General features: G+C 31.2%; 3 protein-coding genes and 6 pseudogenes across 13 annotated transcripts; 3 read left to right on the plus strand and 6 right to left on the minus strand.

The window, feature by feature from the left end:
• The first annotated feature begins 2,230 nt into the window (after positions 1–2,230).
• LOC107628744 (uncharacterized) lies at positions 2,231–7,658 on the plus strand. 10 transcript variants are annotated; one of them, XM_088508837.1, is made up of 10 exons: positions 2,318–2,579; positions 2,776–2,835; positions 3,285–3,557; positions 3,976–4,075; positions 4,706–4,762; positions 5,169–5,274; positions 5,903–5,985; positions 6,625–6,686; positions 6,852–6,948; positions 7,243–7,658. In XM_088508837.1, exons 3-9 carry the CDS (start codon positions 3,313–3,315, stop codon positions 6,946–6,948), a joined length of 750 nt encoding a protein of 249 aa, XP_088364963.1. In that variant the 5' UTR covers positions 2,318–2,579; positions 2,776–2,835; positions 3,285–3,312; the 3' UTR covers positions 7,243–7,658. The 10 variants fall into 10 exon arrangements, with proteins under 10 accessions (XP_016186816.1, XP_016186818.1, XP_016186819.1 ...); XM_088508836.1 differs by having other exon boundaries at positions 7,287–7,658; XM_088508838.1 differs by having other exon boundaries at positions 7,292–7,658.
• Positions 7,659–11,482: 3,824 nt separating this feature from the next.
• Positions 11,483–14,126, plus strand: LOC107632248 (gibberellin 2-beta-dioxygenase 6-like). Its single transcript, XM_016335950.3, has 3 exons — positions 11,483–11,976; positions 12,702–13,026; positions 13,633–14,126. Exons 1-3 carry the CDS (start codon positions 11,495–11,497, stop codon positions 13,861–13,863), a joined length of 1,038 nt encoding a protein of 345 aa, XP_016191436.1. The 5' UTR covers positions 11,483–11,494; the 3' UTR covers positions 13,864–14,126.
• A 596-nt stretch (positions 14,127–14,722) lies between these two features.
• On the minus strand, positions 14,723–16,696 carry LOC107628743 (uncharacterized). The gene is made up of 3 exons (XM_016331327.3): positions 16,452–16,696; positions 15,628–16,103; positions 14,723–15,491 (listed from the first exon to the last, which is right to left on the minus strand). Exons 2-3 carry the CDS (start codon positions 16,099–16,101, stop codon positions 15,084–15,086), a joined length of 882 nt encoding a protein of 293 aa, XP_016186813.1. The 5' UTR covers positions 16,102–16,103; positions 16,452–16,696; the 3' UTR covers positions 14,723–15,083.
• Positions 16,697–17,408: 712 nt separating this feature from the next.
• Positions 17,409–18,664, plus strand: LOC148569779 (uncharacterized; annotated as a pseudogene).
• A 3,787-nt stretch (positions 18,665–22,451) lies between these two features.
• On the minus strand, positions 22,452–24,125 carry LOC107632246 (alkane hydroxylase MAH1 pseudogene; annotated as a pseudogene).
• A 10,208-nt stretch (positions 24,126–34,333) lies between these two features.
• Positions 34,334–35,664, minus strand: LOC107632245 (alkane hydroxylase MAH1 pseudogene; annotated as a pseudogene).
• A 1,359-nt stretch (positions 35,665–37,023) lies between these two features.
• On the minus strand, positions 37,024–43,323 carry LOC110269565 (uncharacterized; annotated as a pseudogene). The gene is made up of 4 exons (XR_002358347.2): positions 43,200–43,323; positions 42,416–42,851; positions 37,852–37,973; positions 37,024–37,521 (listed from the first exon to the last, which is right to left on the minus strand). The product of XR_002358347.2 is annotated as an uncharacterized LOC110269565 (transcript).
• A 1,832-nt stretch (positions 43,324–45,155) lies between these two features.
• Positions 45,156–45,797, minus strand: LOC148569780 (alkane hydroxylase MAH1-like; annotated as a pseudogene).
• Positions 45,798–48,436: 2,639 nt separating this feature from the next.
• LOC148569781 (alkane hydroxylase MAH1-like) lies at positions 48,437–49,828 on the minus strand (annotated as a pseudogene).
• Positions 49,829–72,089: the final 22,261 nt, after the last annotated feature.

A 72,089-nucleotide genomic window follows, 5' to 3' on the forward strand; every position in this document is an offset into this window, starting at 1 on the left:
TTTTTTCCCGTGTGATATTTTCAACAAATTAAATGCTTTTAAAATACTAGTATATAATTATAAATAAATAACTTTATACTAAAACATTTTTTTCCAAAATTTAATATTTTTTACATAATATGATATTAAAACTTTCATGATAAAAAATCTAAAATTTAATCTGTTGTTGGTCTAAAAAAATAGCATAAAATAAATAAAAAATAACATATATAAAATTTATACAAAAAATTATTACATAAAAAGTCATGTTAAAAATATAAATATTAATATAAATTTGTCCTACTATCAACTTAAGTGTTTGAAGAAATGATTTCATGAAAATTATTAAATTAAAAATTATATATTAATGAATTACTATTATAAAATTTGGTATGAATTATTTAAAATAATTGAACATAATTTGTTTAATAAAAATTTGAAGTGCAGGAAAACGAAGGGCCTGATTGAATTGAAAGAGAGAGTGGCAGAACGATGGATGTAGGTAAATGCCAAGATGAACATTGACAGCACTGTCATGGATTGTAGTGGGAGGATGGAGTGGGTGGATTGGTGCGATGCTGTCACCTTTATTATTTTATAAATACCCTTCCAAGACCTTAGGGGTCCCATTTCATTTTGGACCCAATTCATATTTTCAGATTCATATTGCCTCTTTTATTTTCAAGCTAGCCTTATTAATTTAACCAATCAACTATTTAATCATGCCATATCATACCCTAGCCTGCCATTATTATTTGCTAAATATTTTTAGACCATTTCTCTAAACTTTATAGCCAAACAGTGCTACTTACTCTTTTTAGTTATTGAAAGATATAAATAATGTTACTACTACTACTAATAATAATACTGAAAATTATTGGTTAGTTAATGAATGAATTATTTAATTAGAACTGATATCAGGATACTATAGCGGTGACTACTTGTCAAGATTTTAGAGATCTGATTCTTTTCCTAAAATGTGATACTTATGTAACTCAACTAACACTAATGTTCGGAATTTTCCTAAATAAGCATGCTCATGGGGATAGTAGTACTACTTAAAGGTAAGAGAAAGGATGGCCTAAAATTTTCAATTTTCAATTTTTTTATGTGTATTTTTTAAAATAAAATACCTTATTTAGATATATTTCTATTTAAAGAAAAGTATTTTTAGGGTCATTTTTTTTTGTATTAAAAAGATTCATTCTTTCTCCTAGCTTGGGTCAATTAGGAATGTCACATGTAACTTTGTTATAAGCGGACCTACCAATCATTCTTTCTCATTTTTTCTAAGATATTATTCGATAATTAATAATATTATCAAACTTATTTTTTTATCTAAACTAATAATATCTAAATAAATTAAAAGAACCAAAACATTATGTATGCCTAAATTTATTGGCTAAAATTAAATTCTTAAATAAAGTTCAGATTCACAATAAAATAATTATTGATCACACGAGTTAAAAGACACTATAAAAAAATAAATACCAACACATATAGTCTTATATTATTATATTTTATGCTCACCTATTATCTTAATTTTTGGTACCAACTTAGTGAATTTACACAATTAATGTAAAATTTCAAATCAAATACTATTAATTTAATGGTTTAATTTAATACTCTGTACCTATTACAAAGAGAAATAAAAGTGTTTGTATTTAATGACTATCTTTTTGTCTCTCTCACATTTTTTTTTTGATATAATAAAATTGATGTTTAAATAAATACAAATATTTTTAAAAAAGTATAATGATTCCCCCACCTAAAACTAATAAAAGTATTGGTTGTGACCCTCCTCCTCCCTCTTTGGGTTGCAGTTGCACTTGCACACATTCCATGCTTGAATTTCTTCCAAGTTGAATGAAGTGAAAGTGCACATGTTTTAACATGGGAAGTGCAAGTAAGACCTTATACAATGATCATTGCCACTTTGACCAACCTCCATATATAGCTTCACTTCCTCTTATGTCTACTTCTTCTTGCTACTGTCTTTTCCTTTCTTTTTCTTTTCCCTTAAAAAGATAATCAAAATTTCAATTTCAAATATTTGTTAAATTATTGATGAATTAACAAATTATTTATTAAAAAATAAATAGTTTTTACCATATGTGTTGTATAATTCTACTATTAATCCCACACTCAATAGGGAAAAAAAAAAGGGAAAAATTAACAAAAAAAAGCAGAGGTGGACTCCACAATGATTAGCATCAAATGCTTATTGGGATTCGCACTGTTGCTGAATTCCAAGATCCACAACCATCCATTATTATCTTTTTTATTTTTCCTGCAAAAATATAAAAACTTTTTTGCTTACTTTATTTTCTCTTCATCTGTTTCCTTATTGGTGGAGCTGTTAAGCCATTCTTTGTCTCTCTCTCTCTGAGAGAGAGATACAGAGAGAGAGAGAGTGTTGAGTGTGTCACAAAGCAGAGAAGAAAGAAAGAAAGAAAGAAAGAAGGGTACCCCGCAACCCCAGAAAGTATCAAATGGCAAATGGTGAGTGATTCAGTAAATAGCATTTTTGAAGTGAGAGAAAACCCCCAAAACCCACAAAAGCCACCCATCACCACCAACTAGCCCTCTCAGTCGGAAAGGTAACAGCTTTCTCTCTCTATCACTTTCTCTCTCTCTATCCACTTCCCCATGTTCTGTTTCGACACGTTCAATTTTTATTTTTTTCTTCCATCTGTTGCTTAGGGCTTTTATCATTCCACCTTTGCAGCACCTTTGTTGCTCCATAATTGACTCCTTTGAAGCTCAAGTTTTCATCTTTTTCGTTTTTTGTTGCAGGCCACTGATTTGGGTTTCTCTCTGTTGGAGGGACTTCAACTTCAGCCATCGCCTTTCTCTGTGGGTTGCTCTACCTTTCTCTTTTTTTTTACTCTTCTGAGTTTCTGGAGCTAAAAGTTTCGATTTTTGAGTGTTTTTAATCGTGGGATTTTAAAAATTTTCCTGGTGGATGAATCTGGTATGTGTTTGAAGTAAGGTAGTTTGATGAACAACCTTTTTGTTCTGCTGGGTGTTTGAGCTGTAATTTTCGCTGGATTTTCCTTTTTTCCCTTCCTTTTTTGTGAGGAATATAAATGATTCTGGTTTTGGATAGATACCCTGAACTTGTCAATTGGTTTAGACTTTGTTATTTGTATGAAAATGCTTTTAGCTACTATTTGTAGCTTATGGTGATTTAGGGGTAAATCGTTAGAGACGACTCTTAAAGGAAATAAAAGGGTTTATAAAGGGATGGCAGCAGAGTCAAACGCTGGGTTTCACAGTGAAAGTTTAGATTCTGCTTTGAACAGGCACGCAATATCATTTCAGCCTACTGCTATGAATAGCTTGTCTGAGATGGTTCCAATGGGAAATTATTTTGGGTTGAGTAGTAGTTCTGGTATGATATATTCTCCAAATTCATCCATCATTAGTAGCACCAGCAACCCTGTCATAAGTCAAGCTGGTAATTCATCTGGCTCCTCACTGCTTCTTGATTCGGTCCCCGGGCTGAAGCACGACGCAGGATTGGCTGTTGAGTGGTCTGTTGATGAGCAGTACAAATTGGAGGAGGGTCTTGCAAGGTAAGTTGTTTGATGTGAATAATTATTTTTAGCTTCCCGCCTCCCCTCAATATATGTCACATTGATGCGTAGTAACTTGCTGCTAGATCACTTCGGTTTGAAAATAGTTTTTGGTGGTGAGACTTCTAAGTTGTTATTAGGGATGAAATGATTGTATCAGCGACTTGTTTATCCATACTGTCATCCTACCATGATGCCTCTCAATTCTATTTGCTGACGTTCTTGTGTTGTTTTTCTTATTATAACCCTGCCTTCAATTTCCAAATATGGGTTGCGATTGGCATTTGAGTCATTATTTGTTGTCCTACATTCATTATTGTAAAGTATGCTTATGTCATTGTGCTAGTATTGTCTTGCTTGTTCTATAGTCTTATGTTTCCTAACCCTTGTTTTCTTGATTCTTCTGTTTTATCACTAGATATGCCGATGAGCCAAGTATAATGAGGTACATAAAAATTGCTGCCACATTGCCTGATAAAACTGTTCGCGATGTTGCTTTGAGGTGTAGATGGATGACAGTAAGCACCTTTTCTTTCAACAGATTCTCCAATATTTGTATTTTGAGCATTATTAGTGATGCCTATGCTGAACATGGGTATAGAAGAAAATTTGAAATTTGCAATGCATTATGCTTTCTTGAAAATGTTGTGATTATTTCATGCTATTCAAAATTTAGTTGTCTCATTTCCTGCCACCCAATTCCTCATTTACCGTAGTTTTTTTATAGCTGCAATGACTATGAAAATCTAGATATGCAAGAAATTTTTATGACAACGTAAGTTATCAGTGGTTTAAAGGCAGGGATTTAGATTTTGGTCGTAGTCATGGTGGCAGTTCCAGCAATTGGATAACAATTCTGGACAATATAGCTGATGGAACTTGCAGTTGGGTCAAATATGGTTGCTGTAGCGCGTTGTGGCCATAATTGCCATTGCCAACTGCGGTAGTAGAAAGTTACTTTTCATCTCATGTTGGTTAGATTATACGTTAGGCTTGTAGATGAAGTTTTATCCACAACAAATGAAAATTTTGCACCATGTGAACGTAATCCATTAATCATTATGCATGGGAGATGGGTGGTTATGCTGTGATTGCACTGTATTGTCCTATTATGGAAGCTTAAAATACTGACAAAAACCTTTTCACAGAGAAAGCGGAGGAAATCGGAAGACCACAATCTGGGAAAGAAGGTCCATAACAGAAAGGTAAGTGAATAGGAGGCGTATCCGATAGCCAATACTGCCATATTTTACTGAATGGTTCTATATTTTCACATCTAGTCTATTAGAATTGACTCAAACTTCTCCAAATTCACAAACATACACATATGATATTATTGTGGGGATATTAGTAAATTCCTCATTGATGTTATTGTTGTTTGTGACCAGACAGGTACATTATACGAAAATTAGTTCCTTTGAGTACTGTCAACTTGCTTAACTTGACTGTCTTGTCAATGATGATGATGGTGATAGCACTAGAAGTAATGATAATCAGAAAATTAGCTGTGTTGCATCCCATAAATAGGATTCCTGTTTTGATAATTGAATCAATGTCTTTAGGATCTAATGTTGATTGAAGAACCAATAGTCTAAAGTCATGCTTCTTCAGGATAAACCAATGGACTCAGCTTCGAAGACAAACATGGCTCTAAACCCTAGCATGGCCACATACATGTCACGCCAGACTGACCGAAGTCAACGAATAATATATGATGGTTAGTATATCTTCTATTTTTATCATTACTATCTTAGCAAAAGTTCTCATCATCTCTTAATTGTCTGCAACTCAATTATTTTAAAGTTTTATACTTACTACAAGTTGAAACTGAAAGTAGAAATACATTAATGTATGATACAAGTAGCCCATGCGGCGCTGGATCCCCTGAAATTTTGGGACTACAGTTTGATCCCCAAATTCCATTTCTGTCCCCATTATTTTAGTTGGTCCCCAAACAACAAAAAACGACAGAAAAAGGAAGGGGGAGAAAAGAAGGGGGGGGGGGGTTCACATTGTTAATATTACTCATTCTTTATCGATTCAATATCTTCATGGTGTTCTAGGGTGTAATTCACTGTAGTTACTGTTCAGTAATCTTTTATATTCAAACGACTTTCTGGTAAGCCTTTAGTTTGTATCAGGTAAATGAAAGGCTAAGATATCCTTACTTCGTCCTTGTTTTTCGTCCAATGAGAAAGTATTCTTTTGGTTTGGTTATTCTTTATTTACTTATTTATTGTACTTGGTTATGTAATATCAGATTCTTGCCCTGACCCCAGCTTTTAATGTCACGGGGGATCATTGTCCTTATTAAATCAAGTGCTTTCTTCCTTGTGTACTATCAGGAATTTGTGGTCCTTTGAGGAAACTCATGGAGCAGAATGCTCAAGCATTTAATCAAATCACAAACAATTTGTCTAGTTACAAGGTGAATTGCTCAACCGAACCAGTCTATTGTTTTATTGCTGATTATAAATAGTTGCAGCTCTTTGCAAATATTTATAATCTTAAACTATGTTACTAACTAGTTCAGTGTCTAAAATATTATAAATTTGTGGCATTTCACCAACCTAGGTTTTTTTCATGGATAATTGATTGATATCATGTTTAGGAAAGATGAAAGTGTTAAGTAAAAGAAATCATCGCATTCACATATGGCTTCAAAAGTTGTTTTTCATGGAACACCTGAGCCATGAACTCTCTCTCTCTCTCTCTCTCTCTCTCTCTCTCTCTCTCTCTCTCTCTCTCTCTCTCTCTCTCTCTCTCTCTCATTGATTCTAATGTATAGCTGTTATTAGAGCTTAAGCTTATTAGAAATTACTATGGGAAAAGACTAAATACTTGTTATTTGTGTAATATGAATTAAGCATGAATTTATATGCAAGTGGTTTTATGCTTTTGGATTTATTTTCCTTTCATGTGACTTTTGTTTACATTATCTGCCAAGTGATTTTATGCTTTTGGATTTATTTTCCTTTCATGTGACTTTTGCTTACATTCTCATGTGATGTATATAATGTTGTTTTGAGTCCATGCTGCAATAATGATAGTGTTCTTTGATAAACAGTTGCAGGATAACATTGATCTCTTTTGCCACACAAGGCACAACATTTGTTCCATTCTTAATGAGTATGTGAATCCTCTGAATAGGACTTGATTAATACACTAATTCATTTTAGTTTTCATCTTCATCTTCATCTTCATCTTCATCTTCATCTTCATCTTCATTTTCATGTTGTACTTGTAATCGATGTATATAATCTTAGTGAGATCTCACTAATAAAGTTTGTGCAGCATGAGAGAGATGCCTGGGATTATGAGTCAAATGCCACCGCTGGACGTCACCATTAACGATGATCTTGTTAGTATTATTTTACCTGATAGAACTTAGGTAGGCTCTTCAATTTCTAGTATTTTATATATGTATAACCATGCTTCCTTTTGTTTACGTCTGTTTTGTTTTATATTTTCAAGCACATGATTAATTAAAATCAATTGTCCACAGAGAAAATAAATAGCAATAATTATGAAAGGAAGGAAATGAATAAAAAGAAGAAAAAGTATAGCAACCACTTTATGATATGATTTAGCTAAATTACCTAGTTTGTTATGTGAAGTTTTGAAGCATAGAATATAATAATGTATAAACAAATAAATTATAGAACTTGATTGGTTTATGTATTAGCAATTCAAGAGGACAAATTGCTGACTCCATCAAGATTGCCTCAGTGTAGAAGAGATTGGCATTTTTTACGCGGAAGCCTACGCTTCGAGCGTGGTGGTGCTGAATGCAATTGAGGAGCCAGGGCATCACTGAATCTGCACAATCTCAAGAGTCTCTAATCCATCATCATCTTTGATCTCACTGCTTTCTGGTTTATATTTTTTGTTTGAAGGGAAACCTGGAACTGCTGTTGTATAAATAAGAAACATTTCTCCTTGCAAAAAATTGAAAATAGGAAAGCATTTAATATAACAATGGCTTGAACTCAATGCAACCCTTATTGTTTTTCATAGTATTATTGGTATGTGTAGGAGGAATTATTGTAGATCTATGATTATATGCTAGTTTGCATTGCAATGGAAATATCATTATTTGCATTACTTGTTCATTATTTATTGTACATTAAAGAATCAAGTTGGTAACAGATTCCTTCTTGAGGGGGATGGATCTTCAAATAGTTTAATTGATGCTTGCAATATAATATTTCAGAACTTTACTCAAAAGGGTGCAGGCCTCTTCTATTTGTTTATATTTATATATTAAAATAATTAGGTTTATGCTTTAGACTGGTACTAGTAGTTAGGAAAAGATTAAAGTATCCTTTAATTCAGTTCCTTAAGTGGAGCATGCATTTTAATTAAGCATAGCATGCCACAAATATAATGGACTTTATATTCCTCTGATCAGTGCGTGCTCTGATACCAATTAAAGTACTAAAAGTAGTTTTGGAAAAAAATACTTTATTTAATTAGGTGCAGCCATATATTATATTTATATATACTGGTTTGCCATATCATTTATATGTACATAGCGAATCTAATAACTTAACTAGAATTTTATGCATCTTTAGACTAGTGTATTTTAAAATACTTTTGCACCTAAGTATACAAAATTATCAACATACACATTTGCGGAGTAAATCAGTTTTTCTATTTGGGTCTGAATTTGTTAAATAATTTGGAGGTTGACAAACTATTGGAACGTGTGAGGCATCACATCATGCGATTCTTTGTTCAATTCAACTTATTCTTGTAACCAACAACCGGCCCTGTTGAATAAATAATGATAATAATAATAATATTTTTTCAAAAAAAGCATCAATTAAGTGCCATTGGTGTTATAACTAAAGTGCCACTAATAAATAGTAGAAAAATTTATTACCATGAAAGAGTGATGCTTCTACTCTCTCAAGACCTAAGAGAGATTGATTCCAAATTCAAAATACTTATTGGCATGAATTATGAACAAGAGAAGTGGCAAAGGGAATTCAGGCCTTGAGAAATTCCAACTGTTGAAGATTTATAGGTACAAAAGGAGGTTTTGCTTTTTAAGCTTTTAAAGTAAAACATATAATATAAGATATATATCTTTAGGACTTCACTCATTTATAGGTGTTGACTCTTATCAAGTCTAATCTCACACAGGTTTCACAAATCATTATCCAATCTAGTATAAATAAAAAGTCTAGACCTCCTAATTAGCTAAGTTTATGCCTATAGCCCTATACTTCTAAGATGGATCAACTTTCAATCTTGGTAGAATTGTTATATTTATAACATATTAAAAAAAGACCAAAGTCATATTAGACTATATACTATGGATAGGAAATACTTTCTAAAAGAAAGAATTAAGTATTAATCTTTTTTTTTTTTATCATTGTTAGAATTTAATTTTTATGAACCATTACGTAGACAACTAATCTTATATTGTTACATCAATAAATGTAATCAATTTTTAAAACTCACTTTTTAATATTTTTTACAATGGTTGTGTATCAAAATTAAATGTTGAAAATATTAAGATACTATATACAAATATATTATAAATAAAATCAAATAGCTTCCTTTTTTCAACAAAGAATATATATTTATCTTGAAATTTTTTTGTCTATTATATAATAAATTGAAGAGTAAAGTATTATTTTGGTCTTTAATATTTGGGCCGAATTTTGATTTAGTCCCTAACGTTTCAAACGTCTTATTTTAGTCCAAAAAACTTTCAAACATCCTATTTCAATACTAAAAAAAGTTTTAAACGGGTCAATGTTTTCCATCATTAAATTTGACACAAACAATTTGCATATTGAAGAGCCAATAGCATTCAATTTCAGTATATAAGTAAAATTGATCCACCAATGATTACTAATATAAAAGTTTTTTCTTTGATTTTCAAACATTGATGATTAATTGTTAGAATTTGAAATTTTGTACAAAAAGAAGATTGGGGAGAAGAAGTGTTACATGAAAGTTTTGGTTATATTTTTCTGACATATAGAAGGAGATATGATTTAATGATAGGCTCACATTGAACTTGTTTAAAATTTTTTATGATAGAAATAGCACACTTAAAACGTTAAAAACCAAATTAAAATTTGACACAAATACTAAAGATGAAAATAATACTTTATCCTAAATTGAACATAATATCGAGACTCATATTTCTAAAAGCAATGACCTACTTGCATTATTATCAGATTCTCTTATTTACCTTCCTGATATCATTTGACTTGAATGGCAATATAATCAAAACAATATAAATAGAATTTTTATCAAGTCAACTTGAGTTAATTAAGTGATTAGTTTACTTATTCATTAAAACATGTATCAGAAAATTCAAATTTTATCTCATTTTGTACATATAATAATTAATTTGCTAGCGGTTATTACAGTGGTAAAAAATATTTACCAAAAGTTATTATGAAAGTGGTTGTTAAAACAGTAATGTCACCTTATTCTCACAATAGAATATCTCACCTGTATTTTCCTTAACTATATTTTCTATTTGTGCAAGTGTTTACCCTAATGAGAGTTTTCAAATTGAGAAAACTAATTGTATAGCTATAGAGATGATCATCATCAGAGACTAGACATATTGCATTGAGCAGTGATTTCGGCAAATAGATGCAAAGACAATAAAGAATGAAGACAGAGGTAAGACATAATGCCATTAAGATAGCAACAAATTTCGTTGGACATTGAAGAATACTACATACAATGTAAGACATTTAGGACAGATCAACCACCCAATGAGCATTTGCTATTTATCTTTATGCACTTTTGGTGGAATATCCTGTTTGGCAAGCAATCATGTTTTGTGTCTATTACTCTTAAAATTAAAATACAAGTCAAAAGTGTATACAAACCTAATATCCTATAAAACATTCAATATTCATTATAACTTAAGGGTCTATACTCTATAGTATACTCTATGTATAATGCTGACCATAAAGGTTTCTTTCCAACCGTGGGATCTATTTCTTTAATTTTATGTCTCTTAAGTCAAAATATTAAGTTAGGTTCGTTTGAATCCTCGTTCGTTCATATTTGCCAACTATATATATATTCTTTTCTTTTTGCTTATGACCTTTAGAATTTACACTTTTTTTTAGTATCATTCAACACTTGGCTGTCTCTCTGACAAATGTCAAGGCCTCCACAGTCCGGTTTGTCCTCAATGTTTGTCCATTTCATACCCTAGACAAATATTTAGATAGAGATTTAATCGTAATTGTATTTGCCTGAAGTTAATCGATGAGAATTATCATATAATAATTTAGATAAATATATTAAATTATTTATATTTTTAATTATTAATTTTACATAAAATAAATAAATGTGAGTTTCTATCAAATATTTAAGATGTTAAAAGTTTTTTTTAGTCTAAATTATATGTATTCTTTTATAAAAGATAATTTTGTTCAAAATGAACAAAATTACTAAAATATTATCTTTTTAAAATTATAACGTAATGACCAACGAATTATAATTTAAATGGCATAGTTTTTCCATCCTCACTTAGAGAGATTCGAGTTCAAGTTTTAAAAAATTATAACGTAACGACTCACTAAAGATTTGACGCAAGGTTTTTAGTTAAAATAAACTGTTTTTTTATTCTAAATTACGTACTGACTAATCATCTTAAAAATATTTTTAATCTCACGTTTTAATCTATGGTGGTTAAAGTCATATAGAAAACAAAAATATAAGTAATTATAAATATTTTAAAATATGAATTAAATATACTCAAATAACATGAATTCTTTTTTCTCCTTTTCTAGAGCACGTACTCTTGTCCCTACTCTCCAATCCACCTTATAAATGCATTTATCAACTTAGTCTCCAATAGGTTTTTCTTCCTTCTTCTACTACTACTACTCATCACACACACCCCAATACAAAAACAGCTAAGTTAGCTATAGCCAATAGGTGCAACAATGATGATAGATTCAAACCCTCCACTCTTGCACCATTATCAAGCACTTCTAAGGAAATCTGCCAAACTCCAACATGCTAATAATAACAATAACAATAATAGAACTATTGAAATCCACAATGATCCTATAGTGGATGAATGTGAGCTTCCACTGATAGACCTTAGTGGTCTTGAAAGTTGTAATGCCACAGAAAGAGTGGCTTGCACTGCAGCAATATGCAAGGCAGCATCAGAATGGGGATTCTTCCAAGTAGTAAACCATGGAATAAGCACTGAGCTACTGAGGAACATGAAGGAAGAGCAAATGAAGTTGTTTAAGGTACCCTTTGACAGGAAGGTCACTAGTGAGATTCTGAACAATCCTTACAGATGGGGAACACCAACAGCTACTCGCTCAAACCAGTTTTCTTGGTCAGAAGCCTTTCACATTCCTCTCACCAAGATTTCTGATGCAGCTTCCTGGGGTGAATTCACTTCTTTAAGGTATATATATCACTCTTATGTATATTGCTTTTGGTGACTTATAATCTTCCTTCTCAACATGGTTTTCTTAATACCTTCTCAAAGCTCCGATTCAAGAATAAAAGAATTGATGTTGGTTAGAGCCTTAGATATTTGACAATCCTGTATTTTAGTTGAAAATCTTTCTAGTTTTTCCATCCAAAAGGCTGAAAACTCTAAACTTTGATTAAGGAAAATAAGTGTCACATCACTTAAATCAACTTAGCACTGGTATGCACAAGCATTGCTAGTTTACTACACAGTCAAAAGAATGTAAATGGAAAATTTGAAGAATTATGAGAGTTTTTTTATCAGTCAAGCCATGCATATGGATAACTTGTTTCATAGGAAAGACACCAACCATGACCAAAATCACATGATGGAAGTGTAACTTTCTCTTCTAAATCCTTGCATTATGATGATAGTTATTTGAGGTTTAAGAACCAATTCAAAAATTTATTAAAATATGTAGAATGAGTGAATGGTAACTACTAGAATCAGTTATTCCATATCTTGACAGGTTGGCTTTCAAAAGTTTATTGTTGTACATGCACTGGTCCCTCTTGAGTAAAATAATAGTTTGGAACCAACCAGAATTCAGATAACAATTTAACAATGGGACAATAGAATTATTGCACATGCATCATGCATGATCTCACGTTTAGGAACTGCAACTTAATTTGTTTGTTTCTAACTTTTGGATGCAGGGAAGCAATCAATGAATTTGCACCAGCTATGTTAAAAGTTTCTAGATTATTAGCAAGCATTCTAGCAGAAAACTTGGGCTACCCAAATGATGCAATTGAAAAACTCTGTGATGCAAGCACATGCTTTCTGAGATTAAATCACTATCCATCATGCCCAAAATCCCAAGATGAAATTTTTGGATTAGTACCTCACACTGACAGTGATTTCCTTACAATCCTTTATCAAGATCAAGTTGGTGGCCTCCAACTCATGAAAGATTCCAAATGGGTTGCTGTAAAACCAAATCCAGATGCTCTAATTGTTAACATCGGTGACCTTTTTCAGGTAAAAACTTATATAGAGTTATTAGGTATTATTGAAACTATTCAAGTAACCATAGTTACTCTATTTTGTTACTACCAGTAGCTTCCTTTCACTTTCAATCAATCATTTTTAACATATATATCATTCTTAAATAGTATGACCAACTACCAATAAGAAAGTTATATAATAATACTAGAACTAAACACGACACATGCCAACTTTTTCTCTATTATATGCATAAGAGTCAAAGAATCTATAATTCATCCTTTGACAAGAATAAAATGGGCCACTTATTACTTATAATACATTAATACCTTTGTCTTTAAATAAACTATGTCTTTTTGAAGGCTAAGAATTAAAATTGAAAGAAACCTAAAGTGAACCGGCTTAATTACTCTCCAACATATTCAATAATAGAATGATTGCTGAACACAAATTGGGTAGTGATACAACCCCTAGTGCCAAAGATGGATGCATATTCAAATTTTCACATCAATTCTCTAATAATACTACCTTGGCTATAGAAAAAAGAAAAGAAAAGAAAAGAAAAGAATTATTATATGGTCAATTATATATTAATGGATTCATTCACTAACAATGGCTTTCATTTTGGAAATCCAAATACAGGCATGGAGCAATGACGTGTACAAAAGTGTGGAGCACAAGGTAGTGGCAAATGACAAAATGGATAGATATTCCATAGCATACTTCCTATGCCCTTCTTACAGTACAATAATAAATGGCTACAGGAAACCTTCTTTATACAGGAAATTCACATTTGGAGAATACAGACACCGAATTCAGGAAGATGTCAAGAACATAGGACACAAAATTGGACTATCAAGATTTCTGCTTTAACATACAATTATGACAACCAAGAAAGCACTAGAGAAAATGGGCAGTTCCAATATTTTTTATTCCTAAATAAGCTTTTCTGTCCAGGTATATAATATGTAATGAAAAAAAAAAAAAAAAAAAAAACAGAGTGAGCAGTGCTTACAATGCACCCAAGTAGAAGCACCAGAACAACATAGTTTTATCCTTTCCTATTCTATATTAACATCTCTTAAACAAATATGGATGTACTTTGTATCAAGTAAAGACGATTGAATGATTGTGCACCCAACATAAAGTTATCCAATGTGAGAGTGGTATTCAGATCTCTAAAGCTATATGAGAGACAAAACTCAAATAGAAATTGTAGAGACAGAGAAAGGTTTGGTTGTTTGTTCTACTCAAGGGCAGGTGTTGCAGGTAGCAGACAAAATGCATACAAAGGCACAGAAAATGAAAATTAGATAATCTGATTACATAGAGCTATAAAGAACATGATCATATTCATGCAAAATCATCAAAACAAAAGAGCCAATATCATATGTAAAGTCTGAGATAAGTCTTGTTCCAAAGCATGTATATGCAAATAGATTTTGCTTTTGCACTTAAGGCACTACAGAAAGCACTCTACCCCAACACATGGTCCTCCTTTCGCTGGCTATGACTCTAAATATAATTTAGATAAATGTCTAAAGTTAGCCAAACAGAACTAAACCCCACTTTATCAATGAGATAGACCGAACATACTATTGATGTAATTGTTCCAATCTCTTATTATTAAATTATATGTCAAAATATAGAAAAATTCACAAGAAGATTCCTCCATTGATAATTAACTAATCTGAACTAGGTAAGAACTGTATAATAATCAGCCAGAAACATGCATATTCCACAGTCATTGCAATTATTAAAGTTAATCATATAGGATCAATATAAACTATAAGTTCTCTATAGATGACAGAAAAACAAGAGCTCATATGTTTATTATGTGTTCCCTTATCTTCTACGGTTGAGCTGATGATAATGTACAATGTAATCTATACAATAGCTGCGTCTAACAACCTATTGCCTCATGATGTGTCAAAGAAAATGCTTTACTGTTGTGTCCCCTAGCGATGAGTGTTTAGCATTTCAAATACATTGTATCAGAATTTGAGGTATGAGGAGCTTTACACCCTAGCAAAAATGATTGACTTACAACCAATCTAGGATAAAACGTAACTTCTCGAATGATTTAACAGGTTTTAGTCAAGAAACATTGCAACCTTGTCTTTCAAAGTGCTTTTTTTCTTCGTCAAGGGGACCACTTCTTCTCCAACATGATCATCTTGACTTTGTCTAGTGCACTCATAGGTAAATTCTAAGTTATGTACAACAGATTGCTTTTCTTCCTCCTCGAGGGGTTTGAAACCAAAGTACATCTCCAGAAATTCTTTAGCAGGATTAGCTTGTTGAAAAGTGCTTGTAGTAATTAATTTACCAGGTCGAGTGGAACCACATAGAGTTTCCCTTGAAGAACTAGGTGTTTTTGTGTTCTTGCAACAGGAATCAAGAGCAGTGCCTGGTTCACTTTTAGTTGGAATTTGAGATTTTGATTCACCCTGTCTATTGGATTTTTCTTGCCTCTTCTTGTATTCATGTTCTTTGACATACTGCATGCACATGACAATAGTTTGAATGCTCTATTATGATGACAAAAATGGTGAACATGTTTCGATTTAGATTACTTGAGCAAACTTTCAAAACACACAAATTTTCTCCATCAATCTTAACAGAGAAGAAAATTACCTGTTCTGCTATGGTCATTAAATCATCCACCGTCAACTCCAGATCATTTTCATCATCAGATGCTTGACCTGGAATTACATCAGTACTATCACGTCTATGATCCTCTAAATTTCGGCATTTCTTTCTAGACGACTTACGAGCTTGATCCATTGGTCCATTGCCTTTATTCTTCTTCTTTTGAATGGTACTACCGCTGCTTCCATCACCTTGGCTTGATTTTCTTTTTCTCTTAGCTTCACCCTTTGCATTTAAGTTTGATTTCCTCCTTGAAGCTCCCCTGTTGTGATCTATCTCTGCATTTTCCTTTTCCTTTTGAGTTTTACGATTTCCACCATTCTCTGTAGCTACGTCCCCTTTGTCCACAGAACAAGTAGTTTCACCAACATTGTCAGAGTTACTCACATGATTGGTACCAACCTTCTTCACCATCCATGACGGTAACTGACGTTTAATTCCCTCAACAGAAGTATCCATTCCTATTATCAAAGAGAGAAAGCATTTTTAGGTTACAATCAAGCAGGAACAATAATTGAATCACCGACACAGAATACACCAACTTTCCAGCACACAGCAAGCATGGTGATTTTGTTTTTGAAGATTGTGAAAAACAAAAAATAAGCAAATTTACAGTGAAATTAAGATTTACCCGTGGAATTAGTAGCAAAATAATGTTAACAACTTCAATTTGGGGGAAATAGGGTTTCGCAGAACAGTGTTGTTTGACATTTAAAATAGGTTTCGGAAGGGGCGAAGAAACTCCAAATTAGTAAGAAGTAAAATTTGCACGGAGACAAGGAAAAAAGAGAACGTTGGCTTCACCATACCTTAGAATTTTAGGGTTCCGCTTCGATGCCCAAATGAAGCGTAAGCTGATTGGAACTGTTCAGAGTACAGGGAATTCGGAAGGAAGTGGCGTTACCTGACTAACTGTCAACCGTCAATTGATTCATTGGAAATTGCAATATTTTCATTTTATGTATTTTCAAAAATTATTTGATCATTTATGGCTAATTTTTTTTATATCGGTGTATGCCCAAATGGTATAATCTTTTGCTATACTCACATAATAAAAGTTACATATTTGAGTCTCACTCTTAGTTTAAGAAAAAAAATAAATAAACGAAAGAGTATTATTAGTCCCTCTGATTAATATCTTTTATTGTTATTTATATTAAAATTTGATTAATTGACAAAGTTCTTATTGATTAATTAAATTATTTGCCGATAATTTAATAAATGATAAATAGGTCTATGGTTTTATATCTAAAAAAAATTATTAATTAAATTTAAAAATATGAAAATGTCTCCCACTTTTTAAAATGTAAAAAATTTTAAAATTGCTCATTTCGAACCATTAATAAATAACTATAATATTTTAATTTTATCTTTAACTTAAAATCTAATAGTTTAAGTGTTAGCACCATCTTGCCTTTTTCTTTTTTTCCTTTTTCATTTTTTGCTAGTAAAGACTTGCGTAAATTATTTTAATGTGAATTTAATAATTAAAAATTATTAAATAATAATTTAATTAAATTTATTAAATTATTTACTAATTTTTAAATATTAATTTTATATAATAATAAATATTAATAACTGCATGTAAACTTTTAATTTTTTTATGACTATTTTTATCATCAATAAATAAATCTTATTGAGAGGTCATATTAGTTTTATATGAAGTAGATATTAAAAGACAACACAACATAACAACCAATAATTAAGAAAATCAATAATAAAACTTGACTATATTTTTTATTTTGAATAAATGACCATTTGTACCCATGAGAGATGAAAATGCTGATATTTGTACCCATGAAAGCTCGAAACTAATCTTGTACCCATGATAGATGCTGTCCGTGTGACAAAAATGTCCTGACTTGGATCTGAGCTTGGTTCGTGGGTTTCCGAACCTACGTGGCACTCCCAACCCCCTCCCCCCAATCTGAGCCAGCCATTCACCATCATCATCTTCATCTTCTTCACCATCACCATCACCATCACCATAACCTCCATAACCTCCATCACCATCACCTCAGCACCGCCAGCCACCTCCCTTCACCACAACCTCCTGCGACAACCCACACCGCCGCTCCCCTTTCTCTTCTTCTTCCCCTCTTCTCACTTCCGCTGAGCCCAGAAACCACAGCGTCAGCTCCTCCTCTCCACCAAAGCCCAGAGCGGCGGCGGCCACCTTCTCCATTCCTGGGTCTCCTCTCGTCTGCCACCAAACAGCCGCGACACCCAACCTTCTCCGCAGCATCCTTATGGCGTTCCAACCCGTCACCACTCCCCCGTCCGAACCCTAGCTCCGCTTCATCCAACGAAGACACAGATGAAGGCGAAGATGAACGTGACAAGCACGTACTGGTTCCCAAGAAGCCTCAACCGCAAATGGTTTCCAAACCCTCGTCTTCTTCATCTGAAGTCGAATCGGATTCGGAGCCCGAGCCCAAGCCTGAGCCTGAGTCTCAATTGGAAAACGCTAAACCCTCTTCAAAGTTGAAGTCTCAACCTTCGTCTGCTGTCAGCAAGCCAAATCCGGGTCAAAGCGCGCAGCCAAGAACAGTATCGACCACTCGAACCAACCAAAATGTGGGAAGAAGGCACGGGATGATGACGCCGCCAGCTCCGATGAAGAGGATCCAAATAAATCACGTGACAGTCCATATCCATCTTTCAGAAGGTTTTCAGTGAGAAAGATGAGAAGGCTGGGAAGAGTACCCCAAAGAAGGCACTAGTGCCTTTGGATTCAAATGAAGGTAAAAGGATGAGTGAATTGTGTGGGACTGGTTTAGCTTTGACTTCAATGTTGAGGTACGATGGGACTTTTGGTGAGCCTTACGGTGAAGGTTATATTAGAAAGGGAATAGAGTTGCTTGGAGTCTTAGAGAGGGAAGAGATCGAGGCTAGGTGGAGGAAGTTCGAAGATGCTGAAAAAAAAATGTATGCGGAGAGGGGAAGAAGAAGAGAAAGGGGCGCGGCGGTATGGGTTGTTGTCGGAGGTTGTGGTGAAGGGAGGTGGCTGTGGCGGTGCTGAGGTGATGGTGATGAAGGTTATGGAGGTTATGGTGATGGTGATGGTGAAGAAGATGAAGATGATGATGGTGAATGGTTGGCTCAGATTTGGGGGGCGGGTTGGGAGTGCCACGTAGGTTCGGAAACCCACGAACCAAGCTTAGATCCAAGTCAGGGCACTTTTGTCACACGGACAGCATCTATCATGGGTACAAGATTAGTTTCGAACTTTCATGGGTACAAATGTCAGCATTTTCATCTCTCATGGGTACAAATAGTCATTTATTCTTTTATTTTTGAAGTTTATCAATAAAATTTTAAATTTATTCTATTTTAATTTTGTCTTCGAAATCTTCAATTTGTATCCAATTTATTTTTAACAATTAATTTTTTAAAAATTTTATGATCAATTCAATAATAATTTCATAAAAATAATCTTTAACATAAACAAATCAAATACAATTACCATCTTGTCTTTTTCTTTTTTTTCTTTTTCATCTTTTGTTAGTAAAGACTTGCATAAATTATTTTTATGTGAATTTAATAATTAAAAATTATTAAATAATAATTAATTAAATTTATTTAATTATCTAATAATTTTTAAATATTAATTTTATATAATAATAAATATTAATAACTGCATGTGAATTTTTAATTTTTTTTATGGCCATTTTTATCATCAATAAATAAATTTTATTGAGAGGACATACTAATTCCATGTGAAGTAGATATTAAAAACAACACAACACAATAACCAACCATTAAGAAAATCAATGATAAAAAGTTGGATAAACTATATTTTTTATTTTTAAAATTTATTAAAAAATTTTAAAAAATTTTAAAATTTTATTTTATTTTAATTTTGTCTTAAAAATTTTTAATTTATGTCCAATTTACTTCTAACAATTAATTTTTTAAAAAATTTACAACCAATTCAATAATAATTTCATAAGAATAAGCTTTAACATAAACAAATCAGACATAGTTATCATGCATTATTATTAAATTGGTCTTAAATATTTTTGAAAATTTATGATTTAATTACTCTGTTAGTCTCTATAATTTTACTAAATTTTTAATTAGGTTCCTATACTTTTTTCTTTTCAATTGGTCCCTACAATACTTTTAATTTTGTAATTAGATCATTTTCATGTCAAAAATGTTAAAATTAACGGAATATTTCTCACAAAATACATGCGTTCAAAGATTTAATTAGGTTTTTAATTATGAATACCTTTAATTTGTAAAGAAATATTCAGTTAACTCTAATATTTTTTCACATTATAAAAAACTTAATTATAAAATTAAAAGCAACATACAGACCAATTGAAAGAAAAAAGTATAAAAATATAATTACAAATTTAGTAAAATTATAAAGACCAATAGAATAATTAAACTAAAATTACAAATAAATTTTTTTTTTGGATAAAATTAAAATAAAATAAAACTTAAAAATATTTTTAAAATTTTTAACAAATTAAAAAAAAAAAAGTAAAAAACAAAAACTTTACCCTAGAAAGGTTCTATATATACTCCATCAAATCAATTGTCTCTTTTAGTAACCTTAACTTGCAACCCATGCTTCATGTGTAGCACAATATATAGAAACAGTTGGAGTTGGACGCACAGAATATCCTTCCACCACTTGGAAGTGAAAGTTCCACAGCAAAGCAATGGCAATGATCTTCAACTGGATAAGGCTTATTTTTTAGCCCAACAAGATTTGGGGCCTGCATTAAAAGTTATGAACTTGTACGATGGTACGTGTATACTGTTTCCTTTATTCAAGATTTACTACTTTTCACTTTTCAGGCTTAAATTCCAAGCAGTCTTTTCCCCATATTTATTCCATTCTTTCCATTGAGTATATGGAGTAATACACCATAGTATTGACGGAACATGATCTCCATGCAAGTAAATTAGCTTGTTAAGGTCTTCCACCCCTAAAATGAGCAAATCTTCTTTGTCAATTTTAAAGTTCACTCTAATTCCTTCAAGGATCTTGGTTTCAACATTAGGGTGTGTTGAAACAAGCCAGAAAAACCAACATAGACTTGCACTGGATAATACATGATCATGCAATAATTGCTCGAAAATTTGTAGGGAAACAATGGATGATCTCAGGTCCAATTTGGAGCCATCTTTGCAATTTCCATAACCATTCGTGGAGGATAGCATTTTGTTGAAAGCTTTCTCAATAGCATTTAATTAAAATTGTTTTCGGGCCAAACTGACGTGGCTGTATTTTAAGTATTCATAAATTAAAATCCATTTTCATAACTCATATTACAATCAAAGAATTGTGAGTAAATTATACATTTAATACGATTAGTTGCTACAATGTGATACATTTAATTCAAGGGAACCAATACTTCTACAACATTGCAATCTTGACTTGTCTAGTGAACTCATGGGTAATTTCTAAGTAGAACCACGTAGAGTTTCCCATGAAGAAAACTAGGCGGTATTGTGTTCTTGCAAGAGGAATCAAGAATAGTACCTGGTTCACCGTTAGTTGGAAAATGCGATTTTGATTCATACTGTCCATCGGACTTTTCTTGCCTCTTCTTGTACTCACGATCTTTGACATGCTGCATGCATGCACATGACAATATTTTGAACAACAATGCTAGGAAACTAAGAGGTATCAACAAAAAATTAGCCAAATGTCTCTGGGTGAATCCAAAACCTCTATGTGGATGGTACTTATACTAGACATTAAGATGTTTCTTCTACTAAGTACCAGAATATTTTTTTTTTCATACTAAATGGATGTTCTTTTATATATTTTATAAATTTTTTTATATACTAAGAATTGGGATTGTTGGAAGCAAAGTTCCGTGATCCCCGCTCCTAATTCTCCAATGTATCGTTCATAATTTTAATTTGGGGTGGGAAGCAATTAATATCAAATATTATAAATTAAAAACAAATAAAATTAATTAAATATAATTATAAATTAATTAAATTATTTACTTTTTGGCTAATCACCTCTTGATTCCATGTACTTTTCTGAAATATTTAGGAGCTTGATCCATTGGCTCATTTCCCTTTTTACTTCTTCTTTTGAATAGTATTATCCGCTGCTTTCATCATCTTGCCTTGATTTTCTTTTCCTCTTAGCTTCAACCTTTGCATTTAAGTTTGATTTCCTCTTTGAAGTTCCCCTCTTGTGACCTATCTCTGCATTTTCCTTTTCCTTTTGCTTTTTACCATTTCCACCATTCTTTATAACTATGCCCCCTTTGTCCACACAGGAATTAGTTTCAACAACACTGAGAGTTACATTATTGGTACCAACCATCTTTAATATAGTGTTTTTTCTTTCTTTAAGTCATATATAGATATATACATTAATTGACTATTAGTAGTGAGAATAAACTTTAAAAATCATTCATCTGGAACCATTAATAAATAACTGTTATATTTTTATCTTATCGTTAACTTAAAATCTAATAGTTTAAGCGCACAGGGCTAACACCATCAATAAATAGAGAATTATGTTACCTATTCATCAAAAATCAATTATCAAATCACTCAGCGGTATAAAATATATAATTAAATATAAAATATATATTTAAAAATAAATTAATTAAATATCACATATATTTATATACGAATATATATTATTAATTTAATAACTAATTTTTAATGTACACCTAATATTTTAAATAAACAAGTCTTATTAAGTAGTCACACTAGTTGCATGTGAAGTAGCAACCACAAATAGAAAAACAACAAAACATGCGAAGTAGCCATCACAAACAAAAAAACAACACAACGTCAATGATGAAATGTCCCATACTCCATCAACTGCCTCTTTTAGTAACCTTGACTTGCAACCCATGCTTCATGTGTAGCACAATGGAAACACTTGGACACACGGAATTTCCTTCTACCACTTGGAAGTGAAAGTTCCACAGCAAAGCAATGGCAATGATCTTCAACTGGATAAAGCTTATATTTTTGCCCAAACAACTTCTTGGGCCTCCATTAAAAGCCATGAACTTGTATGATGGTACTTGTATATTGATTCCTTTTTCCGAAATCCACCTTTCTGGCTTAAATTCCAAGCAATCTTTTCCCCAAATGTGTTCCATCCTTCCCATTGAGTATATGGAGTAATACACCATAGTATTTGCATCAACACAATCTCCACTTGGAAGTATATCAGATTTGATGGCACATTTGTGCTCAAATGGCACCGGAGGGAAAAGCCTCAGAGCTTCACATATAGCTCCATGTAAGTAAATTAGCTTGTCAAGGTCTTCCACCCCTGAAATGAGCCAATTTTCTTCATTAGTTTTGAAGTTTGATCTGGTTTCTGCAAGGATTTTGGTTTCAACATTAGGGTGAGTTGAAACAAGCCAGAAAAACCAACATAGACTTGCACTAATTGTGTCCCTTCCAGCAGCTAAGAGATTAACTGCAATGTCTCTTAGATACTTGTGATCTACCTGTTCCATTCCACTTTCCTCTACAAGAGCTTTAAGCATGTCAAAGTTTGATTCATCATCTTTGGTGTAGTTGAATCCACTTTTCTCTTCCCGACTGGATGATATACGATCATGGAAGAATTGCTCGACAATTCGAAGGATAGCAATGGAGTCCTTCTCATGTCCAATTTGGAGCCATCTCTGCAACTTCCAGAACCATCTTGGGACCAGATGTCTATAGAGAATTGTATCCTCCATTTTGTTGAAAGCTTTCTCAACAGCAACCTCAGGGAATCGAGTGAGCTTGTTAGGAAGGCAATTGGGATCAAATGCCAACACCATGGAGCAAATACTGTCAAAAGTGAACCTTTGAAAGATGTCTTGCAAGTCCACAATAGTTCTTGATTCTGAAATGTCATTCAGAAGTGGAAGTAGGTAACATTCTAATTTCTTATGAATGACCTTTTTAACAAAGTTCTCAAAGATGTTTTGCTTAAACAATGATTGTAACATGTACCTCTGGTACTTCCACTTGTCTGAATCAGCATTAAAGATTCCATCTCCAAGAATTTCAAAGATCTCATGAAACTCAGAACCTTTGCCGTAGTTGGCAAAGTTCTTACTTGTAATGTGGTGCACGTTCATAGGATCACTAGTGAAGTAAAAGTTGATGTTTGTGAACAAGGGTCCTCTAAACTTAAAAGTACCTCCATAGTATCTTAAAGCTGTGGTCGCATATTCATGAATATTGGAACTATTACATAACACGGCTGGTAGCATTCCAAATAAGGGCAAATTTGGGATAGGTAAGTTTCTATTGATCCTCCAAATGTGGATGGAAAAGAATGAGATGATGGCTGCAAATAAAGCAAAGTAATCTAGGAAGTACATCATGGTGGTTGAAGGAGCTTGATTCTAAGTTGTGTTGAGGTGCAAGAATGGGTGGTTTTTCTCATCAATTTATAGGCACAAAGTTTAGATAACTAGAAGTAAATGATTTAGTAAATAAGGTTTTAAAAATATGCAGTTTGATTAAATTAAGGTTGGATTTGGATTTAACATAAAATGTTTGTAATTTTAGAGTATAGAAGTAGATGACATTTTTTAAGTTAAAAAAATAGAATAATAAGTTTAATTTTAATTACTATCAATGTAAAAATTTTTATATGATTATTCAATTAGATTTATGCATGTATTTAGATGATTTTTTAAATAATAAATTTAAAAATTTGTTATCTTTATAAAATTATTTTTTACTGAACGGATATAAAAATTAAATTCATATTATATATATATATATATACTCACCTCTAAATAGGGATGTACATGTGCCGGGCCATACCGGATTTGGCTTAATTCAGACCCGACTCAAAATATAGACCGGGTCTAATTTTTGGACTCTAACCCGATACTAAACCCGGTGAAACCTACGCATCTTCGGATCGGGTGAAAACCGGGTCTTTAGCATGTAAAAATCACTTAATCTCTCACCTTTATTTCACAATTCACATAGTAAAATTCACTTAAAAAAATATAACAAGAACCAACCCTTCTCTAAAATTATAGCGTAACCATAATCAATACTAATATTGTCTAACACCAAATATTTAAATCAATACAAATAACACAATATTATGCATTTGTCTAAAGTCTTATGCATTTTAAACATAAAACATTAACTTATAATCTTATAAATGACTAATAACACAAAATATTAATATTTACAATATTTAAATTCTATATAAGAATAGCCATCATCTATTACTAATAACACAAAATATTAATTGTGTATGATGATCGGGCCACCGGGCCGAATTCGGATGACCCGAGCTATGGCCCGGACCCGACCCGAAATAATGACTGGGTCTATCTTTGAGACCCTTACCCGGTCTTAAACCCAATGAAATCACACTAAATTAGCCCCTAAAGCGTTCGGGGCCGGATCGGGTCTTCGGACCGGGTCGGGCCATATGCACCCTTGCCTCTAAAAGTACAATCACATAACTTTTATATATGAATTGCTAACTTTATATCATTATAAGAGAATTAATTTATAATTTTATAGTTAAATGAGGAGTGGTTTTATTATTTTTTTTTTGAAAAAGAAAAAATATAAAGCTTAGAATATTTTGATAAAAGTATAATTATTTTAAAAATATGAGAGTTATTAGAAACAATTAGATATAATTAATTTAAGACAATTGTTCTGAAAATGTTAAAACTTAGAATAGTTTAATAGATTAGCCACTCGTATAAGTTAAAAATGATCCACGCGTCACACTACCTCCTAAAAAAGATCTAGTCAGCTAGTGGAAGCTTTAAAGTAGATTCAAATAAGATGATCCCTCCGAATACAAAGTATAAAAAAAGAGTTAAAAATTTACTCCTTTTCCAAAACATGTCAATTCTTATCCTAATTAATCGCATTATCATACGAATACTTACTTTAATATTGAAGTATCTTTGCAGGTGGCTCTACCCGCCGACCCACCAACAATTGTAGCCGCACTCTTTCTTGTAAAGCTCGCGTACCTCACACCTCTAATTGCTCTCAACCCAACACCCGACCAACACCTACTCCTGAGGAGCAACCGAACACGTGGAATAACAATTAACAGCTGAAATGAATAGATGACTACGCGGTGCAACAAATTATCATACAGTATCTCTTTCTCAATTTATGTTTTGATATTTATTTCATTCATCACTTCCAATGCAAGGGGCGCTTGGTAGAGGAAGAGCAAGACAAGTTCTGCTTTCTGCCTTATTGGGAATTGAGAGGAGTTAAAGGAATCAGGAATTGAGAGAATATAAAACATGGTAACAACAAAGACCTTGAGAAAGATTACTAGATGAAGACAGTAAATATGTGAAAAGAGATTTGGATAATAGTATTTTGTTTTTAATCTGTAAAATATATATTATTAAATCAAATTTAGAATAACTACTTCACTTAAACTTTTAGATGTATATTAATTGGAAAGTTAAAATATGATTTAAACTTTTCAAAGACAAACTTCTTATAAATCTACCTATTAAGTGAACATATATAATCAGGAGAATAACATAACTCAATACAAATGACTAAAGTTCTAATACGACAAATGCTAATGCAATTTAGAAAAATAAGAAATGTAGTGTTTTCTGAAAACAATTAGCAGAAAGTGTAAAACACCTATGATTTATAAAGGAAAACAGGTTTGAGATTGAAAACAGATAGAGAAACGTAATCTGGAAATGTTTAGTATTGAAAGGAATGATTGATACAACTACAAGACAAGCTATTTATAGAAAGAGCTCTTAACAGAAAACAGAATTGCAACAAGAATTCTCTTATTGACTATTTCTGGAAACTAACTCAGGAACCAATCTTAAAACAACACAATCATCTTGATTTAATCTTGATATATTATCCTATATACTCTGTTACCTTATTTAGTAAAGAGCATCTATCTATCTATCTATCTAAAAACGGATTATACTATGTAGTTGTGTACACTAAAATCAACTATTAGTATAAAATACATATTAAAATATAAATACACATTAAAAATAAATTAAATTACACATATATTTATTCATAAATACATTAATAACTAATTTTTGTGTACAAATAATATTTTTGTACAAAAATTAATACTAATATTGTCACAAAATAAGAAGTTGACAACTTAACATTCTACCATTCTATAATTTTGTCACATAAGTATTATTATAGAGGTGTCTATTTTTTCTTTACATTACCATTTAAATTTCTTTTCTGTCTATAATATTTTTAAAAACGGTTAGAATTGCATTATTTTTTTCGGTAATTATAATCACTATTTCTCATTCATTACTATCATAACTCATTATTATTAACTACACATAATATATTCTATCATTCACTCGTTCTCAAATCATTGTCATAGAATTCATTCTCTTATTCTTATACTCACTTTTTTTACTCAGATTTACTATATAAATCAATATCTATTTCATATTTTTTAATCTTTTATAGATAATCTCATGTCTCTTCTTTTATCTTTTTTTTTATTCTTGCTAATATTTTACACATTATTTTCATAATTAATTTTTTTTCTTATTTTATTACACACACATACTCTCTTAAAAACTGAAAATTATTTTCAGTTATTAAAATATTATTGTAAGTAATTTAAAAATAGTACTCATAACATCTTTTAAGCTATTTTTAAATTTTATAAAATTATTTATAATAATTACAAAAAAATACTTACAATAAAAAATTTTAAAATTTTATAAAAATATTTAATTTAAAATTATTAGCAAAAGTTTAGTTGTATTCGTTACAAAATGAATAATTATAATGATATGAGTATTTTAATTAAAAATCAACACAAAGCTATTCAAATTTCATACAATATTATTCTTCTATCCATTTTTGATAGCTCATAAATATTTTGAAAAAGTCTCATAAATTTTTGAATAATATTATTTTTTTAATTTTTTAAATTATTAATTAAATAGAAGAGTATTGTATTTGAAATTTGAGTAAATATATTTTTAATAAATTTTTTTAATAAATTTATTTAAATTATACCACAAATCCTCCTTCTAAAATATACACAATTTTTTTCCAAAATATTTATGAGTTATAAAAAATGGACGATAGAGTATTATATGAAATTTGATATAAAAAAATTTTATATACCTAAAACCACACTAAATCGAACTTACTGTATTTGATTTATTTACTTTATGCCATTGCTTATAAATTAAATTTACACGATTCAATTTACTAGTATCGAACTACATTCGTTGGTAAATCGAGTTAAGTAATGTTGATTTACCCCAATTTCTACTAATTCTAATCTTGTCAATTAGATTTAGTAGCTAATTCGAATTCTATCCATTCTATTCATATAAAAATATGCATGAGGACATGCACATAACATTTTTTGATTTGAGACTTTCACGTAATTTTGAGATATGTTTGATTTATATATACGTTTTACCTTATAAAATACTATGAAAAAAATTATGTAACGAATAAAATTATTATTTATTAATGTTTTTAAATTTATATATTCATCTAAATTAAATTTGACGCAAAATGCAAGTCTGAAGCTAGTTTAAAGATAAACCCATTAACATCATCTATCTTTTTCTTATTTTTCCCCTGACTTTTTTCCTGACCATTTTTTTGGTATCATCAATAAATATGTCATGTTAATTAAGAGGTCATACTAGTTGCATGTAAAGTAGCAATCACAAATTAAAAACAACACAACAACCAACAATCAGAAAAATCAATGATACTGATCATGCTTCCATCAATTGGCTCTTTTAAGTAACCTTGCAAGTTGCAACCCATGTTTCGTGTGTGAACACTTTGACACACACAACGACCTTCCAAAGCAAAGCAATGGCAATTATCTTCATTTCAGTGAAGCTTATATTTTTTTTATATAAACTTATATGATGGTATATGCTCCCTTCTTCCCAAATCCACATTTCTGGTTAAAATTTCACGTAATCATGGTTAAAATTTATGATAATAAACAAAACTAAATTTGATATTCAGATATTGTTTATTATTTCATGCTGTTTATATACAACAAGAAATATCGGACTAAATAAATATATGAAATCAATACAAAATATACTTAAATACTATATTAATATATATGCATTAACATGAATAGTAACTGTATCAGATTTAATGGTACACTTGTGCTCCAATTGAACCGGAGGGAAAAGCCTCAATGTTTCACATATTGCTCCATGCATGTAAAGTTGTAATCTAGTGAGCCAATTTTTTCATTGGTTTTAAAGTTTAATTTGCTTTTATTTTTTCAAAGATCTTGATTTCAACACGAGGGTAAGCTGAAACAAGCCAAAAGAACCAACAAGACCTGCACTAATTGTGTGAACCTGCTGCCAAGAGATTTAATTGCACTGTATCTTAGCTTTACAGGAAAATTGTGTTTGATAGATGAAACATAGACAGAAACATTGTGTTCAAAGACACTAAATTAATATATTTTTATATCTATCATGATAAAAAAGACACAAAAATACTAACAAAGACACAACTTATTCTTTATTTTTTCTTTTATTATTTTTGTTAATTTTTTATAATTATATTTTTTCTCAAATTTTTTAGATAACAAAAATGAGAATAAATTTTATTTTTATAATTTATTCAAATTTATCAACAAATAAAATACAATAATACAAAATTTTATATCTTTATCTTTTATATCTTATTCTCAATATCTTATTTGGTCATATTCTCAAAAACAAACACAAACCTTCTAGATTTGTAATCTATTATTTGCTCTATTCCACTTTCCTCCTCCACAAGAGCTTTAAGCATGTCAAAGTTTGATCCAATTTGGAGTGCTTCTCCTGTCCAAATTTAGAGGCATTTTGCAACTTCCAAATGTCAAAGTGAGTTTGTTGGGATTTAGGAAGGCAATTGGGATCAAATGCCACATTACTCGAGCAAATAATGCTTTCAAAAGTGACCCTCTAGAAAATGTCTTGCAAGTCCACAATGAAATTAAAGTAGGAATCCTCTTAAATTACAGTTTAACGAGAATTGATTTAATTTGTTTATAATTTAATATTTATATTTTTGTATGTCTTTTATTTATCATATAATTTTCGTTGCTATGACTGGATTGCTATTAGATTTCTACTACCTTTTCTTCTCTTTAAATTCTCTCTTTTGTATTAATATTTAAACAAAAATATTATTTGTATTATACTAAAATCAACTATAATATATTTGTATATAAATATACATATATTATTTAATTTATTTTTAATATATATTTTATATTATAATATATATTTATATTAATAACTAATAATTTTAATAGAAACATAACATGGTTGTATCTATAAAGTAAAATATATTTTTTACATATTTAACCCACTAAATCCTAAAACAAAAGAATTTGAGTTTAGTTAAAGAATTTCATAAATTTATAATTCAAACCAATTCTTATTTTATATATAGAGGTAATGACCAAATCAGTACTCGAAAGATTCAAATGCTGACATTTTATTGGTACCTCACTATTGTTATTGACAAAATGGTCCTTAAAAGGTTTTAAAATTTGACAAGCATACCCACGAGTTCACCGGAGCACATTTCCAGCAAGCACAGTGCTGATGTGGCCACCGTATTTTGGTGACTTGGCAAACCACCCCCAAAGTTCCCTCTCCAACGCACACTCCCTCTCCTTCCCTCTCCCTCCCTGTCACAACCCCCATCCCCAACGCACACTTCTCCCTAATCGCAGTCCCCGCCGCATCACAAGCCCCTCCCCAAGGTACACTTTCCCTTCCTCCCTCAACACCACCATTCACAGCAACAACAACTTTAACATCAACAGCAATAACAACCTTCACCACTCTCTCTCTCTCCACCACTCCCGCTTCCCCAACGCACACTTCCCTCTCCCTCCCTCAACACCACTATTCACAGCAACAACAACCTCAACATCAACAGAGTTGCCCCAAATCATGAATTGTCCCAAGTTTTTAGGTTAAATTATCATTCAAAAAGATTAATCACAATAAAACTCAGAAACAAATTCATATACAATAATCAAAATAAAATAAAATAAAATAAAATAAAACTTAATACAGACACCACCAAAACAAGAATAGAAGAAGAACACCAGACATAGAGGGGGCAGGACACGATAGAGCCAAGATGGAACCCAGACAGAGGAGGCATGGCAACGACTGGGGACTAGCAGCAAGCAGATACAAGCAGTGAAGGCGACAGCGGTGGAGGTGTGCAGACAACGCAATGCTACGAAGGAGACACTGGCGGACGCAGAAGACCCGACGACGAGATGGCGACAGTGCGGTGTCGATGACACTGGCTCTGTAAGACTGAGAAGGTTGAGCTCTACTGTTGTTTTGGGGGAGAGTTGAGAGTGTGAGACACTGTATTAGGAAGGAGATTATAATTCAAAGAGACAAGGGAAGGGGATTAGGGTTTAGAAAGGGGGATTTTGGACTGAGGAGGGGGACGTGCGTTGGAGATGGAGAATTAGGGTTAGAGAGGAGGAGGGAAGAATTAGGGTTGGGGAGGGGGGAGAATGCATTCAAGAAGGGGAAGGGGGGAGTGCGTTGAGGAAGGGGAAGGAGAAGGAGAAGAATTAGGATTAGAGAGAGGGAGGGAAGGATTAGGGTTGGGGAGGGGGGAGAATGCATTCAGGAATGGGAAGGGAGGAGTGCGTTAGGGAGGAGGAAGGACAAGGAGAAGAATTAGGATTGGGGGTATTTGCCATGTCATCAAAATGTAATGGCCATGTCACACTGTGCTTGTCAGAAATGTGCTCTGGTGAACTCGTGAATACGCTTGTCAAATTTTAAAATCTTTTAAAAATCATTTTGTCAATAACAATAGTGAGGTATCAAAATGTCAGCGTTTGAATCTTTCGGGTACTGATTTGACCATTACCTCTTATATATCACAAACAAAAGTTTTCATTTCCAAATCAAATATATTCCAATCTAGTCCAAATAGACCGTTACGCGCGGGAAAAAGATCCAATGTAGGCCGAATCCCAGATAATTTATTATCCTGACACCGTTGGCTACTTGGCTTTCATAAATCTATGCTCGAAAGAAGTGTATGCAGCTGGTGGATTTAGAAGCAGCCAGTAAATTTTGTGATTTATAATTATTAATTAGTTATTATTTATATTTTAAATAGTATAAGATTTTATCTAATAATATAAGATTATTCATTTTTTTTATTGATTAAATACGGATTAAATTTTAATAAAAATATTGATTTCCTAAATTTTTTCGTGAGCATGGTCTCTCCAGCAATTTTTTTTAAATTTTTTTTATATATTGATGATACATGTAATTTTAAAATTAAATTATTAATTTAATGATTAATTAAAATATTTTTTATCTTATGACCTGTGTTCAAATATTATTTATTATATTTTGAATATTAATAGTATATTATAATTTTTTAAGTCAATTATTTTAATCAATAAATTTTTTTAATTTTATTATCGTATAAAAAATACTTTAATTTTTATAACAAATTTTAATTAAATAATAAAAAAGTATATACATAAAAATTAAATTATTTCAACATTTATTTATGTTTTTATGATATTAAAATAATAACATATTAAATAAATTGTATATTAGTATAAATATTTTACATATTTTATTCATTAATTTATTTTAAATGCATTTAATTTATGAATAATATCAAATATAAAATTATTATTTTTTAGTAGATTTTTTTATTTTAATATAACATTTATTAATAATTTTTTATTAAAAATAATAATAAAAAATAATATCACCAATTATATAATATAATATCTAATTATATAAATATTTAATTTTGACTCCCTCCTTAAAAGATTTCTAGATCAGCCTCTGAGTGTATACACTATACACTGATCCCTCCGAGCAATATAATAAATAGTATATGACAATCCAGCTTCTGATAATTAACAAAGGACAATTGAATTCATTTGCATGATTTTACCCTTAAAAGTGCAACCTATTTAATTATGTCTGACTGAAGCTGCAGGCAAGAAATGAACGAGTTAGCAGCTGCTATGTTAAAAGCCTATAGAGTATTATCTTATTAGCAAGTATTCTATGTAGCAAAAATTTTGCTTATTCATCCAAACTCTCAAAGGTTGCAACTGAAATACTGTGATGCAATCAATTGCTTTCTGAGATTTAAATCACTGTCCATCCTGACTCCAATCCAAAGAAGAAAATTTTGGATTAGTGCCACCTTCTACATTGATATGTTAGTTGGTAGGCTCAAACTCAGAGAAGTAAATTTTCACTCATATTTTGCACATTAAAATCAATACACGTCCTTCTATCATTAATTAGGTATATATTTAGACTCTAATGTAAAAAAAAAAAAAAAAAAAAGTACATTGATACAAAAGTAATATTTCTCTCAAGTTACTACAAATTGATTTCTTTACTTATTTGTAATTACTACCGAAAACTGATTTGACCAGAATATTAAATTATTAGATCACTAATTCAATTGTTGAGTCATTAGTTAAATTAATTGACTAAGTTATAATTAAATATGTATATAAAATTTTATTTTATTTTTTTATAATAAATATTTTTAAATTTTATTTTTGTATTAAATTTATATTATTTTTAAATTTTAATAATTTATTAATTAGCTTATATTTATATTATATTTCAAGTATTTATTGAAAAATATTATATAATCATAAAAGGAGAAAATATATTGTGATTAAGGATATCTTTATTTTTTTTAATTTGTAAATATTTAATAAAATTTAATATTCATTTTAAGAGTTGTATATAATTATATTAAAAAATATAATTAATATGAGAAAGAATGAATGTAAAACTAAAACTAAAATTAAAATTGAATTAAATAAATATAAAAGAATTTAGTTGAGTATATATATATATTAAACGTGTAGACAAAAATCAACTATTAATATAAAATACACATTAACAAACTGGTTTATAAGATACAGCAGTTGTAAATTTGTAATCGATTTCAATTTTCAAAAGCTTCTTGAGACTTGAGTCCAAATCTGCAGAGGTAAAAGAGAGTTTTTGTTTTATTTGTTTATTTTTCAATTTCATTTGTTGCTAAATATTGAAAAGTTTTTGTTCCTCTAGAGTGAGGACAGTTTTTCCGGGTTGGGACTTTACCACCCAAACTGCCACTAATACATGTGAATATTGAATGCTTTATAGTCTTTCAAATTGGAGCAACAATCTTCAGGGTCCATCCTTCTAACTTATGTAAGCATCACCATCACTCGTGGTAACCTTAGATCTTGATATTATCAATAAAATACCATTGGGCCAAATCATAAATATTTTATACTGTTGTTTGCTTGTGTGTGGTAATCTTTTTTTTTTTTTTTTGTGCAGAAAAATCAATTCTTTAATCAGAAACAGTGGTGAAGATCATGTTGGTCAGGACGCTTTATAAAAAGTCTTTATATTGGGGAAGATCATGTTCCTTCTCCACACCAACTTAATTGCAGAAACATTTCTTATATTGAATTGAACCGATCAGAGTATTGATATTTTGTCTCTCCGGTCCAATTCTAATAACTATGATATAGTGAACACAGTGATTAGCTTTATTTATTTTTGCATGTTTTTGTTAACTTTATATTATAGTGTACACTGTACATAATACATATATGATCACTGATTATTAAAAGACTATACTAGCTAGTTACATGTGAACTTGTGAAGTAGCAATTACAAACTTAAAAGACACAATAGCCAATCAAGAAAAACAACGATGAAATTCCCTATACTTCCATCAATTGCTTCTTTTGGTAACATGAACTTTCAAGCCATGCTTCATGTGAAGTATAACAGAAACACTTGGACACACAGAATGACCTTCCACCACTTGGAAGTGAAAGTTCCACAGCAAAGCAATGGCAACAATCTTCATTTGGATAAAGCTAAGATTTTTACCCAAACAACTTCTTGGGCCTGCATTGAAAGCTATAAACTTATATGATGGTATCTGTATATTGCTCCTTTTTTCCGAAATCCACTTTTCTGGCTTAAATTCCAAGCAATCTTTACCCCATATTTGTTCCATCCTTCCCATTGAATATAGAGAGTAATAGATCATAGTATTTGGACCAATACAATCTCCACTAGGAAGTATATCAGATTTGATGGCACATTTATGCTCAAATGGCACTGGAGGGAAAAGCCTCAAAGCTTCACATATAGCTCCATGCAAGTAAACTAGCTTGTTAAGGTTTTTCACCTCTGAAATGAGCCAGTTTTCTTCATTAGCATTGAAGTTTGCTCTGATTTCTTCAAGGATCTTGATTTCAACTTTAGGGTGAGTCGAAACAAGCCAGAAAAACCAACTGAGACCTGCACTGATTGTGTTCCTTCCTGCCGTCAAGAGATTAATTGCAGTGTCTCTTAGAAACTTGTAATCTATTTGTTCCATTCCACTTTCTTCCACAAGAGCTTTAAGCATGTTAATGTTTGGTTCATCTTCTTGAGTGCAATTGATGACTCTGCTATGCTGTTCATCAAAATTGGATGATATACATTCATGCAAGAACTTATCAATAATTTGTTGGGATACGATGGAGTGCTTCTCGGATCCGATTCGGAGCCATTTTTGCAGCTTCCACAAGGATCTTGGGACAAAGTGCCTATAGAGAATTGCATCCTCCATTTTGTTGAAAGCTTTTTCAAAAGCAACCTCTTGGAATTCAGTGAACTTGTTGGGAAGACAATTGGGATCAAATGCCAACATTATGGTGCAAATGTTGTCAAAAGTGAACCTCTGAAAGATGCTTCCAAGTCCACAATAGTTTTTGATTCCGAAACATCATTCAGAAGTGGAAGTAGGGAACCCTCCAACTTCTTATGAATGGATTTTGTAACAAAATTCTCAAGAATGTTTTGCTTGAACAATGATTGTAATATGTCCCTCTGGCGTTTCCAGATGTCGTAATCAGGATTGAGGATCCCATTTTCCTCCAAATATGGATGCAAACGAATGTGATAATGGCTACAAATAAAGCAAAGGACTCCAGTGAGAGCATCATGGTGGCCTTAAGAGCTTGTTTCTAAGATGTATCTGTGCATGAATGGTTGTTTTTCTCATAAATTTATAGGCACAGATGGAAAAGAAAATTAAAAAAAAAAAACTAGAATTGAAAAAGATGGAAAAGAAAATAAAAAAAAAAAACTAGAATTGAAAAAAATATCGATGTGTCGAACCTTTGAAGTGGGGAGAGAAAGACCACTTGAGCTAAGACTCATTGGTCAAGAAGAAGCAGCTTTATCAATTAGTAGGGGCTAACCTATGGGCTGAAGAGGCCAACCTCTTAACGTTTGGAGCCATTAGGGGCCGGGACCAACAAAAACCCATAGACAGGGTTGAAATTTGGTGAGGCTAGATAGTTGAGGTTGGAGGCCAGCTCTAATGGCTTGGGCTGAAATTTGCCCCTTTTTGCCAATGAAATTGTTTCTTTTCTTCAGAGCCTCGTGAATAATATTATACAAGCCAAACGTTTTTGTCAACTAAATTCAATTAAGTTGGTCTAATATTAGTAAAAGTTACTTTTATCATTTTCACTCACCTAAATCTTATAATTCAACTTGGTTAAAAAATATATATATATGTGTGTAACATTTCTCTAAAAAATGATAAGAGATGGCTGAATCATTTGTCCTGGCCGCCTCCTGAAAAAATTTGTTGCCGGGCCAAAAATAAGATGGATGTGTTTTAAATATTCAAAAACTAAAACTAGTTTTTATATGTGTTTTTAACTAAAATGTATTCACATTATAGCAACAAATGTATTTAAGGATCGGAGAAAAATGTGCTTAGAATTAATTTGATAAAACAGTAATGTCAGGGAAAAACTTAATTTAAGGTCATTTTATTTAAATGAATATTTATAATTTTATGTATACACTATTTAGACTTATATACTTATTATATATAATATTATCAATAGGAAAAGTCTACGGGCCAGCAGTTTTGTTAAATTTTGGCTAACATGTAATCAGCAGATAAAGGTGAGTCATTGGATAAAATCTCACACCAATCTCACACCATTAGATCATCATTGATGGCTACCAATCACAAAAGTTGCTGGCCCCTAGCATTGCTCTTATCAATAATTAATAACAATATTCTCTCTTTTATACATAACAATAATCAATAATAATATTCTTTCTCTTTTGTACTCTTCTCTCTCTTTTACATACGACACTACTTATATTAGTAATATATATATATATATATATATATATATATATACAAATTACTTTTATTATATCAAGATAATTATATTGGTGAACATTAATACTAGCATTTTATATTTATATTTCTCTATCTTATATTTATATCTTTCTTATTTATTTATTTTACAACACGTTATCAGCAGTTCAGCACGAGACTCTGATCAAATTTTAGGAAGACTCAGGTAACAAATTTTCATTATGTCAAAACTCTATCATCTTGAATTTAATGCTCTTGATATATCTGGAAACAACAATTTATCATGGATATTAGATGCTAAAATTCATCTTGATTCAATGGATCTTAGAGATACCATTAAAGCTGAAAATAATACATCACAAAAGGATAAAGCCAAAACCATGATTTTTCTTCGTCGTCATTTTGACGAATGATTAAAAAATGAATATCTCACAATAAAAAATCCTGCAGATTTGTGGAAAGACCTTGAAGAAAAGTATAATCATAAAAAAACGGTAATACTTCCTCAAACCCGATATGAATGGACGTCTACAGGATTTTAAATCCATAAATGAATATAATTCAGCAATGTTTCGAATCACCTTACAAATGAAATTATGTGGGGAAAAGATAACTGATAATGATATGTTAGAGAAAACTTTCTCGACCTTCCATGCCTCAAATATGCTCCTACAGCTGCAGTATCGAGAAAAAAGATTTAAAAAATATTTTGAGTTAATTTCTTACCTTCTTGTTGCTCAACGCAACAATGAGTTACTTTTAAAAAAATCATGAAGCGCGCCCAACTAGCGCCGCCCCATTTCCTGAAGTAAATGCAACAAATTATTATCCTAGAAGAGGTAAATGACAAGGTTTTGGCAACAAGAAAAATTACGAAAGGAAGAAGAATTATGTTCATAAGAAAATATCTCACCAGAAGTGGGATAAAGAAAGAAACAATAGGCAAAATAACTCAACAGAGGATAAGTGTTTCCGTTGTGGTGGAAATGGCCATTGGTCACGTACCTGTCGTACCTCAAGGCACCTAGTTGATCTTTATCAAGCATCTTTGAAAATGGATGACAAAGGAAAGGAGACGAATTTCGTTTCAAATGATGCTGAAAATTCCACCGCTCATTACGATGTATCTGATTTCTTTGAAGATTTTGAAAAAAATATTGGTCATTTGATCAATGATAAAATAGTTTAATATGTGGGATTATTAAGTATTCATGTAAATAAATAATGTAAAAAATTTATTGTTAAGTTTTATATATTTAAATTTCAAATATGATGTATATAAATAATAAAATATTAATGTTTATAAATTTTAAAATCATTAAATGTGTCAAATTTTAATGATAATAATAATAATAATAAAATTTTAGTATATGACACTATGTACAGTTTCTTAGAAAAATAATTTCATTCAAGAATTTAATTTAATTGTGCATGTACTACTACTCATTTTATTATTATTATTTGTCTTTGAAGAAAATGGCAAGAATATATAATGAAGATGTATGTCTTGCGGATAGTGCAAGTTCGCACACCATTCTCAAAAATAATATATACTTTACCCATCTTGTGCCAAAAGAAGAATATGTTAATACTATTATTGGCTCAGGCAATGTGATAGAAGGCTCTGGAAGAGCTATAATTTTGTTTCTTAGAGGAACAAAATTCATAATAAATAATGCACTATTGTCTACCAAGTCTCTAAGAAACTTATTGAGTTTTAAAGATATTCACCGAAATGGATATCACATTGAAATAATGAATGAAGAAAATCATGAGTACTTATGTATTACAACTCATGATTTAAATAAAAAAGGTGATATTAGAAAAATTACACTCACTCTCATCTGGGCTATATTATACCAAGATTAGTGCAATTGAATCACATGCCATTGTAAACCAGAAGTTTACTAGCCCAAATGAATTCATAACTTGGCACGACCGATTGGGTCATCTGGGAACAACCATGATGCAGAGAATTATTGAAAACTCCCATGACATTCACTAAAGAACCAGAAGATTCTTAAATCTAGTGAATTTTGTTGTGCTGCATGTTCTCAGGAAAATTAATTTTAAGGCCATCACCAGTAAAGATTGGATTTGAGTCCTCTGAATTCCTAAAAAGGATTCAAAGTGATATATGTGGACATATTCATCCACCATGTAGATCTTTTAAACATTTTATGGTCCTAATAGACGCATTTTCGAGATGGTCATATGTGTGCTTATTGTCCTCTCGCAACCTTGCGTTTGCGAGATTACTTACTCAAATTATTCGATTAAAAGCACAATTTCCGGAAAATCCAATCAAAGCAATTCGTCTTGATAATGCTGGTGAATTTACTTCCCAAGCCTTTGATGCTTATTGCATGGCTAATGGAATAAATGTTGAACCTCCAGTAGCTCATGTTCACACACAAAATGGGTTAGCGGAATCACTTTTTAAACGCCTCCAGTTGATTGTTAGATCCTTACTTATGAGAACAAATCTGTCAACCTCGATTTGGAAGCATGTTATTTTACATGCCGCAGCACTTATTCGGTGAGGCCAACGAGTTACCATCAGTTCTCTCCTATGCAATTAGCTTTTGGCCAGCAGCCAAATGTTTCCCATTTAAGAAAATATTCAGGTGTGCGATATATGCTCCCATTGCACTACCTTCTCGCACCAAAATGGGACCCCAAAGAAAATTGGGAATATATGTTGGATATGATTCTCCCTCTATAGTGAGGTATCTTGAGATACAAACTGGAGATGTATTTAAAGCCTGGTTTGTGGATTGTCATTTTCATGAATCAAAATTTTCAAGGGGAAAGAATAAGCTTCCTGAAAAGAAACTTAATTGGAATGAATCATCTTTAATGCATTTAGATCCTCGATCAGGGCAATGTGAACTAGAAGTTCAAAAGCTTATACATTTGCAAAGAATAGCAAATGAATTGCTTGATGCATTTTCCGATACAAAGAGGATAATCAAATCTTATATACCAGCGGAAAATGCCCCAATTCGAATTGATGTCCCAGTCAGACAAATAGCCACTGAAACAAATTCACGCCAGAAGCGTGGCAGGCCTGTCGGTTCCAAAGATAAAAATTCTCGAAAAAGAAAAGAGGTAAATACTATTCATGTTGAAAAAGACATAGTAGAGACACTTGCAATTGTCCAAAATTCTAATGTAGTTTTAACGCCAAAAGACGTCCAGTTACCTGAAAATTATGAAAATGACGAGATCTCAATAAATTATGTCTTTACAGGAGAGAAATGAGATCGAAATGAGATAATTATCAATGAAATATTTGCATATAATGTGACATTAAATATCATGCATGAAAGTAAGGATCTTGAGCCAAGATCAGTCGAAGAATGTCGACAAAGAAATGATTGGCCAAAATGGAAAGAAGCCATGAAGGTTGAGTTAGACTCACTTGCAAAACGTGAAGTCTTTGGACCTGTAGTCCGTACCCCAGAAGATGTAAAACCTGTTGGGTATAGCGGGTATTTGTGAGAAAACGAAATGAGAAAAGTGAAGTTGTACGCTACAAAGCTCGACTTGTGGCACAAGGTTTTTCACAAAGGTCCGGTATAGATTATGAAGAAATATATTCCCCTGTAGTAGATGCAATAACATTGCGTTATTTGGTTAGTTTATCCGCATATCATAAACTACATATGCATTTAATGGATGTGGTAACGGCCTATTTATACGGATCATTAGATCGTGATATCTATATGAAAGTCCCTAAAGGACTAAAGATATCTAAACCATCCAATGAATATTCACATGGGTTATACTCAGTCAAATTGCAAAGATCTTTATATGGTCTAAAGCAATTTGGACGAATGTGGTATAATCGTCTTATTGAGTATCTGGCCAAAACGGATTTAAGAATGATGATATCTGCCCATGTGTTTTCATAAAAAATCTGCATCTGAATTCATTATAATTGCTGTGTAAGTTGATGATTTAAATATCATTGAAACTCTTGAAGAAATTCCAACAATTATAAAGACTTTAAAAGAAGAGTTTGAGATGAAAGATCTTGGAAAGACTAAATTTTGTCTTGGCCTGCGAGCATATAAAAAATGGGATTTTTAAGAGATTTTATATGGATAAATCACGTCCATTAAGTATCCCAGTACCCCAATGATCGTAAGGTATTTGGATGTGGAAAAGGATTAATTTCGTCCTAAAGAAGAAAATAAAGATATCCTTGGTCCTGAAGTACCATATCTTAGTGTCATTGGAGCGCTAATGTATCTTGCTAATAACACACGGCTCGATATATCATTTGATGTGAACTTATTAGCAAAGTATAGTTCCTCTCCAACCAGAAGACATTAGAGTGGGAATCAAACAAATCTTTCGATATTTTCATGGAACGGTTGATATGGGATTGTTTTATCCCTATGGATCCAAGTCACAATTAGTTGGCTATACAGATGCTGGATACTTGTCTGATCCACATAAAAGGAGATCTCAAACAGGATACCTATTCATATATGGTGGTACAGTTATATCATGGAGGTCCACAACAGACGATTGCGGTAACATCCTTTAATCGTCCTGAAATACTAGCGATACATGAGGCAAGTCGCGAGTGTTTTTGGCTCAGGAGTTTGATCTAATATATTCTGTCATCATGTTGACTGATTGATCATAAGATAACTCCAACTGTCCTGTTTGAAGATAAGGATGAACATATCAAATGCGATAGAACAAAGCATATTTCTCCCAAATTCTTCTTCACCCGTGATCTTCAAAATAAGGGACAATTGATGTACAACAGATCCGCTCAAGTGATAATCTGGCAGATTTATTTACAAAGTCACCCCCAAAATCCTCTTTTGAAAGATTGGTACATGAGATTGAGATGCGCCGATTTACAGATATTAAATGATGTCGACAAGAGGGGGAGACTGTACTCTTTTTTCCTTGATCAGATTTTTTTCCCATTGGGTTTTTCTTGATAAAGTTTTTAACGAGGCAATCCCCATCACAAAGGATATTGTACTCTTTTTCCTTCACTAAAATTTTTTTCCATTGGATTTTTCTTTAGTAAGATTTTAACAAGGCAATAATCGTAAATAGTCATCCAAGAAGAGTGTTGTGATAAACATGGTGATGTGGATGAACATTAATATGGGCGGCTCGATTTTCCTATGTTGAAAGAAGCAAGTTCTTATGGCAAAACAAAATTAATAAAATTTAAAAAGTAAAATCTTGTATGCATATAAAAGCATATACGGGACAAAAGGATTATACACAACAATAATCAATAACAATATTCTCTCTCTTTTATACTCTTCTCTCTCTTTTACATTCAATACTATTTATATTAGTAATATATATATATACAAATTATTTTTATTATATCAAGATATATTAGTGAACATTAATACAAAAATTTTATATTTATATTTCTCTATCTTATATTTATATCTTCCTTATCTATTTATTTCATAACAAAAAATGACTTTTAAAGATGCCAACATATTTCTATTTAGATTACTTAGCAAACTATCAAAAGACACAAATTTTCTCCATCAATCTTAACAGAGAAGAAAATTACCTGTTCTGCTATGGTCATTAAATCATCCACCGTCAACTCCAGATCATTTTCATCATCAGATGCTTGACCTGGAATTACATCAGTACTATCACGTCTATGATCCTCTAAATTTCGGCATTTCTTTCTAGACGACTTACGAGCTTGATCCATTGGACCATTGCCTTTATTCTTCTTCTTTTGAATGGTACTACCGCTGCTTCCATCACCTTGACTTGATTTTCTTTTTCTCTTAGCTTCATCCTTTGCATTTAAGTTTGATTTCCTCTTTGAAGCTCCCCTTTTGTGAACTATCTCTGCATTTTCCTTTTCCTTCCGAGCTTTACAGAACAAGTGGTTTCAATAAAATTGTCAGAGTTACTCACATGATTGGTACCAACCTTCTTCACCATCCATGACGATAACTGACGTTTAATTCCCTCAACAGAAGTATGCATTCCTATTATCAAAGAGAGAAAGCATTTTTAGGTTACAATCAAGCAGGAACAATAATTGAATCACCGACACAGAATACACCAAATTTCCAGCACACAGCAAGCATGGTGATTTTGTTTTTGAAGATTGTGAAAAACAAAAAATAAGCAAATTTACAGTGAAATTGAGATTTACCCGTGGAATTAGTAGCAAAATAATGTTAACAACTTCAACTTGGGCGAAATAGGGTTTCGCAGAACAGTGTTGTTTGACATTTAAAATAGGTTTCGGAAGGGGCGAAGAAACTCCAAATTAGTAAGAAGTAAAATTTGCAGGAGACAAGCAAAAACAGAGAACGTTGGCTTCACCATACCTTAGAATTTTAGGGTTCCGCTTCGATGCCCAAATGAAGCGTAAGTTGATTGGAACTGTTCAGAGTACAGGGAATTCGGAAGGAAGTAGCGTTACCTGACTAACTGTCAACTGTCAATTGATTCATTGGAAATTGCAAAATTTCAATTTTATGTATTTTCAAAAATTATTTGATTATTTATGCTACGTGTAAAATTAAAAGAGAATGCGAATTATAAGTCAAATGGTATAATATTTTGCTATACTCACATAAAAGTTGCATATTTAAGTCTCACTTTTAGTTTTAGAAAAAAAAAAAAAAAAAACGAAAGAGTATTATTAGTTCCTATGATTAATATCTTTTATTGTTTTGATTGTTATTCAAATTTATATTAAAATTTGATTAATTGACAAAGTTCTTATTGATTAATTAAATTATTTGCCGATAATTTAATAAATGATAAATAGATCTATGATTTTATATCAAAAAAAATTATTAATTAAATTTAAAAATATAAAAATATCTCTTATTTTTTAAAATGTAAAAAATTTTAAAATCATTCATCTCGAACCATTAATAAATAACTATAATATTTTAATTTTATCCTTAACTTAAAATCTAATATTTTAAGTGTTAACACTTAACACCATCTTGCCTTTTTCTTTTTTTCTTTTTTCATTTTTTGTTAGTAAAGACTTGTGTAAATTATTTTTATGTGAATTTAATAATTAAGAACTATTAAATAATAATTTAATTAAATTTATTAAATTATTAATTAATTTTTAAATATTAATTTTATATAATAATAAATATTAATAACTGCATGTAAATTTTTAATTTTTTTATAATTATTTTTATCATCAATAAATAAATCTTATTGAGAGGTCATATTAGTTTCATGTGAAGTAGATATTAAAAGACAACACAACACAATGATCAATAATTAAGAAAATCAATCATAAAAAGTTAGGTAAATTATATTTTTTTATTTTTGAAGTTTATCAATAAATTTTAAAATATTTTAAAATTTTATTCTATTTTAATTTTGTCTTAAAAATCTTCAATTTGTATTCAATTTACTTCTAACAATTAATTTTTTAAAAAGTTTATGACTAATTCAATAATAATTTTATAAGAATAATCTTTAACACAAACAAATCAAATATAATTACTATTTTGTCGTTTTCTTTTTTTCCTTTTTCATGTTTTGTTAGTAAAGACTTGCATAAATTATTTTTATATGAATTTAATAATTAAAAATTATTAAATAGTAATTTAATTTAATTTATTAAATGATCTAATAAATTTTAAATATTAATTTTATATAATAATAAATATTAATAACTGCATGTAAATTTTTTTTTATGACCATTTTTATCATCAATAAATAAATCTTATTGAGAGTACATACTAATTCCATGTCAAGTAGATATTAAAAGACAACACAACACAATAACCAACAATTAAGAAAATCAATGATAAAAAGTTGGGTAAACTATATTTTTTATTTTTGAAGTTTATTAAAAAATTTTAAAATATTTTAAAATTTTATTTTATTTTAATTTTGTCTTAAAAATCTTCAATTTATATCCAATTTACTTCTAACAAATAATTTTTTAAAAAATTTATGACCAATTCAATAATAATTTCATAAGAATAACCTTTAACACAAACAAATCAGACATAGTTATCATGCATTATTATTGAATTGGCCTTAAATTTTTTTGAAAAATTATGGTTTAATTACTTTGTTAGTCTCTATAGTTTTACTAAATTTTCAGTTAGGTTCCTATATTTTTTTTTTCAATTGGTCCCTACACTACTTTTAATTTTGTAATTAGGTCATTTTCATGTCAAAAATATTAAAATTAATAAAATATTTCTCACAAAATATATGCGTTCAAAAATTTAATTAGTTTTTTAATTATAAATACCTTTAATTTGTAAAAAAATATTTTATTAATTCTAATATTTTTTTCACACTATAAAAAATTTCATGTGTAGCACAATAGAAACAGTTGGACACACAGAATGTCCTTCCACCCACTTGGAAGTGAAAGTTCCACAACGAAGCAATGGTAATGATCTTCAGCTGGATAAGGCTTATTTTTTAGCCCAAACAAGATCAAGGGCCTGCATTAAAAGGTATGAACTTGTACTACGTGTATATTGTTTCCTTTATTCAAAATCCACTTTTCATGCTTAAATTCCGAGCAATCTTTTCCCCATATTTGTTCCATTCTTCCCATTGAGTATATGGAGTAATACACTATAGTATTTGCATTGACATGATCTCCACTAGGAAGTATATAAGATTTGATGGAACATTAAGTTCTATGCAAGTAGATTAGCTTGTTAAGGTCTTCCACCCCTAAAATGAGCAAATCTTCTTTGTCAATTTTAAAGTTCACTCTGATTTCTTCAAGGATCTTGGTTTTAACATTAGGGTAGTGTGTTGAAACAAACCAGGAAAACCAACATAGACTTGCACTGGATAATACATTATCATGAGAATTGCTCGAAAATTTGTAGAGAAACCATGAATGATCTCAAGTCCAATTTGCATTGGAGCCATTTTTACAATTTCCATAACCATATTTGGAGGATAGAATTCTCCATTTTGTTGAAAGCTTTCTCAATAGCAACCTCAGGAAAATGAGTGAGCTTGTTGGAAAGACAAATTAGGACCAAATGCAACACTATGGAGCAGATAGATAGACTTGTGAGATTGTGAATAAATAGATAGGCTTGACATAGCAAATTGACGTGTATATTAAGTATTCATAAATTATACAATTAAAGAATTGTGAGTAAATTATACAGTTAATATGATAAGTTGCTATAATGTGGTATATTTAATTCAAGGGAACCAATACTTCTACAACATTGCAATCTTGAGTTTGTCTAGTGAACTCATGGGTAATTTCTAAGTAGAACCACATAGAGTTTTCCATGAAAAAAATTAGCTAGGCGGTATTGTGTTCTTGCAAGAGGAATCAAGAATAGTACCTGGTTCACTGTTAGTTGGAAAATGTGATTTTGGTTCATACTGTCCGTCGGATTTTTATGGCCTCTTCTTGTACTCACGATCTTTGACATGCTGCATGCATGTATATGACAATATTTTGAATGCTCTATAGTAGAGCAAATATTGACATGCTGCATGCATGCACATGACAATATTTTAAATGCTCTATAGTAAGTGAAAGATAATTTTTATTTTTAAAATTTGTTCTCAAAAGCTTTTATCAATTAAATTAGTCTTTTAAAATTATAAATCAATTATTTTTATTCTTCATCAGTTGCTTCATTAACAATGTTTATTGATCATATAGAATGTTAAATTGACAGCATATGTGACACTTAGCCTGTCTAACTAGACACTGAACAAATATGTTTATGAAAATCTATCAATTTAGTCGTTAGATTATATTAGGATTAGAATTTATGTAGTTGAAAAAAAGTGACTAAATTAATAGTTTTTTATAAATATATTTAGTTAGCCTTTAACTAAACATCATGCATGTTATCAATTAACATTTTACTTCATTAATCATTAACAGAAATTATTAAGAGTGACGGAAGGACAAAAATAATTAATTTGTAATATTTAAAAAACTAATCTGATTAATTTGTCTGTGGAGCTCGGGAATGGCAGAACAATTCGGTTCTAGAAGGATAGCTGGCTACCGGTTGGGGTGTTGAAAGATATGTTTCCTAGACTTTTCTCGATTTCAATTTTTCATGAATCTGTTATAGGAGATTGTGACTTTTGGGATGGGTTAGAGTGGATTTGGAGCTTTTCAGTGGAGGAAAAAGTTGTTCCAGTGGGAGTTGGACTTAATAAACCAGCTTTATGAGATCTTACAGTCATTCAAGCTCACAACTGAGAGAGAGGATAGAGTGGTATGAAAATTTGATAAAACAGGTGTTTATTCAACAAAATTCTTTGTGCAAGTGATGCATGAGAAATTCTACTGGAGGAAGTCACCAGTTATAGCTTCACTAGTGTTGTTTGGAAAGGATTCGTCCCCTGAGTATTGAACTCCTTTCTTGGTTTGTGTTGGTCGGAAAGGTGAATACGAAGGATCGACCGTGCAGACTACAGTTCATTGACCAACATGACAATAGGTGTATTCTATGTTGTAAGCATGTGGAAACTGCTTATCATTTGTTTCTTGATTGCGAGATCACATGGCAGGTGTGGTGTGCTTGGCTAATGGCCTTTGAACAGAGGTGGAGCTTTCCAGGTACACTAAAGGAACACTTTGAAAGCTGGACGAACTTTACAGAAAGGAAAGTAGACAGATAAAGGTGGTTCATTGGGTTCTTTGTTGTTATCTGGACAATTTAATTAGAAAGAAATGACAGGCTCTTCCGAATTCAGAGCTCACGGGTGGTGAACATTATTAACAGATCGGTTACGTACTACGAAGAATAGAGTGGTGGTGAACCCTTTAGTTGTTGATGGTCATGCCAAAGTGTCTAAGAATTGTATGTTATCTTGTTTTTTGTTATTGTTGTAGCTATGCTATTTGCTTCACTCTATTGTGTTGAGTTCCCTTTTGATTTAAAAAAAAAATAGTCCATCTTTCAAAAATTAATTTAACCGTTAACCGAAATATAAAATCTCTTTTTAACTTTTCATTGAGGGGTTACATTTTAGATTCCTCAAATATATGAATAATGTGATGACGAAACTGGTTAACATATTTAGATTACTTGAGCAAACTTTCAAAAATAAGCAAATTTTTTTCATTGATCTTAACAGATAAGAAAAATATATGTTCTGCTATGGTCATTAAATCTTCCATCAGAGGCTTGACCTGGATCTACTTCAGTACTATCTACTTTAGTACTATCATCTTCAGTACTACTATCTGTTCAGTGCTAGCACCATTTTTTTTCCCCTATTTTTATCATCAATAAATAGAGAATTATGTTACAGATACATCAAAAATTAGTTATCAAATTAGTTATCAATATAAAATATATATTAAAAATAAATTTAATATCACATATATTTATATACAAATATATATTATTAATTTAATAGCTAATTTTTAGTATACACCTAACATTTTAGATAAACAAGTCTTATTAAGTGGTCACACTAGTTGCATCTAAAATAGCAACCACAAATAGAAAAACAACAAAACATGCGAAGTAGCCATCACAAACAAAGAAACAACACAACACAGCAACCAAGAATCAAGAAAATCAACATGAAATGTCCCATACTCCATCAATCGCCTCTTTTAATAACCTTGACTTGCAACCCATGCTTCATGTGTAGCATAATAGAAACACTAGGACGCATGGAATTCCCTTCCACCACTTGGAAGTGAAAGTTCCACAGCAAAGCAATGACAATGATCTTCAACGGGATAAAGCTTGTATTTTTGCTCAAACAACTTCTTGGGTCTGCATTAAAAGCCATGAACTTGTATGATAGTACCTGTATATTGATTCTTTTTTTCAAAATCCACCTTTCTAGCTTAAATTCCAAGCAATCTTTTTCCCAAATTTGTTCCATCCTTCCCATTGAGTAAATGGAGTAATACACTATGCATCAACACGATCTCCACTAGGAAGTATATCAGATTTGATGGCATATTTGTGCTCAATTTGAACCGGAGGGAAAAGCCTCAGAACTTCACATATATATAGCTCCATGTAAGTAAATTAGCTTGTCAAGGTCTTCCACCCCTGAAATGAGCCAATTTTCTTCATTAATTTTAAAGTTTGATCTGATTTATCCAAGGATTTTGGTTTCAACATTAGGGTGAGTTGAAACAAGCCAGAAAAACCAACATAAACTTGCACTAATTGTGTCCCTTCTAGCTGCTAAGAGATTAACTGCAATGTCTCTTAGAAACTTGTGATCTACCTGTTCCATTCCACTTTCCTCTACAGGAGCTTTAAGCATGTCAAAGTTTGATTCATCATCTTTGGTGTAGTTGAATCCACTTCTTTCTTCCGGACTAGATGATATACGATCATGGAAGAATTGCTCGACAATTCGAAGGATAGCAATGGAGTCATTCTCATGTCCAATTTGAAGCCATATCTGCAAATTCCAGAACCATCTTGGGACCAGATGTCTATAGAGAATTGTATCCTCCATTTTGTTGAAAGCTTTCTCAACAGCAACCTCAGGGAATCGAGTGAGCTTGTTAGGAAGGCAATTGGGATCAAATGCCAACACCATGGAGCAAATACTGTCAAAAGTGAACCTTTGAAAGATGTCTTGCAAGTCCACAATAGTTCTTAATTCTGAAATGTCATTCAGAAGTAGAAGTAGGTAACATTCTAGTTTCTTATGAATGACCTATTTAGCAAAGTTCTCAAAGATGCTTTGCTTAAACAATGATTTTAATATGCACCTCTGGTACTTCCACTTGTCTGAATCAGCATTAAAGATTCCATCTCCAAGAATTTCAAAGATCTCATGAAAATCAGAACCTTTCAAAGATCTCCAAGAATTTCTTACTTGTAATGTGGTGCACGTTCATAGGATCACTAGTGAAGCAAAAGTTGATATTTGTGAACAAGGGTCCTCTAAACTTAAAAGTACCTCCATTGTATCTCAAAACTGTGATCGCGTATTCATGAATATTGGAAGTATTATATAAAATGGCTGGCAGCATTCCAAATAAGGACAAATTTGGGATAGGTAAGTTTCTATTGATCCTCCAAATGTGGATGGAAAAGAATGAGATGATGGCTGCAAATAAAGCAAAGTACTCTAGGAAGTACATCATGGTGGTTGAAGGAGCTTGATCCTAAGTTGGGTTGAAGTGCAAGAATGGGTGGTTTTTCTCATAAATTTATAGGCACAAAGTTTAGATAACTAGAAGTAAATGATTTAGTAAATAAGGTTTTTAAAATATGCAGTTTGATTAAATTAAGGTTGGATTTAGTCACCAAAAAAATTAAGGTTGGATTTGGATATAGAAGTAGATGATATTTTTAAGTTAAAGAAATAGAATAATAAGTTTAATTTTAGTTACTAATAATGTAAAAAGTTTTATATGATTATTCAATTAGATTTATGCATGTATTTAGATTATTTTTTAAATAATAAATTAAAAAATTTGTTATCTTTATAAAATTATTTTTTACTGAAAGGATATAAAAATTAAATTCATATTATATATATATACTCACCTCTAAAAGTTCAATCACATAACTTTTATATATGAATTGCTATTTTTATATCATTATAAGAGAATTAATTTATAATTTTATAGTTAAATGAGGAGTGGTTTTATTTTATTTTATTTTTTTTGAAAAAAAAAATATAAAGCTTAGAATATTTTGATAAAAGTATAATTATTTAAAAAATGTGATGGATATTAGAAACAATTAGACATAACTAATTTAAGACAATTGTTCTGAAGATGTCTAAACTTAGAATAGTTTACGAAGAATTGGGTGTTTTGGTCCAGTCCAATAAAGATTGAAGGTCTATTTAGCGGATTACGACCTGTACGAGTAAAAAATGACCCGCGCGTCACACTACCTCCTAAGAAAGACCTAGTTAGCTAGCGAAAGCTTTTAGGTGAGTCCAAGTAAGAGGATCCACCCGAGTACAAAGTATAAAAAAATAGAGGCCACTCAGATAAGAACGCCTAAAACGTCTTTTTTTAAAGATGTTTCTATGTTGTGTTTTAATTGATTTCTATATAATTTATTCGTGTTTCTCATCACATATTATTAAATTCCTCAAAAGATTTTCTTTCCAAAAACAATAAAAAACATTTAATTTGGACTAAAACAAAAAAGGTAATAGACTAACTATTAGATTTTTTAAAAGATTATTTACATAAAAAAATATATCACATTCATCAAAATATATATATATATATATAAAACAAGCTCTTAACATTTTTATAAATAAAAAAATAATTAATTTTTATTCGTATAATATATAAAATAATTACTATATTATTATTATATTATAGATTAAAATTTACTAATTTAAATTTTGTTTTTATTTTTAATATAAGCATTAGAAATAAATAAATTTTTTATAACAAGATGTAATGTAACAAAATATATATAATATTAATTAATTTTTAAAAAATTTTGAAAAGATGATTTTTTCTAATAAAGTGTTATTAAAAATTAACATTATAAAAACTAATTTCAACCAATATGATATAATAGGTTATTAAATATATTTAATACAAAACACATTGAATATAAATTTTATTGAGTTTAAATTTTAAATAATTTTAATTCAATTTCGAATATTTTTATTTTAAAGAGTTAGAATATTTTAACATTATTTTTTTCGTATCTTTTTAATTGAGTCTTTGATTTTTTAAATTATAAACCTTGTTTATAATAAGAGTAATGTTTTAACACCACCAATTAGTCACACATATAAAAATACAAGAACAATTCTATTGTCATAATTATAATCTAACTTTATAAGTAATACAATACAATAAAACTATATATAAGTAATATAACTAAATTTTATCTACATCTATAGTCACATTTCATAAATAATATAATTAAATTATACTTAGTTTATAATTAAAATATGAATAAAAATACAAAAAATTATCAGGATAGTTAATTTTTTCGTTCATATTTTTTTTATTATTTTTGTTGTGAAAAGTTTAATTATTTTAATAATTAATTATTTTTTAAAAAAGATAATTAAATAACAAAAAAAATTTTATTAAGAATAATTTATTTATATATGATTAAAAAATAATTGAATAATTATATATGGTAAAAAATTAATATTATTAAAAATAAAATTAAAATTTATTTTAAAATTAAAAATAAAGTTTATTTAAAAATAAAATTAAAAATCATGTTTTTTTTCTTTTTTCCAAAATTTATCTACGAGTAATTCTATAAATATTTTATGATGAATAAAAATATTAAACTCGTACTAAAATTTATTCTAATAAAATTTATTTTTATTCTACTAAACGTTAAATAAACTATTGAAAAGAATTTTGTTCCCTCCATTAGAGAAGAATGATAAACTTCCATACTTCTATTATGTTATGGTAATAATTTGGCCTGTTATTTTTTAATGTACATAATAATAATAATAATAATAATAATAATAATAATAATAATAATAATAATAATAATAATAATAATAATAATAATAATAATAATAATAATAATAATAATAAACAAGTATATCACAGTAAAAAAGGAAGTACGTCACCAAATAATTTATCATCCGAATTATATATAAATCAAATTGATAATGAGAGCTAACACTACAAAAATCGATAACAAGATTAGGGACTTATAAAACCTTTCTTAAGATCATAGAAAAAAAACATTTATATTTGTGTGATATATAAAACAATTATCATATTATTATTATTATTATTACATTATATATATATATATATATATATATATATATATATATATATATATATATATATATGAGCAAAAAAAAGTCCAACTGTTTTAAAGTAAAATTTTCTTTTAATATTTGATTAAATGTTCTTGTATTTAGTACTTTTTTTTTACACTTCCTCTTAGTTAAAAATGTAATCATTATAATTTTTTAGTTATTATTGCTAGGGGTGTTTACAGATGGGATATGGCTGAAATTTCGATCCAATCCGCACTAAACTCATTAGATCAAATTCGATATTCACACTTTTTATGTTTGGATCAGATATCAAATATATTCATAAAATAAAAAATATTAAAAATTTTTATTTTTATAAAAAAAGTCAATAATTTTTTTGTTTACTTTTGTAAACATATTTACTTCTATCTGATTAGAGTGTGGATCCGATTTGATCCAATCTGATCATCTTACAGATCAGATCATATCCTCAAATTACAGATCAGATACGGATAAATACGGTGGATTTATATGGATATGATCTAATCGTTGCAAAAGAATGCTTCTTTTATTATAAACCATTATTAGATCTTAATTACCATTAAAACAACTTAATTGTCAACAAAGAGATAATATTTATTGGCCTCTGAAATTATGTTCGTATTTGAATCTATAGTTATAAAAACCGAACTGGATCGGCTGGTTCGACCGAAAAACTAGTGAACCGGACTAAAACCGAATCCTAGTTCGGTTCGGTTTACTCCTTAGAACCGAATTCTAGTTCGGTTCGATTTACTCCTTGGACCGTTTAAGGAATAAAACCGGTGTGAACCGGTAAGATTAGAGCAAAAACAACCTCCACTTGCCACTTAGACATTGCACTTCTAAGTATTATATTTGACAAATACTAATTATATAGTATACATAAATATCTAATTTAATTTAATTTTTGTTTTTTCTATTTTTAAAATTAATAATATTTTAATTATATACCATTATTAATATAAATATAAATTTCACTAAAAATTTATTAATTTACTTGATCTATTTTATTGCTAGTATTGTGATTAAGGTTATTTGTTTTGATGTTAGTGTTAAAATCTACTGATATTATAGTTAGATGATAGTCTTTGTGAATTAATTATTTTTTTATTGTGTCAAAATAAGATACTATTGTAGTATTACAATTTTATGATTTTTTTATATTAGTTATTTTTAGAAGTTGAGACTTGATTCTTCATAAAATGTTAGTGAAGATATGTATTTCAAATTTTAATTTTAAGTTTTTAACTATTTTATATTTTATATTTACGTGAGACCGATTTTATCGGTTCAACCAGTGATTTATCGGTTGAACCAATAAACCAGTAAACCAGTAGCTTGACCGGTTCGATCACTGGTTCGGTTCTAACAACTATGTTTCAATCTAATTTCAAAAATTTCGATTTACTCAATTTAGTCTCCCAACTTAATAGTTATGACTCACATTGGTTCCTAATCTTATTTTTGTCACTGTCTCACAAAATCGTTAACGACATGTTGAGATGGACTAACGACTGTTACGTTATACATTCTAGCGACTGTTTGATGTGACAATTGAAATTTTTTTTACCTTATTTTTTTTCAACGAAACACTTAAACCCTAATATTAGTCACGGATACCTAAGTTAAAAAATCAAACTAAGTAAATTGAAACTTTAAAAATCAGATTAAAGCTCGAATATAACTTCAAAATAGAACTTTAACTTATGTAGTGATTAATTTAAATGAGAATCAAATAAATCAAAATTCAACATAATTTTTATCAATGTTTTCAAATTCGAAATTTCTATACCAAAATTAACTAGGATTTTTCTTTAAATTAAAAATTTAATGAAATAGTGACTTTAATTATCTTAACTAATGTCCTAATTAATTACTTTTATGTCTTAAAAAAACTGTATATGAGAAGAAAATAATTAATTTGTCTATTTTAATAAATAGTTATTTTACTAAAATGAAAGAAACTATTTTTTAGAATTTTTTTAAAACTAATTAATATTATATATATTTTGTTACACTATATTTAGTTATAAAAATTTTATTTATTTCTAATACTTATATTAAATGACTAAAGTTCTAATAACAAATGAAAATACGACAAATGACTAAAGTTATAATACGACAAATGCTAATGCAATTTAGAAAAATAAGAAATGTAGTGTTTTCTGAAAATAATTAACAGAAAGTGTAAAACACTTATGATTTATAAAGGAAAACAGGTTTGAGATTGAAAACAGATAGAGAAAAGTAATCTGGAAATGTTTAGTATTGAAAGGAATGATTGATACAACTACAAGACAAGCTATTTATAGAAAGAGCTGTTAACAGAAAACAGAATTGCAACAAGAATTCTCTTATTGACTATTTCTGGAAACTAACTCAGGAACCAATCTTAAAACAACACAATCATCTTGATTTAATCTTGGTATATTATCCTATATACTCTGATACCTTATTTAGTAAAGAGCATCTATCTATCGAGGGACAGATGCACATGTATAAGTGTGGGGGCAACTACAATTTAAAATTTTTTTGAGTAGTATATGATAATAAAATTTATTTGCCCCCATTAAATTATTGAATTTGACCCCACAATAATTTTTTACTCAATTTTTGGTACTTCATCGTCAATTTAAGAATTTTATATTAGATATCGTTAGAATGATCAATTTTCAATTTAAATGAAATTTGTGTTTTTTCTTATAAATCGACTCGAAAAGAGTATTATTTATCTTTTTTTTATATTAATTTTAACTTTTTTTGTAACAATTACATTAATTGAAAGAACTTTTTTAACTATGAATTTTTTAATAAAAATTGGCTTCTAATTGTATGAGAAGTAAATTTCTAAATAAGCATATGTGTGTGTGTAAGAGTAATACTACACATTCAAATATTTTTATAAACTAAGTCTAATCAAGTTAAACAATAAGACTTTGAATAATGATAGCCATAACTGATTTTTGTTATCTTAGCTAATTTGGTTGGAATTAGTTAACAAAAAAAAAACTTGAATATGTAGCATTATTCTATATAAAAAGAGAGATATTTCCATTGTATTATTAAGAAAAAGATTAATCAATTTTTTTAAAATATAAAACCTAAATAATAAAATTTTAAATTATATGTTATCATTTAAATTACTATTTTAGTGTTTTAATTTGTAAATTATATATTTTAAAGACTAATCATATTATATGTACATAAAAAATAATCACATGTATACATATTGAAATAAAAAATATAAATTAAAAATACATATATTTATATATAAATATATAACGATTAATGAATAATTTGATAACTGATTTTTATGTACACATAATATTTTTATTATATTATATATATTTTGCCCCCACTATCAAAATTTTCTGGATCCGTCACTGTATCTATCTATCTATATTATATAAAAACAGATTATATTATGTGTACACCAAAATTAATCACCAGTATAAAATACATGTTAGAATATAAATATATATTAAAAATAAATTAAACTGCACATATATTTATACATAAATATATTAATAACTAATTTTAGTATACAAATAATATTTTTGTACAAAAATTAATACTAATATTGTCACAAAATAAGAAGTTGACAACTTGACATTCTACCATTCTATAATTTTGTCACATAAGTATTATTATACATGTTGATGAGTTTGGAAAACTCTAAATTAATATTTGTGATGACTAAACATTATTAAAATTAATTAATTGCAAAATTAATTGATCTGAATTTTTATTCAATATATTGATATTATAATTTTGCTGCAGGTTTTAATAATGGGCCGAAAACAAATTTGTTGTGCTAGCTCAAATTACTCTCAGCCATTGGTTTTGATAATATATGATGAATATAGCTAAGTTGATGCTACTTGGGCCCAAATGATTTTTTGATTGCTCCAAGCCCAAATGTGTTACATGCTTTTCATTTGCTTTGTGCATATTCCAAATTTCATCAGGAAAGCAAATGTTAATCAATTGGGCCAGCTTTAATTTCAATACTACAAGCCCAAGTCTTACAAAGTGATGAATGTTTTCAAGCTTTGTCCGAAAACATAGAAAAATGAAAGCCAAGTGCTTCCAACGGAACCAAGTTTCAACCATGTGATGGATTTCAAAATCTATTACATTATTAATTAATGCATGGGGAACATGAGAGAGAAAGTTCAGCTGAAATTGATTGATGGTTATTATGACTTACACGCCACTCTATACTAGGGAAGTAAAAGCAAGCTATTCTTATTCAATTTGATTAACCACTTTGCTTTACTTTTCCTTCAGATTTCTTTTACTCTCTCTCATCATTCTCTTCTTCTTTCTTCGGTCCTTAACCAGAGAACCATGGAAGCTACACCAAGCTACAATCACCGAAAAGAAGAAGTTGCATGCATCAAGACCATCACAATGATGGCAAGAAAACATACTAAAATAAAAATGAGCTGTGGCTAAGATACTTACCAAATGTGGTCAGATTTGGTGAGGTTATCTTGAGCTTTGCATGCTCAAAAAGGAAGAAGAAGATCTCGGCCAGCAAGGGAGATTCTTGAAGCATGGCTTGTCTTTGATTCTGCTCAACCACCACAGGGAGTAGCTAGAGTGGCGAAGTGATGGTTGAAGGCAGAGATTGAAGCAGATGAAGTCATCATCATCATGAAGCATCAAGGGCCAGAATTTCATCTTGGAGAGCAAGCCAAGGATGGAGAGCTCGGATTGATGAAGGGTGATGATCAAGAAAGGACTAGAGGTAATTGCATGTTGGTTAATGCATGGTTATCTCTTCTCTCTCTATGTGGCCGAACCGGTTTTTTTTGAAGGAGGAAGAAGTTGGTTCGGTTTTGGCTTCAAGTGTGGAGGCTTTCCTCTTCTTTAAAAAGGGGGAACAACCACTGTTTGAAGCAAGGAGAAATATTGAGAGTGCAAGGCACAGTGTTCTCAGAGCTACCTGAGCTAACAGTTTTCTCTTCTCCTTCAATGTATTCTGTTTTGTATTTTTCTGTTTAATTTTGTCATGTCTTGAGTCTCATGGTAAAAGGCAAACAGTGAGGTTTGTAATGAAAAAGCCATAGAGCGGAAAAAGGCAGAGAGTGCAAAATTAAAAGAAAAAGCCATAGATGTCTTAGAGTTCCTTTGTTCATCTATGTTGTGTTTCATGATTCTGTGGGAATCCCCTTGTAAGTTGGGTTAGCACTTTACAAGTTGTAATCAGATTGATTATAGTGAAATTCCATCATGGTTGTGATGGAGACTGGATGTAGGCTGCACTGCACTTAGCAGCTGAACCAGGATATATCTGGGTGTAATCTTCAACTCTTCTCTCCTACATTTCTATTTCTACTGGACAGGAGCAAAAACTAATATTATCTCGTGCCAAGTGACGAGACAAAAAGAAAAGTCTCGTGGCTAGGGACGAGACAAAACAAAGTTGCTCGTGTCCAGTGACGAGCAAAAACAGAAAAGTCTCCTCTGAGTTCAGCAAGTGTTAGCAACTTAAAAAGGGGGCTAAGATTCAACCCCCCCTTCTCTTAGCCACTGAAACCATCAATTGGTATCAGAGCTTGGTCTCAAAGAGATCAAGCTTTGCAGCTTGGAGTAAAGATCCTTATGGCAGAAAACAGTGGCGCAAATGTGGTGTCTTATAATCTAACTGAAGGACAATCAAGCAACAGACCCCCTCTTTTCAATGGAAAAAATTATACCTATTGGAAGGAGAGGATGAAGATATTCGTACAAGCAGTGGATTACAGACTTTGGAAGATTATCCTCGAAGGGCCTAAATTTCCAACTACCACAAGTGCAGAAGGAGTTGTTTCTCTCAAACCAGAAGCAAGATGGACCGAGGAAGATAGGAAGAAGGTGGAGTTAAATGCCAAGGCAATAAATCTGCTCAATTGTGCTATCAGCTTCGAGGAGTACTGACGGGTATCAAGATGCACAACGGCAAAGGAAATCTGGGACAAATTGCAAATCACCCATGAAGGAACCACCATTGTCAAGAAGACTCGGGACAGATATGCTAAATAGAGAATATGAAATGTTTGCAATGAAGGAAGGAGAGTCCATTGATGAACTGTTCGAACGGTTCAATGCTATCATTGTTGGCTTAGATGCTCTGGGAATTACACATTCTGATTCTGTGCTAGTAAGAAGAGTGTTGAGATGTCTCACAAAAGAGTGGGAGACTAAAGCTCTAATTATTTCTGAGAGTAGTAGTCTAGACTCCATGACACTTGATGATTTGAGAGGAAATCTTCTTGCTTTTGAAAATACCTATTTGAAAAAGGATACAAAAAAGAAAGGAATTGCATTTTCGTCTGTGACTAACCCTCTGGATGATGAATCCAGTGATAACTCTTCTGAAAATGAGTTTGTTTTATTTGCAAAAAAATTCAGGAAAATGGCTAAGCTCAAAGGCAAAGGCAGCAGCACAAGGAGAATAAAGAAAGACCTTAGCAAGGTAACTTGCTATAATTGCAAGGAAATGGGGCATTTCAAATCTGATTGTCCCAAGCTGAAAAAGGAGGAAAAATCGAAAAGAGGAAAGAAGAAAGGACTAATGGCCACATGGGAAGACTTGGAGAATGACTCTGATGATGATGATGAAGAAACCGAGACCAAGTCACAAACATGTCTCATGGCAGACCACATAGATCAGGTAGTCTTTCATAACCCTAACACTGAAGATCTCCATCTTATGATAGACCACCTTTCTGAAAAAATAAGATGTTTTCTGTTGGAAAATCAAGAACTTGAACAGCAAATTACCATTCTTAAGGCCGAAAACAGTTTTCTAAAAGAAAAAGTGAGAGAGGCCGAAACTGCTTGTGATCTTGTTGAAGAAAATAAGCAGTTAAGAGCCCAAGTTAGGAGCTGTGAAAGTAACCATTATGTTCTTGCATATGTGGACTGTTTTAAACAAAATGAAGAGTTGCTTAAAAAGGTTAAAAGACTTGAGGGAGACTTGGCCAAATTTACACAAAGTTCTGAAAGTTTAAATCACATCTTGGCTAGTCAAAAACCTCTTTATGATAAGGCTGGGTTGGGGTTTCATAAATCTGAAAATTCACATTTTGAAAATATTGCTTCATCTTCTAATGACACAAGATTTCAAGATCCCACCTACTTTAACAAAAAGGCAACTCCAAGGTTTTGTAGACTATGCAATCGGAATGGACACTTTCCCATCCAATGTTTTTTCGGTGAAAGAATGGTTGGTGACAAAGTTTATAAAATTGTTTTTGATTACAATGGCTTAGGACATAGAAGATGGTTTAACGTAAAAGGATCCAAAAAGATTTGGATACCTAAGGTTACTTAAGCATTATTTTGTAGGTGTGCCTAGCATCCAAAAGGAAGGAAAATGTGTGGTATATGGACAGCGGATGCTCTAGGCATATGACCGGAAAGGCAACCTTCTTCATAAAGCTTGATGACTATGATGGAGGACTTGTCACTTTCGGTGATGATGCAAAAGGAAAAATTGTGGCTGTTGGGAAAGTTGGTAAAAACTTTTCTTCTTGTATAAATGATGTTCTCCTTGTACATGGCTTGAAACATAATTTGCTTAGTGTTAGTCAACTTTGTGATTTGGGTTTTGAAGTTATCTTTAAGAAATCTGTTTGTTTAGTTGTGTGTGAAAAAACTGGGAATGTTCTTCTTGAAGCTAAAAGATGCAACAATGTGTATGGATTAACTCTTGAGGATTTAAAGGAACAAAATGTAACATGCTTCACCTCTTTTGAATCTGAAAAATGGCTTTGGCATAGAAAGTTGGGACATGCTAGCATGTATCAAATTTCTAAGCTAGTCAAAAGAAATTTGGTTAGAGGAATCCCAAACATCAAGTTTGATAAGGATCTTACTTGTGACGCTTGTCAATTAGGCAAACAAGTAAAATCCTCTTTTAAATCAAAAGATGGAATCTCAACCAAAAGGCCATTGGAAATGTTACATATTGATCTTTTTGGTCCTACTAGAACTCAAAGTTTAGGAGGTAAACATTATGGTCTTGTGGTGGTAGATGATTACTCTAGATTTGGTTGGGTACTTTTCCTTGCTCATAAGAATGATGCTTTTCATGCTTTTTCCACCCTTTGTAAGAAAATTCAAAATGAAAAGGATTTGAAAATTGCCCATTTAAGAAGTGATCATGGAAGAGAATTTGAAAATCAAGATTTTGAAAAATTCTGTGATGACTTAGGGATTTCTCATAACTTTTCATGTCCTAGAACCCCCCAACAAAATGGGGTGGTTGAAAGAAGGAATAGAAGCCTTCAAGAAATGACTAGGGCTATGTTATGTGAGAGTGAAATTCCTAAATTCTTATGGGCTGAGGCTGTGAACACAGCATGTTATATTTTGAATAGAACAATCATTAGAAAAGGGTTAAAGAAAACACCTTATGAGTTATGGAAAGGAACTCCTCCAAATCTTAAGTACTTTCATATTTTTGGATGCAAATGTTTTGTGCTTAATAATAAGGAAAACCTTGGAAAATTTGATCCAAAATCATATGAAGGAATGTTTGTTGGATATTCCACCACAAGCAAGGCATATAGAGTTTATCTCAAGGAGCATAGGACAATAGAGGAATCCATACATGTTACTTTTTGTGATTCTAACTTAATTCCCAGTATTGTGAAGGATATTGATTCAGATTGTGAAGAGGCTACAACAAGTAAAGAAAATCCCAAATCTGTGCAAAATGAAGAATCTGTCAGCCCGGTTTTATCTCGTCAGATTGTAGGAGAAACTTCCATTTTATCTCCTGAGCAGACACGAGAAACTGAAACAGTGAGACCACCAGAAGTTCATCAAAGTTCAACACCTGGCCGAAAACCTAGAGAATGGAAGTCTATGAGGGGTTATCCTCATGACTTCATCATTGGTGATCCCTCTCATGGTGTAACAACAAGATCCTCCACCAAAAGGCAAACCGAACCTAGCAACTTAGCTCTCTTGTCACAAATGGAGCCCAACAATGTCAAACAAGCTCTTGAAGATCCATCATGGGTCAAGGCCATGCAAGAGGAGCTAGCTCAATTTGACAAGAATGAGGTTTGGACATTAGTACCTTATTCGGATGGTATGAAGGTAACGGGTACTAAGTGGGTCTTTAAAAATAAACTTGGTGAGGATGGACAAGTTGTTCGTAACAAGGCTAGATTAGTGGCCCAAGGTTACGATCAAGAAGAGGGTATAGATTTTGATGAGTCTTTTGCTCCGGTAGCTAGAATGGAAGCAATTCGGTTGCTTCTTGCCTATGCCGCCCATAAAGGTTTCAAAATGTTTCAAATGGATGTTAAATGTGCTTTCCTTAATGGCTTTATTGATAGAGAAGTGTATGTGGCTCAACCCCCCGGTTTTGAACATAAAGAGTTTCCAAATCATGTTTTCAAATTAACTAAGGCTCTTTATGGTCTTAGACAAGCTCCAAGAGCTTGGTATGAAAGGCTTAGTGCCTTCTTGTTGGAAAATAAATTTCAAAGGGGTACCACCGACACTACTTTATTTATTAAAGCATCTAATGATGATATACTTCTTGTTCAAGTTTATGTTGATGACATTGTATTTGGTTCGGCCAACATTTCCTTGTGTGAAGAGTTTGGAAAACTCATGACTAGTGAGTTTGAAATGAGTTTAATGGGAGAGCTTACTTTCTTTCTTGGCCTCCAAATTAAACAAACTCCTAGTGACACTTTTATTTACCAAGGAAAATATGCAAAAGAACTTATTAAAAAATTTGGCCTAGAAAATTCCAAAGCAATGGGCACTCCAATGCATCCTAATACAAAACTTGAAAAAGATGACGATGGCCAAGATGTGGATGAAACAAGGTATAGAGGAATGATAGGTTCACTCATGTACCTTACCTCCTCTAGACCGGATATTGTTCAAAGTGTGGGTGTATGTTCAAGATTTCAATCTCACCCAAAAGAATCCCATCTTACGGCTGTTAAACGCATCATTAGATACATTAAAGGAACTTGTGATTATGGCTTGTGGTATCCTAAATCTGATGAATTTTGTGCAGTAGGGTTTTGTGATGCAGATTATGCGGGAGATAGAGTGGATAGAAGAAGCACGTCCGGCATGTGTTGCTTCCTTGGAAGCTCACTCAACATGTGGTCAAGCAAGAAACAAGCCACAGTGGCTTTATCCACCGTTGAAGCAGAATATATTTCCGCATCTGCATGTTGCACTCAATTAATTTGGTTAAAAACACAATTGGAAGATTACAAATTAAAAATCAATAGTATACCCCTATTTTGTGATAATATGAGTGCAATAAATATTTCAAAAAATCCTGTTTTGCACTCAAGAACCAAGCACATTGAGATAAAGTATCATTTTATTAGGGAACATGTGCAAAAGGGTACTATTGATATTCAATTTGTAAAATCAGAAGACCAAATTGCTGATATTTTTACAAAACCCCTCTGTGAAGACAGATTCTGTACCTTGAGAAAAAGTTTGGGAATGTTTGATTTAAGTTTTATTGAAAATTTGTGAATATTTGATTCTGATCAGTTTTTGCTCGTAGGTTTGGACAAGAAACAATAAATGGCAGAATAGAAGAGCTGTGGTCAAGGGGGAGGCAACGCAGAATTCGAATTTTATGGGCCCCACCAAAAATTCTTTGACCCCACCATGACAGTTTTGTTAGTTTTATTTCTTTTGAAAAGATTAAATCAACAAAATCCCTTGGTTGTCTCATCAAATCTTGTTGGAAGAAGCATGTTGTCAAATCAAATCTTTCCCTCCAACTAATCCCTTGATTTAGAGAAACCTCTTTTCAGTTTTTGAAACCCCCTCATGGATAATAACCGCTCTCTTAATGGGTAATAACTTCTCTCATTCTCTCTCCAATTAAGCATTTAATGCTTCTCTAACCTCCCATCACTCACCTCACTATTCGGCCACCCCTTCATCTCCAACTTCCATCTCCATTATGAAAAAGAAAACAGCCCCAAGGAAGAGTGAGAGAATTCGCCAATCTCAAAAACCCTCTACACCTCAAACACATACTCACATTCACATCCATTCCACCTCTTCTTCTTCCCTTTCACCACCCTCCAAACGAACCGAGACTATGAGGCGCAAGGTCATTGCTCAAAAATCCTCTGGAAGAAGAAAGAGCGAGAAGGTGAGGGAGCCAAGCGTTGAGGAAGAAGTAGAGGAGTCTCAGACCTCACCTCCTCCATCATCGCCGAAGAGAACCACCCCTCATGCATCACGGAAGAGCTCCAAGAAGGCAAAGGACTTCGAGTTCCATGAGACCAGAGAACCCACGAACCTTGGGTCAATGGAGTTCAAAAACAAGTTTCACAAGCCACACTCACATTTCGATCCTGCCAGGTTCTCTACATGTGCTGCGTTTGAATTCCACAAGGAAGTCATTGAGAAAAGGCATTTGTGTCTCTCTTACCTAGTGAATCTCGAGTCTCTAGCATCCAAAGGAATCGACTTGCAACCCATGTTTGAAGGTCTCAAATGGACACCTCTGCTCCATATTCATAAACTGGTATACCCTGGGCTGGTCAGGCAATTTTATGCAAATCTAAGGTTTATTGATGGTGGCCTTCATTCTTATGTGAAACGGGTTCAGATCACTCTGAACTCTGAAACCATCTCTGCTGCCCTTGGATACATTGATGAAGGGCCAAAGGTCTACATGAGTGATAGATGGGACTCGCATGTTGGAGTTACATACAAGCAGGTCATTCATCAAATCTGTGAAAAGTTGTCTGGTCTGGATGGAACTATTCCGACTCATAAAGCCCTGGGACAAACTAACTCTCTGCTGCACCGCATCATCACACACATTCTCACTCCTCAAAGTGGATCTCACAATAGGGTAACCGTATCTGACTGTCTTATTATATTTGCTCTTGTTACTTCAACTCCCATCTCTTTTAGCTATATTATGATTCGTCACATATGGGAATCCGTGAAAAGTACAAAAAAGGCCAATTTACCCTATGGAATGTTTCTTACATGCATTTTTGAGTACTTTAAGGTAGACTTAACAAATGAGGCTGTTGAGAATAAGGTCTCCAAGATCAGGGCAGGCGGGACTGCGAAAAAAGGAAAGAAATCCGTGGCCTCTTATGATGATTTTGAAAGCCATCCCGAATCCTCAAGGATGACCGGGTCTCGCAGAGAAATTCTCACAGAATTCATCAATATGTCTGATCTCATGGTTCAATTTCACAAATCTGCTCGCAAACTTGCTTATGAGCATGAGTCGGCATGGAAGAAATGCCAAGAGAGGGTCAGTCTGATGTTGGAGAAATTTGAAGGAGAAGCTGGCAGTGATGAAGATGAGGAGGAATATGACTTTAATCTGTTTGATGATTAAGTTTCTGGTTCCTGTTTGACATTGGCACAATTTGGCTCAATTAGCTCTTTTGTTTTTTGTTTAGGTTGCAATTAACAATAGCTGCCTAGGTGATACTTTGATGACACTGTTTGGTTATGTTTTGAACTGTTATATTGCATGTTCTGTTTTCTGTAAACAATATTTTGTGCAGGTACCCCCATGATGACAAAAGGGGGAGGAAACTTAGGTTCCAAAATTGAAATTGGAACAAAACAGGGGCTGGATGAAAACAGGGGAACAGGGGATGAAATTTTCAAAATTGAAAATTAATGATCACCCTTGTTCAAAGAATGCATGTTGTCATTACATTCACCATGGTTGTTGCTTAGTTTATCATGATGCATTCACTAATGTTGCTGCTTAGTTTATCAGGATTAATTAATGATCATTTGGCATTTGATTTATAATGATGGATGAATTATTTTAATGCCTGATTACTGATTCATCATTGATAATTTTTTTTTTATTAAAAACTTATTTTTGGCAGTTCCTTTAAACCATGTATTAAAACTGCCTTGTTTGTTTGCTCAAATACTTTTCCATCATGCTGTTTTGCTCTGATATTTTTAACAGGAAAGGATTTGAAAAATATTTTGATACTTTTTGTATGAAATAGTTTGAGCAGTAAATCAGTTCGTGATATCAAAAGAGATTTGATTATCAATTAAAACTGCTCATAAATCAAGCATTTAGCATCATAAAATATGCTAAATAACATTGTCATTAGAAGCTTGATTCAAATGTTACAGGTTTATGCTTCCCTTGGAAAAATAAGCATACATCAAGGGGGAGCTATGTGACATTTAGAAAGGGGGAGAAATTCAAATTCAAAGGGAGTATCCTTTACTCAATCTCTAAATTTCTTTCCATTTCAATTTTAATATTGTTTGTCATCAAGGGGGAGATTGATGAGTTTGGAAAACTCTAAATTAATATTTGTGATGACTAAACATTATTAAAATTAATTAATTGCAAAATTAATTGATCTGAATTTTTATTCAATATATTGATATTATAATTTTGCTGCAGGTTTTAATAATGGGCCGAAAACAAATTTGTTGTGCTAGCTCAAATTACTCTCAGCCATTGGTTTTGATAATATATGATGAATATAGCTAAGTTGATGCTACTTGGGCCCAAATGATTTTTTGATTGCTCCAAGCCCAAATGTGTTACATGCTTTTCATTTGCTTTGTGCATATTCCAAATTTCATCAGGAAAGCAAATGTTAATCAATTGGGCCAGCTTTAATTTCAATACTACAAGCCCAAGTCTTACAAAGTGATGAATGTTTTCAAGCTTGGTCCGAAAACATAGAAAAATGAAAGCCAAGTGCTTCCAACGGAACCAAGTTTCAACTATGTGATGGATTTCAAAATCTATTACATTATTAATTAATGCATGGGGAACATGAGAGAGAAAGTTCAGCTGAAATTGATTGATGGTTATTATGACTTACACGTCACTCTATACTAGGGAAGTAAAAGCAAGCTATTCTTATTCAATTTGATTAACCACTTTGCTTTACTTTTCCTTCAGATTTCTTTTACTCTCTCTCATCATTCTCTTCTTCTTTCTTCGGTCCTTAACCAGAGAACCATGGAAGCTACACCAAGCTACAATCACCGAAAAGAAGAAGTTGCATGCATCAAGACCATCACAATGATGGCAAGAAAACATACTAAAATAAAAATGAGCTGTGGCTAAGATACTTACCAAATGTGGTCAGATTTGGTGAGGTTATCTTGAGCTTTGCATGCTCAAAAAGGAAGAAGAAGATCTCGGCCAGCAAGGGAGATTCTTGAAGCATGGCTTGTCTTTGATTCTGCTCAACCACCACAGGGAGTAGCTAGAGTGGCGAAGTGATGGTTGAAGGCAGAGATTGAAGCAGATGAAGTCATCATCATCATGAAGCATCAAGGGCCAGAATTTCATCTTGGAGAGCAAGCCAAGGATGGAGAGCTCGGATTGATGAAGGGTGATGATCAAGAAAGGACTAGAGGTAATTGCATGTTGGTTAATGCATGGTTATCTCTTCTCTCTCTATGTGGCCGAACCGGTTTTTTTTGAAGGAGGAAGAAGTTGGTTCGGTTTTGGCTTCAAGTGTGGAGGCTTTCCTCTTCTTTAAAAAGGGGGAACAACCACTGTTTGAAGCAAGGAGAAATATTGAGAGTGCAAGGCACAGTGTTCTCAGAGCTACCTGAGCTAACAGTTTTCTCTTCTCCTTCAATGTATTCTGTTTTGTATTTTTCTGTTTAATTTTGTCATGTCTTGAGTCTCATGGTAAAAGGCAAACAGTGAGGTTTGTAATGAAAAAGCCATAGAGCGGAAAAAGGCAGAGAGTGCAAAATTAAAAGAAAAAGCCATAGATGTCTTAGAGTTCCTTTGTTCATCTATGTTGTGTTTCATGATTCTGTGGGAATCCCCTTGTAAGTTGGGTTAGCACTTTACAAGTTGTAATCAGATTGATTATAGTGAAATTCCATCATGGTTGTGATGGAGACTGGATGTAGGCTGCACTGCACTTAGCAGCTGAACCAGGATATATCTGGGTGTAATCTTCAACTCTTCTCTCCTACATTTCTATTTCTACTGGACAGGAGCAAAAACTAATATTATCTCGTGCCAAGTGACGAGACAAAAAGAAAAGTCTCGTGGCTAGGGACGAGACAAAACAAAGTTGCTCGTGTCCAGTGACGAGCAAAAACAGAAAAGTCTCCTCTGAGTTCAACAAGTGTTAGCAACTTAAAAAGGGGGCTAAGATTCAACCCCCTTCTCTTAGCCACTGAAACCATCACATGTGTCTATTTTTTCTTTACATTACCATTTAAATTTCTTTTCTGTCTATATAATAATATTTTAAAAAACGGTTACAATTGCATTCATTTTTCTCGTTAATTATAATCACTATTTCTCACTCATTATTATGATATTATCATTAACTACACATAATATATTCTATCATTCACTCATTCTCAAATCATTGTCATAGAATTCATTCTCTTATTCTTATACTCACTTTTTTTAGTCAGATTTGCTATATAAATCAATATCTATTTCACATTTTTAAAATTTTTTATAGATAATCTTATGTCTCTTCTTTTGTCTTTCCTTTATTCTTGCTAATATTTTACACATTATTTTCATAATTAATTTTTTTTCTTATTTTATTAAACACACACTCTTAAAAACTGAGAATTATTTTCAGTTATTAAAATATTATTGTAAATAATTTAAAAATAGTACTCATAACATCTTTTAATTTATTTTTAAATTTTATAAAATTATTTACAATAATTACAAAAAAATTTACAATAAAAAATTTTAAAATTTTATAAAAATATTTAATTTAAAATTATTAGCAAAATTTTAGTTATATTCATTATAAAATGAATAATTACAATGATATGAGTATTTTAATTAAAAATCAATGCAAAACTATTCAAATTTCATACAATATTCTTCTATCTATTTTTGATAGCTCATAAAAATTTTGGAAAAGTCTCATAAATTTTTGGATAATATTATTTTCTTAATTTTTTAAATTATTGATTAGATAGAAGAGTATTGTATTTGGAATTTGAGTAAATATATTTTAATAAATTTTTTAATAAATTTATTTAAATTATACCACAAATCTTCCTTCTAAAATATTCACAATTTCTTTTTCAGAATATTTATGAGCTATAAAAAATAGACGAAAGAGTATTGTATGCAATTTGATATAAAAAAAATTTATATATGTAAAATCACACTAAATCAAACCTATTGGATTCGATTTATCTACTCTATGTCATTGCTTATAAATCAAATTTACACGATTCAATTTACTAGTATCGAACTACATTAGTTGGTAAATCGAGTTAAGTAATGTTCATTTACCCCAATTTCTACTAATTCTAATCTTGTCAATTCAATTTAGTAGCTATTTTGAATTTTATCCATTCAATTTATACATACATGAGGATATTCATGTAACATTTTTTTATTTGAGACTTTCACGTAATTTTGAGATGTGTTTGATTTATATATGTGTTAGTTTTACCTTATAAAATACAATGAAAAAAATTATGTAATTAATAACATTATTAATGTTTTTAAATTTATATATTCATCTAAATTTCACGCAAAATATAAGTCTAAAGCTAGTTTAAAGATAAACCCATTATAACATTATCTATCTTTTTCTTATTTTTCTCCCTGACTTTTTTCTGACCATTTTTTTGTATCATCAATAAATGTATCTTAGCTTGTTAATTAAGAGGTCATACTAGTTGCATGTGAAGTAGCAATCACCACAAATTAAAAACAATACAACAGCCAACAATCAGGAAAATCAATGATACTGATCATGCTTCCGTCAATTGGCTCTTTTAAGTAACCTTCCAAGTTGCAACCCATGTTTCGTGTGTGAACACTTTGACACACACAACGACCTTCCGCCACTTGGAAATCAAAGTTCCAAAGCAAAGCAATGGCAATTATCTTCATTTCAGTGAAGCTTTTATATATATATATATATATATATATATATTGGAAAAGTATAGGTAACCAATAAAATTTTTGAATAATGTGTAAATAATGTGAATTAATAGGGTTAAAAGAGTAAATTTAATTAGTAGCATTAAATTAGGGTGTAGTGTATTTTCATTTGATTGGTGATTATTCATGTTGTTCAAAATTTTCATTGTTCCCCTAGCACTCCCCATATTTTATATAAACTTATATGATGGTATGCTCCCTTCTTCTCAAATCCACATTTCTGGTTAAAATTTCACGTAATCATGGTTAAAATTTATGATAATAAACAAAACTAAATTTGATATTCAGATATTGTTTATTATTTCATGCTGTTTATATACAACAAGAAGTATCTATCCATAAGTCAATATAATATCAAACTAAATAAATATATGAAATCAATACAAAATATACTTAAATACTATATTAATATATATGCATTAACATGAACTCCACTAGTAACTGTATCAGATTTAATCGTACACTTGTGCTCCAATTGAACCGGAGGGAAAATCCTCAATGTTTCACATATTGCTCCAATTTAAGTTGTTAAACCGGTTTAATAAATATATTCAATTATATTGTAACACTCATAGCATCTTTACAAAAAAGTGTTTTAGATTCACGTTTTGTGAGTATTTGCCAATTGAAAAAAGTGATTAAATTAATAAATTTTTATAAATATATTTAGTTAGCGTTTAATTAGATATCATGCATTTATTAATTAATATTTTACCTCATCAATCATTAACAGAAATGATTAAAAGAGTGATGAAAAGATAAATATGATTAATTTGTAATACGGAAAAATTCTACATCTATGTAAAAATTACATGGATGTTATCCAAGTCTCTTCCACTCCACGTCCCACACACTTGTTTGTGTACACGTGCCTCATATAACGTATATAACTTAATCCTTATTTTACGTGATCAACCTTTCTCAACGTAAACATTTTCATACAACGTCAATCTTCTTCAACCTAATTAAATTCGTTGCTCTCCTTTATTCGCGTTTTTCTTCTCTGCATTATCGATTTGGATTGACTTCAATGTAAATTACCTTCGTCGTTCATCTTCTTCGATCTGCACTTCTGAATTAAAACAATGAATGAATCAACTTCAAATCAGTTGAATGAGTGAGATTTGGATAATTCTTCTAAAACGTATCAATTTGATGAGGTTTGGACTATTGAATTTTGAATCTAATTCAATGGAATGAAATTGCTAATTTTATTTGAAGTGAATTGAAAGGACTGATGTGATCTATATCTGAATTGAATTAAATTGAATTGAATTGATAATATGTAACTGTGAGTGTGAGTAACTGTGACTAACTGTGAGTAATTATGAGTAACTTTTCGGTTCGGTAAGTACTAAAGAGTTGATTCACCATGTGCATGTGTTTAGTTCGGTAAGCAGAAAGGAGTCTAAAAAAATTAGATGAATATATTCTGTTTTGTTCCCTAAGCACTATATAATCATTTCACCGTAATTAAGATTTCGGTTCACCATAATTAACATTTCGGTTCACCGTGCAGACCAGCTGTGTTGTGGATTAAAAATTTGTCCCAAAGGTGGGAATGATTTTCAAGACACTAGAAGAAGATGGAAAGTTCTACAAACATTATTCCAAACTTGTTGGTTTTTCTACCAAAATAAGGAACACGACTCGGGACGGAGACAAGATTAAGAATCAACTAATTGTATGCTCCAGAGAGGGGAGGTGGAAATCAAAGATATCTCCAACTTTGAAGACAAACCCTTCAACTTGGTTAAATTGTCCAGCCAGAATTTACGTACACATAAGAATTAATGTAAATTTTTGTTCACCCATGAGGAAATTTTAGTTCATCATGGTTATAGTAGGTTTAATTTTTGAATGTTGATAGTCTTTAATGAATAGTCACTTTTTTTGTGAAATTCTATATTGATATATGCAATTTTTCGATTCGTCTAGTGTATTAATTTCTAAGTTGAATAATTAGAATTTATTTTTTGGTTCATGGTTTAGAGTTCAGAGTTCAGGGTTTACGGTTTAGGGTTTATGGTTTAAGGTTTAGGGTTTAGGGTTTCAGGGTTTAGGGTTTTAGGTTTTAGGATTTATGAGTTCAGGGTTCAGTGTACAGGGGTTCAGTGTGTTTCAACTTTCAGTTCGCCCCGTGTATTAATTTTAGTTCACCGTGTTCATGGTTGAGGGTTTAGGGTCTAGGGTTTAGGGTTTAGGTTCAAGGTTTTAAGGGTTTAGGGTTTTAGGGGTTTAGGGTTTCAGGGTTTATGGTTTAGGGTTTAGGATTTAGCATTCAGGATTCAGAGTTTAGTGTTCAGGGTTCGGGTTCAGGGTAGCATTCAGGGTTTAGAGTTCAGAGTTTAGGGTTTAGGTTCAAGGTTTAGGGTTTAGGGCTGGATAGGAAAGCAAATGGCTTGGAGAGTTTTATTGCTTCAGATTCCCAAATCACTTGGTCTCTGATTTTGTTCTTTTCATGAAACAGAAGATTTGGACCATATTGGTATCTGAACCCATCAATATCTTTCTACATTTCAATTGAAATGAATTAGTTACATAAGAAATGAACCCAAATAAAATAAGAACAATATCATTCAAAGCGCTAATCATA

This window comes from Arachis ipaensis, chromosome B3 (genome assembly GCF_059453495.1).
Source record: "Arachis ipaensis isolate K30076 ecotype BB chromosome B3, ASM5945349v1, whole genome shotgun sequence".
NCBI lineage: Eukaryota > Viridiplantae > Streptophyta > Magnoliopsida > Fabales > Fabaceae > Arachis > Arachis ipaensis.

Coding starts and splice junctions, on each gene's coding strand:
- LOC107628744 (XM_016331328.3), top strand. CDS start 3,226: ATGGCAGCAGAGTCAAACGCTGGGTTTCACAGTGAAAGTTTAGATTCT. Junction 3,558..3,975: donor TTGGAGGAGGGTCTTGCAAG/GTAAGTTGTTTG, acceptor TTTTATCACTAG/ATATGCCGATGAGCCAAGTA. Junction 5,275..5,902: donor TCAACGAATAATATATGATG/GTTAGTATATCT, acceptor GTGTACTATCAG/GAATTTGTGGTCCTTTGAGG.
- LOC107632248 (XM_016335950.3), top strand. CDS start 11,495: ATGATGATAGATTCAAACCCTCCACTCTTGCACCATTATCAAGCACTT. Junction 11,977..12,701: donor GGTGAATTCACTTCTTTAAG/GTATATATATCA, acceptor TTTTGGATGCAG/GGAAGCAATCAATGAATTTG. Junction 13,027..13,632: donor ACATCGGTGACCTTTTTCAG/GTAAAAACTTAT, acceptor ATCCAAATACAG/GCATGGAGCAATGACGTGTA.
- LOC107628743 (XM_016331327.3), bottom strand. CDS start 16,101: ATGGATACTTCTGTTGAGGGAATTAAACGTCAGTTACCGTCATGGATG. Junction 15,492..15,627: donor TAATGACCATAGCAGAACAG/GTAATTTTCTTC, acceptor ATGTGCATGCAG/TATGTCAAAGAACATGAATA.